General features: G+C 34.2%; 1 pseudogene; it reads right to left on the bottom strand.

Annotated features, from left to right (window-relative positions):
* Nucleotides 1-59883: 59883 nt before the first annotated feature.
* On the bottom strand, nt 59884-60474 carry LOC141519893 (DNA replication complex GINS protein PSF1 pseudogene; annotated as a pseudogene).
* Nucleotides 60475-72089: the final 11615 nt, after the last annotated feature.

The following is a 72089-nucleotide window of genomic DNA, read 5'->3' as shown; positions in this document are numbered from 1 at the left end:
ATGGTTTCCTATAGAATAATAATATTCCACAGTATACATGTACCATAACTTGTTTAGTCATTCCCCAGTTGATGGGCATTCCCTCAATTTCCAATTCTTTGCCACTACAAAAAGAAATGCTATGAATGTTTTGGAACATGTGGGACTTTTCCCTTTTTTATAATTTCTTCTGTATATAGTCCTGAAATTGGAATTGCTGAATCAAAGGGTATGAACAACTTTATTGCTCTTTGGTCATAGTTTCAGAAAGATTAGATCTGTTCACAACCCACCAGCAATGTAGCAATGTCTCAGTCCTACTACAACCTCTCTAACATTGATCATTTTCCTTTTTTCTCATCTGGGTTAATCTAATAGATGTGAGATGATATCTCTATGTTGTTTTAATGTGCATTTCTCTAATCTATAGTGAATTGGGCCATTTTTCCATATGATTATATATGTATATTTATACTATATATATATATATATATATATATATATATATACTTGTCTTTTATTTTTTCATTTGAAAACCATTCATAACCTTTGACCACTTATCAATTGGGGAATGACTTGTAACCTTATAATTTGATGCAATTCTCAATATATTTTAGAAATGAGACCTTTATCAGAACCTCTTAGTTGTGAAGATTGTTTCCCAGCTTTCTGCTTTCCTTCTAATTGTGGCAGAACTGATTTTATTTGTGCAAAATCTTTTTAACTTCATATAGTCAAAATCATTCATTTTGCAGTTTATAATGTACTGTAATTCTTGTTTGGTCATAAATTTATCCCTTTCCATAGTTCTGAAAGATAGAGTATTTTTTGGTCTATTATCTACAGTGTCATCCTTTGTGTCTAAATCCTGTATCCATTTTGACCTTATTTTGGTATAGGGTATGAGTTGTCGATTTATGGTAACTGTTTGCCATACTATTTTCCAGTTTTCCAATAATTTTTGTCAAATAGTGAGTTTTTATCCCACAAGTTGATGTCTTTGAGCTTGTCAAATAGTATATTACTATCCTAATCCACTGCTCCATTACTCTATTTCTTTTTTAAATTTATTTTTACTAAAGATATTATTTGAGTTTTACAATTTTCCCCCAATCTTGCTACCCCCCCCCCCAGAAAGCACTCTGTGAGTCTTTACTTTGTTTCCATGTTGTACCTTGATCCAAATTGGGTGTGATGAGAGAGAAATCATATCCTTAAAGAGAAGAGAAATCTAAGAGGTAACAAGATCAGACAATAAGATATCTGTTTTTTTCCCTAAATTAAAGGGAATAGTCCTTGCACTTTGTTGAAACTCCACAGCTCCTTATCTGGATACAGATGGTACTCTCCTTTGCAGACAGCCCAAAATTGTTCCCAATTGTTGCACTGATGCAATGAGCAAGTACTTCAAGGTTGAACATCACTCCCATGTTGCTGTTAGGGTGCACAGTGTTTTTCTGGTTCTGCTCATCTCACTCAGCATCAGTTCATGCAAATCCCATCCAGGTTTCCCTGAAAACCTGTCCCTCCTGGTTTCCAATAGAACAACAGTGTTCCATGACATACATATACCACAGTTTGCTAAGCCATTCCCCAACTGGACATTTACTGGATTTCCAATTCTTTGCCACCACAAACAGGGCTGCTATAAATATTTTTGTACAAGTAATGTTTTAACCGTTTTTCCTTATCTCTTCAGGGTATAGACCCAGTTGTGGAATTGCTGGGTCAAAGGGTATGCTCATTTTTGTTTCCCTTTGGTCATAGTTCCAAATAGCTCTCCAGAAGGGTTGGATGAGTTCACAGCTCCACCAACAGTGTAATAGTGTCCCAGATTCCTCACATCCCTTCCAACAATGATCATTATCCTTCCTGGTCATACTGACCAATCTGAGAGCTGTGAGACAGTATCTCAGACAAGCTTTAATTTGTATTTCTCTAATAATCAATGATTTGGAGCATTTTTTCATATGGATATGGCTTACTTTCATCTCCTCATCTGTAAATTGCCTTTGCATATTCTTTGACCATTTGTCAATTGGGGAATGGCTTTTTGTTTTAAAAATATGACTCAGTTCTCTGTATATTTTAGAAATGAGTCCTTTGTCAGAACCATTAGTTGTAAAGATTGTTTCCCAATTTACTACATTTCTTTTGATCTTGGTTACATTGGTTTTATCTGTGCAAAAGATTTTTAATTTAATGTAATCGAAGTCATCTAATTAGATTTTGGTGATGTTCTCCAACTCTTCCTTAGTCATAAACTGTTCCCCTTTCCATAGATCTGACAGGTAGACTAGTCCTTGATCTTCTAATTTGCTTATAGTATTGTTTTTTATGTCTAAGTCCTGTAACCATTTGGATCTTATCTTGGTAAAGGGTGTGAGGTGTTGGTCTAATCTAAGTTTCTTCCATATTAACTTCCAGTTATCCCAGTAATTTTTATCAAAGAGGGAGTTTTTATCCCAATGGACGGACTCTTTGGGTTTATAGACATCAGATTACTATAATCATCTCCTGCTTTTACACCTAGTCTATTCCATTGGTCCACCACTCTATTTCTTAGACAATATCAAACAGTTTTGATGACTGATGCTTTATAATATAATTTTAGATCGGGTAGGGCTAAGCCACCTTCTTTTGCACCTTTTTCATTAAGCTCCTGGCAATTCTTGACTTTTTATTTCTCCATATGAATTTACTTACATTTTTTTCTAACTTATTAAAGGAATTTTTTGGAATTTTGATTGGTAGGGCACCAGATAGTTTAGTTTTGGCAGAATTGTCATTTTTATTATATTAGCTCAATCTATCCATGAGCAGTTGATATTTGCCGAGTTATTTAAATCTAATTTAATTTGTGTGAGAAGTGTTTTATAATTGTTTTCAAAAAGATTCTGAGTCTGTCTTGGCAAATAGACTCCCAAATATTTTATATTGTCTGAGGTTACTTTGAATGGGATTTCTCTTTCTAGCTCTTCCTGCTGTTTCTTGCTAGACATATGTAGAAAAGTTGAGGATTTATGAGGGTTTATTTTATAACCTGCAACTTTGCTAAAATTGCTAATTGTTTCCAGTAGTTTTTTAGATGAGTTCTTGGGATTCTCTAGGTAGACCATCATGTCATCTGAGAATAGTGAGAGTTTTGTCTCTTCCTTCCCAATTCTAATTCCTTTAATTTCTTTTTCTTTTCTAACTGCTGAAGCCAATATTTCTAATATAATATTGAATACCCTTGTTTCACCCCTGATCTTATTGGGAATGACTCTAGCCCCTCCCAATTGAATATAATGCTTGTTGAAGGTTTCAAACAGATACTGCTAATTATTTTAAGGAACAGTCCATTTATTCCTACACTCTCTAGTGTTTTTAATAGGAATGGATGCTGTATTTAGTCAACAGCTTTTTCAGCATCTATTGATATGATCATATGGTTTCTGATAGGTTTGTTATTGATATAATTGAGTATACTAACAGTTTTCCTAATATTGAACCAGCCCTGCATTCCTGGAATAATTCCTACTTGATCATAATGTATTATCCTAGTGATGACTTGTTGTAGTCATTTTGCTAAGATTTTATTTAGGATTTTTGCATCTATATTCATCAGGGAAATAGGTCTATAATTTGCTTTCTCTGTTTTAACTCTTCCTGGTTTAGGTAACAGTACCATATTGGTTTCATAGAAAGAGTTAGGCAGAGTTCCATCTTTCCTTATTTTTCAAAAGAGTTTATATAGCATTGGAATCAATTGTTGCTTAAATGTTTGGTAGAATTCACTTGTGAATCCATCAGGCCTGCAGATTTTTTTTAGGCAGTTCAGTAATGGCTTTTTGAATTTCTTTTTTTTTGAGATAGGGTTGTTTAGGCATTTAATCTCTTCTCTATTTAACCTGGGCAACTTATATTTTTTGTAAATATTCATCCATTTCACTCAGATTATCAAATTCATTGGCATAGACTTGGGCAAAATAATTTTGAATTATTACTTTGATTTCCTCCTCATTGGTGGTGAGTTCACCTTTTTCATTTATAATACTAGCAATTTGGTTTTCTTCTTTCTTTTTTTTAATCAAATTGACCAGAGTTTTATCAATTTTATTGGTTTTTCATCATACCAACTTTTGGTTTTATTTATTAATTCAATAGGTTTTTTTTTTGCTTTCAATTTTATTAATTTCTCCTTTAATTTTTAGAATTTCTAATTTGGTATTTAATTGGGGATTTTTGATTTGTTCTTTCTCTAATTTTTTTAGTTGCATGTTTAGTTCATTGATTTCCTCTTTCTCGAATTTATTCATATAAGCATTTAGAGCTATAATATATCCCCTGAGAGTCGCTTTGAATGAATCCCATAGGTTTTTGTATGTTGTTTGAATATTATCATTATCTAGGATAAAATGGTTATTTCTTTCTATAATTTGTTTTTTTGGTTCACTCATTTTTTAAAATGATGTTATTCAGTTTCCAATTTGTTCTGGGTCTATATCTCCTTGGTCCAGTATTGCATATGACGTTTATTGCATTGTGATCTGAGAAAGATGTATTCACTATTTCTGCCTTTCTGCAGTTGATCATTAGGTTTTTATGTCCTAGTACATGGTCAATTTTTGTATAAGTTCCATGTAATACAGAGACAAAGGTATATTCCTTTCTGTCCCCATTCAGTTTGCTCAATAAATGCACCATATCTAATTTTTCTAACAATCCGTTAACCTCCCAAATTTCTTTCTTGTTTGTTTTATGTTTCGATTTATCTAGATCTGATAGTGGGAGGTTGAGGTCTCCCACTAGTAGAGTTTTGCTGTCTATGTCTTCCTGTAGTTCTTTCAGCTTCTCTAAGAATTTGTATGCTGTTCCTCTGGGTGCATATATATTCAATATTGAAATGACTTTATTGTCTGTGATACCTTTTAGGAGGATAAAGTTTCCTTCCTTATCTCTTTTAAAGCCATCTATTTTTGCTGCTGTTTTGTCTGAGATAAGGATTGCTACCCCTGCTTTTTTTTAACTTCAGCTGAAGCAAAATATGTGTATCTCTCTGCTTCAAATGAGTTTCTTGTAAGCAGCACATTGTAGGATTCTACTTTTTAATCCACTGTGCTATTCAATTGCTTTTTAAGGGAGAGTTCATCCCATGCACATTCAAATTTATGATTACTAATTTTTTATTGCCCTCCCTGCTATCTTCCCTCTGTTTGTATTTCCCCAGCTTATCCATATTCCCCAGTATTTTATTTCTGAAAAACAACCGCTTCAGTGTGTTTGCCCTCCTATATCACACCCTCTCCATTCTTTCCCCTTTCCCTTTTTCCCTTTTCCCTTCCTTTCCTTTTGTTGTTTCCCCTTATTTCCCCCACTCCCTTTCCCTTTTTTCATCCCCCCTCCCCTTTTCCCCCCCTTTTAATACTTGAAAGGTGAGATATTTTGTCAGTTAACTGACTATGTGTAGGTTGACTTTAAGCCAAGTCTGATGAGAAGAAGATTCAGGTGTTTCTCCTCTGCTCCCTTCTTCCCCACTATTACCATAGGTTTTTTGTACCTCTTAGTGTAATGAGATTTACCCCATTCAATCCCCTCCCTCCTCCTGTCTCTTTCCTGTCCCTTTTTAGGGTGGTAGTGGGTTTTTTTTAGATCATTCTATCTAAGTCATAGAAAATTCTGACTGTCTGTCCCTTCTAATTCTGTATATTCTATTGAATAGACTCAAAATTCCTGAGAGTTATTAGAGTGTTTCTCCCAAGTGGGGTTAAAGCCAGTTACATCCCATTAGATAGTAGTCTCATGGATAGGTCATGAATGTCTATCATTTCTGGCTAGGTGTATTCTCTCTGTTAGAGTTACATTGCTCAAGGTTTATGAGAATCCCCCCCCCCCCCCCCCCATGCTGGGATATAGCCAGTTTCAACTAACTGGATTGCATTGTTTTTCCTTTTACCCCCCCCCCCCCTTTTTTTACCTTTTCATGTGTCTTTGGAACCTCCTGTTTGATGTCCAAATTTTCTTTTTAGCTCTGGTCTTTTCATCAGAATATTTGGAATTCTTCCATTTCGTTAAATGTCCATCTTTTTCCCTGGAAGACAAGGCTCAGCTTTGCAGGAAAGAAGATTCTTGGCTGCATTCCAAGCTCCCATGCTCTTCCAAATATCTCATTCCAGGCCTTTCGATTCCTTAAAGTTTATGCAGCCAGGTCCTGCATGATCCATACTGTGGCTCCTTGATATTTACATTGTTTCTTTCTGGCTGCTTGCAGGATTTTCTCTTTTATCTATTAGTTCTGGAGTTTGGTGTTTTCATTTTAGGATCATTTTCTGGTGGGGATAGATGTACTCTTTCAATAACTACTTTGCCCTCCGATTCCATGATGTCAGGGCAGTTTTCCATCACTAGATCCTGTAATATTAAGTCCAGGCTTTTTTTTCCTCTTCAATCTTTTCAGGAAGTCCTATAATTTTCAGGTTGCCCCTCCACGATCTATTCTCAAGGTCAGTGGTTTTGTTGATGAGGTATTTTACATTTGCTTCTCCTTTTTTTTCTATTTTTTGATTTTGTTTAACTGACTCTTGCTGTCTCATGGAGTCATTAGTTTCTGTTGACTCCATTATTTTCTTGGGGGAGGAGTTTTCTTCATTAACCTTTTGCAATTCCTTTTCCAGTTGGTCAATTCTACTTTTGAAAGAGCTTTCCATTTGACCAATTGATGTTTTGAAAGAATTAATTTCTTTTTGCATTTGCTTATTTGAGGATCTGAGAGAATTATTCTCATTTTGTAATTGTCCAATTGATGATCTGAGAGACTTATTCTCCTTTTGTGTTTGTCCAATTGTACTTTGTAAGGTTTTGTTTTCTTGTTGCAAGTTATTAATTGTCTCTCCCAAATTTTTAAGCTCCTTCCTTATTTCTTCAAGGAAGTCCTTCTGTGCTGGAGACCAGATTGTATTCTCAAAGGTTCCAGGTTTCTCTGAGTTGGGGTCTTTCCCTTCCAGGAATTTTTCTATTTATCCACCTTTCTGCTGACCCTTCTTCATTATGCTAAGACCTTGAGTTGGGGGGGGGGCTGGTTCACCTAGGCTTGGTATCGCTAAAGGCTTTATTGAGTGCAGTTCCTCTGGCTGGCCAGTAGGAGGTGCTGGTTGCCCTCTTTGGAGTGTCTGTGACCTTGGTTGAGAGGCTTTCTCTCTTTGCCAAAGGGAGGAGTTGGAGCTACTGAATTCTTTTGCCTTCAATCAATGGTGGGCTTTACCCTGGCTTGAGGTCATTCCTCAGCTGGGCTGGTTCTTAGGCTCACACACCTGGGCCTGAGGCAGAAGTAGTTTGCAATTGTTTGTTTGGGAAGAGGCCTCAGTGCAATGGAGGCATGGACTCAGAGTTTCTCAGACCTGAGGAGCCCAGGGATGGTGTCCGCACCTCTCCTGCACCAGACCTCTCCCTGCAGCCCCTTCCCCAAGCTCCAGGGGGACAGCAACAACACCAGCACCTCTGCTTCCCCGCGGACCCAAGCCCCATTCATCCAGCCCCACTGCTGATCCAGCAGGTCCGGCTCTCCAGCCCTCAGACTCCCTCTTCCAATTCAGCTGTTAATCTGGCTGATCCACCTCTGAGCCCAGACTTACACACCCGAATTCAGCCAAAGCTGCTGCGGGAGACCAATCCTAAGGTAGATGTTCTTTCTCCTGGCTTTTCTTTCTGGGTTTTGTGGGTTGGATTTCTTTTAAGAGGTTTGTTTCATGTGATAGATGGGGAAGAGATCAGGAGACTTTAGAACGGTGCCTGTCTTCTCTCCACCATCTTGGGGGGGGAAGTCCCTATTATTCTAATTCTTAACTAGTACCAGGCAATTTTAATGACCTCCTCTTTATAGTAGAGTTTTAGATCTGGTAGGGCTAGGATACCTTCCTTTACATTTTTTTCCCATCAGTTCCCTTGCTATCCTTTACCTTTTATTGCTCCACATCAATTTTATTACCATATTTCTAACTCAGTAATGTAGTTATTTGTTTTTCATTTCTTTTTTTTTTCCATTTTTCTTCCTCTTTTCTTGACTTCTTAAAAATTTTTTAAAGATCTTCCATGAACTTTTGGATTTGAGTCCAATTTATAAACTCCTTTGAGACTTTCTATTTAGATATTCAGTCACTGCTTTCTTCTTCTGAGATGGCATATTTATAATCTCTATATAGTAACTTTCTGTGGCTATTGCTCTTTTAGGTTGTTTTTTTTCTCATTTTGATTGTTGAGCTCTGCTCCTGGGGTATAAGGAGTATAATCTGAGATTTTTGTGCTGGGGTTGTCATCTGATCTCTGGCTTATCACTGGCCCAGATGCTACCTATGCAGCCTCGGCATTGCCTATGCAGAGGTCTGTTTCCTCTTCTATGTCCTAGCTCTGCCTTTTCAATGATTTGTTCCCACCCCAGTCCTGTCTTTTGTCCCAGTGTTCTCAGGTTTCAGACTTTGTCTTGGTTTGGGACCCTCCCTGCTGGGCTGCTATTTTGCTGCTGGGCCCTGGGATGTTGTCCAGCTATCACAACCTGGGATGCACTGCCATTTGAAATCTCTTTTTGACTTCACCTACCTAATTGGGCTCTACTTCCCCCTTTTCCCCTGAAGTGACTGACCATCACTGATAATCTTCCATAATGTCTATAGTTGAAAATTTGCTTTTGATTTTCTTTTTGGTGGGATCTGTTACTTTAATGTCTGTGTAGAGGCTTCATTTAATGGTATGTGGGAAAAGCTCTAGGAGCATGGTAGTTTCATGCTACCATCTTGGCTCTAACTTAGAAGTTCCATATAGCATTTATTAAAGTGTGGTCCACACATTGTCAAGGTCAATCTATAATTCCACAAAGTCAAAATATTTTTATAATAATCCTAAGTAATTTTAACTTCTAGTAGAACAACTATGGATAAATCTATTCAAAATAAATACAAGATCATTGACTAGCAAGGTCCTCCTCAGTTTGACTCTGAGTCTAAAAAAAGTTTTAATGAGCATTGCTTTTTGGACATGGCCACGTTTATAGTTGGTTTCCTGTTTATTTCTTCATTTGATATTTTAACAGTATTGTTTAATTGAGGGGGAGTACAGAATATAATAATCCATTTTTAAAAGACAAAATAGTTGAATGTGTGAGATATTCTTTACTTAGACAATCATAATTATTTGTGAAATATTTGAAAGCAAATTATTATTTTCATTAGGGGCTATAAGCACTTGAAAATAGTACCTGTTGAGATATATGATTATAATTTTGTTTCTTTCAGTAAATGTTTAAGTATGTGATATGTCTTGTTGAAATATCTTTAAATAATAACTTTTAAGAGTCCATTATGAAGAGTTCAAGGTCTCTCATACCTCCAGGAATTTCAAGGCACCTCAATTCAAATTGTATCCTGATTCAATGAGCGAATATTGTCATACATAATATTAATATCTAAAATGATATTTGCTTGCACTAACTGAACAACCATATGCAGTACTAGGGAGGTAATTTTCCTGTATTCTCTCTAAGACAGTATCATATAATGAATAGAATAATGGACATGGTTCAGAAATAATTAAGTTCAAATATCACTTCTGTCTCTTACTAGTGTTTTCATCATGGGTCTAGGAAAATATGCTTATGACTTAACCATTAAATTATAAAATGATTGAAGGAGAATGCAGTTCCTATACTGAAAAAATCACAATTCCTTGGTAGTTACAGGGAGATAGATGGATTTTGTCACAATGTGAGGAAAATTATTACAACAATGAGACCTTTTCAAAAATAGAATGAATGAATTGCCTCTGGAGGTAGAAACTTCTTCATTACTGGGTATCATCAGGTGAAGTTAGTATGAACCTTGTCATGGATACTATTTTTCTTGCGTTTTTTTTAAATTACATGTATATTTTTTGAATTATTTAAAAATGAGTAGAAAATTATTTCTTTTTCTCCTTCCCCTCCTTCATTGAGAGAACAAGTAATTTGATATGATTATACCTGAAAAACATATGTCCATATTAATCATGTGAAAGAAAACATTAAAAACCAACAAAAATACAAGCAACTAAGAAATATTTTTTTAAGTTTTTGCAAGGAAATGGGGTTAAGAAGCTTGCCCAAGGCCACATAGCTAGGTAATTGTTAAGTGTCTGAGGCTGGATTTGAACTCAGGTACTCCTGACTCTGGGCCAGTGCTCTGTCCACTGTGCGACCCAGCCACCCCAGAAATTATTTTTAAAAGTATGTTTCAACTTGCATCCAGATTCCATTAGTTCTTTCTCTAGAAGTGGATAGCATTTTTCTTTTTTTAATTAATTAATTAATTAGTTTTTGTGGATAGAATTTTCAACATAAGTCCTTTGGAAATACTTTGGATCATTATATTCCTGAGAATAGTTAAGTAAGTCACTCTCAGTTTATTATTATGAAATATTGCTGTATATACTATTCTCCTGGTTTTACTCACTCATTTTGAATCAATTCAAGTAAATCCTTCCAGGTTTTTCTGAAAACTTTTTGTTTGCTTGCCATGGATAGAATAAACAATCCATGCTTCAAGAAACATTTAGAAGATATAACCTAAATAGATCCTTAATTTTCTGAAAAATGAAATTAGGTTAATAATGAATTAGGGTACAAACAGATGAACCTGCAAAAGTGCAGTTCACTAATTTGCTGATTTTTGATATATTCTGTTAATTACTTTATAAGTGTCTCAATGTCAAGTCAGGTCTCTTTCTTTTGGAAATTTCAATAACAGCTACTCACACCATAGGATTCAACAAGTTTCAATAAATGTTTATTGGATGAAGAATTAATTGAATATGTTTGGTGGACATTTGTTAACAATTATTAATAATAAGAAAATTTTATTCCTTTGTTTCCTTATAAGATTTTCTTGACAGAAGCTGTGTTGAATAGAATTTCTGAATGCAGAGAACAGGACAAAATATGATTTTGTTTATATTATTTATTATAATTAGTATACTTTTTTGGTTCACTTTGGGTTTATGGAACTTTTAGAATATTCCAAATGACAAATGCTTATTTTCCTTCATTCATCTTGATTGTCTTCACATTTCTTAGCATGTATTTCATCAGTCTGGACAGGATTTCTCATCTATAATCTAAAGAAAATATGAAATTATTGCAAGTGAAACAAAACTAATGTACTGTAAAGTTATTTATTTTATACAGTTATACAGTATAACTTTATGCAGTTATTTATTTTTAGCTAGTATGCTGCCGAAACAATTAAAATCATGCACGGTAGGTATTGAATTATTCAAAGAAATTTACAGATAATTCATGTTCTCCACTTGTAGTCTTTGCCCGATCTACAAATAGTCTGAAAAATGATGTGGTCTGAAGGATTTTTTTTTCTTTGACAAATTACAATGTATTAGACTTCTATAATTATCCTGAAATATTTTAGCAGTGAAATCTAAAATCATGTCAAACAAACTTGGGTAGGTTTACAATGGAATTCTAACATAGCTGTGATTTTTTGTAGAAAACTCACTGACTTGGTCTGGAAAGAAGTGAAAACTTAACCATTTCCAAATCCCTAGTTCAGTTTAAGCAGGCTTGTTGCTGAGTTTCCCTGGAAAACATAAGACTTTCTTCACATAAATGAATCTTTGACTATCTGGTCCTCTAGTAGAGGTAGGGATTATTCAGTGGTTTGAATGAGGAGTGAATATACTACAATATGAATTTTCATCTGGACTTAGAATGAAAGAAAACAAGTCTCTTTCATTCTCTATCTTATCATCCATAAAATAAGAATGTCTTACCTCAGCAGTTACTGGAAGGAAATGATTGCATTTTGTTCCTCCCACCCCAAAATGCCTTTGCAGAAGTATACTGGAATGTGCTATTTCTTTGACTAAGCTATGTAAGTTTAATGCCAAGTTTCAAAGTTAAAGAAGCTATAGGAAATTTTGAAAGGAAATGTCAAATGCGTTTTGCATTATTACAAATTCATCTTAGACCTGTCTGAGGTGATAAAAGAACAATGATCATTCTAGAGGGTGTCATACTCCTTTTAAAACAAGTCTCTATTTAGAAACCTGAGCAAGTAAATTACCTATAGCAGAACTTTTATGTACATATATATGTGGAGGCTTTAAATTGGGGGTATTAGGATTTTTAATAGTATGTCTATTAACATTTATATTCATAATCTATCTCTATACCTGTTCCTATATATATGTATATATATATATTATATATATGAAGTAAAAGAAATATTAAACAGTGAAGAGATATGAATTTGCTATCATGGGACAGACGTTGAAATTCTAAACATCACTTTATACTTTCAGCAAGTTGTTCAGATGTTTGACTTTCACTTTCCTCATTTGTAAAAATGGGTGGTCAGATTAGATGATCTCTAAAGTCTTTTTAAACTCTTGATACACAATATGTTCATATAATTCAAAATAAGATCAAAGACCAGAATCGGAAGCTCAGGAAAGTCAGGAGTCAATTTCTTAGGAATGATTATCAAAAGATGCTGAGATGGAAATGGGAATCTAAAAGACAGAGTAAGAGTTTCAATGCAAAGAGGTCAGTATAAATATCAAGTGAATTAAGTTCTATAGAAATGAGAAATTAGTTAATGAATGATCCCAATCCTTGCTTTGCTTTGATATACAGACCAATTGCAGACCAGGGTATTCTTCTTTCCCATACTGGGACCATGGAACTCTGGAAATAAACACTATCTCTGGCTTCTGGCAGTTTTTCCTCACCTAAGATCAAGGTTTGATGAAAATCATTAGCAGAAGAATACTTTTGAATCCAGGATGTATGTGCATACACGCAAAATAATATATAGTATATGCTGATACTCAGGTTCATTTCTCAGTTATATCAGTGACACAAGGAAAAGGGCTTAAACTTGTGAATTGGGGTCTGTATGAGAGAGAGAGAGAGAGAGAGAGAGAGAGAGAGAGAGAGAGAGAGAGAAAGAGAGAGAGAGAGAGAGAGAGACAGAGAGAGAGAGAGAGAGAGAGAGAGACAGAGAGAGAGAGAGAGACAGAGACAGAGAGAGACAGAGAGAGACAGAGAGAGACAGAGAGAGACAGAGAGACAGAGACAGACAGACAGAGAGACAGAGAGACAGACAGACAATGTGAGAAAGTATAACCTAAGGAGACTTTAAAATTAAATGTATATTGTATTTTTTAATTTTTTTCAAGGCAATGGGGTTAAGTGACTTGCCTGAGGTTACACAGCTTAGTAAGCATTAAGTGACTGAGGTCAGTTTTAAATTTCGGTCCTTCTGACTCCAGGTTTGGTGTATTATTCTCTGCATCACCTAGCTGGCCCAATTAAATGAATTGTTTTGAAAATAATATCTGGCATCAATACAACTATCGAAGCTTGTTTAGTTACCATTTACCATTAAATTAATTCATTAAATGAATAAAATTTATTTTCCAGTTTCTTGTTAAACATGTTATTGCCAAATAATACTTATTTATGAAGTTTATCAATACTAAATTTATAGAAATTTTCCTTTCAGATGTTCCCTGAAAGAACCCTGATCACTATGGCGACTCTCAACTTTCTCCTCTGGTTTATCTGCCCCCATTCAATTCTGAAAATAAATAAATCTGCTTTTGCCTCCCTCTCAGTTTTCTCATGTTACTAATATGCTTCATCCATACCCAGTGAGATGAAACCAGGAAACATCTGCATTTGACAGTGCCACAAATGGAGCCCTCATCCATACAAGTATTCATAAGACATCAAATAGTTGATTGATTTTACTTACATTGCAAAGGAAAGCAGAAAGTCTGTAGCCAGTTCAAAAAAATCTCTACCCTTTCTGTTGGATTTTCATTTCTAGCCTTGAAATAGGCTTCATGATTTATTAAAGTAAAAGGAAGGGAGAGAAACACCAAGTTCTTATTAAATGCCTCCTATGAATCAGGCACTAACTAAGTGCTTTTACAAATAGTATCTAATTTGATCCTGATAACAATCCTTTAAGGTAGATGCTATTATTTCCCCCATTTTACTAACTAACATTTTACTAAGGCATCTAGAAGTCTAAATGACATGTCCAGGGTCAATAATATATAAGATCAATAAATATCTAAGGTAAATTTGAACTCACATCTTTCTGATTCAATATTCAGTGCTCTATTCATGGTGCTTCCTACCTGCCTCAGCTTTGGGGACGGGCCCCAATAAAAAGAAAAAATAACAGTTTTCTAGAGAGTCAAACATCCCAGTCCTTTTCTAATGAGCTTTTTTTCACTTCTAGAGAATGTTCTTGATAGATGATACTTCTTTGAGCGATACTCAGAGAATCTGTGGTCAATAATGTCAAGAGAAATTTCTGGTGAACCAGGGACCTGCACTGTACCGGTGACTTAGAGTTCTAACTTGAATAGATCTCAAATTAGGTGATGCATGCTGCTCCTGTTCTTTTTCTGTCACTATATTATTTTCCATTAGCTGTTTTCTGCTCTAGCTTCCCAGCATGATGGCCAGCTTTCTCTCTCTTGCCACTCTCCAAAATCCATTTTCAAATCATTCATCCCTCCAGATTCAATCGTGTTGACTTGTTTCTGTTCCCTTCTAGTCATTTTCCTTCTATTCTTTTCCAGTAGTTTCAGTTCTTTCCAACAAAATGAACCACATCAAGGTAAGACTTACAGTCACAATCTTTTCTAAAGTTTTATGTCCATGTTCAAAATGAGTACTGAAGTTTCAAGAATTCTTGCTTTTTCAATTAATATATATGACAGCTCAATGGGCCATGTTGAGCAGTTAGAAATCTCCTTCTACTCATCCTTTTCTTTTGATTCTCCAGTTTTCAGTTCCCACTCTCTCTCTCTCCTACTAATCCTGCATCTTTCCCTGAATCATGAAATTTGAAGGGATGCATTTACTCCATATCACCTATTTTACTGATCTTTATGGTCTGTTTGGTTGGGCCATATAAATTAACTCATGATTGCAATCAAAATGGGAGAGAGACACCAGCTGATGGCTGCTCCAATGCAGGTACTGACCATTTTCCAGGGAAAGAAGATATGTTCAATACTGGTTAGCAGTGTAGACAAAATTGTGTGTTTAGTGCAGGAAATATTGCATTTTAAACCATATTTCCCCCTTATTTTGACTATAGCAAATAATAACTCCTAGGTATCCTTCAGTATTGCAAAGGACCATATCAGTAACCAAGTATTTGGACCAAGTATTGATAACCAATAACCAAATGTAATTGTTTTTTTTTATAGAGAGGGATATGCTGTGCAAGACATCCTTCTTCCCTTGCCTTTACCAAAACTATTTGCACCTCCTTCCCCAATGGTCTGATTAATAGAAAAAGAACTTTTTCAGATGGTCTGGCTACTGTGAGAGTTGCTTTGCATTGATCTGGCTTCACTTCTGCCCTTAGCATCAAAGCACACCACTAACAATGGGCAAACACAAGCATGTAATATCTGGTGACAGAAAGCAACAACTCAATATATCCTGTCTTGATGGACTAATTACCAGTAATCATCAGTCTAGTCTTTCCACACTGATCTTCCATCTTTAAACTTCACATCAATATGATGACAACTGGCAATAGTTTTTAACATTAGGACAATGTCCTCCTGCCATTACCAAGTCTACAATGTTCTGCCCTCCTAGTACACTTCCTAGAGTTCCATCTCACCATGAAACCTTGAAAGGTTCAAAGGTGCAGGTCCCTCTCTTGGGTCAGATCCATTTTGCGATGCCTTGTCCTTCACAAGAAAAGAGAATTCTTGCCTGGGGCTCCTGCCAGCTTCTCTGTTTCTCACTGAACCTGATTCCCTTTTGATAGGTGGAAGGCAACCGACACCACCACCAATTCCTTTATCTACCTCTCAGTACCCACTGACCCATGTTCAATTGCTGTTCACATGGATTCCTTCACTTTTACCTTCAAAGTTCCCATTTGAATATTTACTACTATCAACAAATGTCAATATTGTTATAATTGAGGAATGGAAAAGAATGCTCTATAAGAAACTGTGTATTCCTTTTACATGCAATGAATGTTAATTAAAAGTTGATATTAAATTTAGCATGGTGTTATCAATATTGCCCAGATTATCTCCACTTATGAGCTTTGTTCTTCTCTATCCTGAACAATTTTAAATGTTTCACTGTATAATAACACTAACTAGTTGCGAAACTCTTTAACAAATATATTAATTTTTTTTCATCACTACAATCCAACAAAGTAGGTGAGACAATTTATCCATTTAAAAATGAAAAAAATTAGTTGGTTCTTGTCTTTCATTATAGAAGAAGACCAAAATGACATCTATGTTTGAAACAAATTGCAGCATGTATGACTGTGGCTGATTACACTAATATGAGCTTAGAATGATCTACCACAGATTGGGCACAAATAATCCATGTAAACACCTGGGGTGCTTATCTAAACTTACCTATCTCATGTTTCGAGTTTCTTCAATTCTGTCTTGCACATAGAGTACAGCATCCTCTTTGAAGAGAATCCACTATCCTGGGTGGTTCTGTACAGTGTCTCCCACGATGTACAAATCAATTAAAAATTCCTAAGGGTGTCCCACTATTGCTTCTTCTGCCACCCAGGTCAGCACTTGTCCTGTGTTCTCCATAAAATAGTATTTTTGGCAAGTGTATGTTTGGCATTCTAATACCTAGGCCAGCTTATTGTAGTTGCATTCTTTATGGTAATGTCTGAATTCTTGGCAGTTTAGCTCAAGAAAGGATCTCATTTTCTGGTATCTTTTCCTGCAAGGTGATCCTCATTATCTTTTTTTAGGAATTTTTTGCAAGACAATGGGGTTAAGTGGCTGGCCCAAGGCCTCACAGTTAGGTAATTATTAAGTGTCTGAGACCGGATTTGAACTCAGGTACTCCTGACTCCAGGGTTGGTGCTATATCCACTGCACCACTTAGCTGCCCCTCTCATAATCTTCTAAAGACAATTTAAATAGAAGCATGGTATGGCACTGACAGACTGTCCAGGTTTCACAAGCATATAGCAATGAGGTCAATACATGACTCTGAAGACCTTTAGTTTGATAATCAGCATAATACCTCCTCTTTTTCACACTTTCTTTTGGAGCCTCCCAAATACTGACCAATCTCTGGTAATGTGTATGCCAACCTAATTGTCAATGTGCACCTCCCAGGAAAGGATATTCGCCAAGGTAAATGAATTTGTCGTCAGTATTCAGAACTTCTCCATTTGCTGTAATCGTTATTTCCACATATGAATGGTGTGATGCTGGCTGAAGGAGCACCTGTTTTCTTGATATTGTTAAACAGCAGAGAATAGATATACATTCTATTGTATCTCAGCTTCAGAAGGTTCTTTGAATGTACAATCATCTACAAACAGAAGATCATGGACCAAACATATCCTCATCTTTGGTCTTAACTTGTAGCCTTTTCAAGTTGAAGAATTTATCATCAGTGCAGTTGCTGACATTTATGCTGTGTTTATCCTCAGTGAAGGCATTTAATAGCATAGCATGATAAAATATCATCCTAAAAAGAATGGGAATGAGGTCACATCCTTGTTTCACTCCATTGGTGACTGGGAACTCTCAAAACATCATCCACTATCCAGAACCTGGACATACACACTATCATGAAACTGACATACAAATACTGATGAACTTCTCCAGGAAACCAAATTTTGATAGTTCATAAGCCCTTATGACTGATGATATCAAAGGATGTGGTCAGATCTACAGATGTTGTATACAGAACTCTGTTCTGCTCATGGAATTTTTCCTGGTGTTGTTGGGCAGTAAACACTATATCAACTATTCCTTGAACCTTTCTGAAACCATACTGGCTCTCAGGGCGTTGGTCATCTTCCAGGTGAAGGATCAACCTTTTGAGAAGGGCTCTAGCAAGAATCTTACCAGGAATGAATAAAAAAGAAAATCAATGTAAACTGAAGTTAAATGACTTGCCCAGGGTCACTCAGCTAGTAAATATCTGAGATCAGAATTGAACTCAGTATCTCATGTTTCTATGCCAAGTTCTGTGCAAACTGACTGCCTCTTTAATTTTTCTTTTTTCATCTTAGGTTTTCCTCAATATTACTACCTTATCATTCTTTCTTCCTTATTTCCTCACTAAAACAAAAAAAGAAAAGAAAATGAAACTCTTCCTTGAAAAAATCAAATATAGTCAAGGATATAATGTTGTTTAATCCTTAATACAAGGAGCTAGATTTAAACTCAGGTCCTCCTGACTCTAGAGCCAGTGCCTCCCAGGCTAAGCTTATGATTCCTTAATTTTTAAATGCATAAATTAGTATAGCTTAGATTTTAAAAGAAATCAGTGAAATATAGTCAGCAAATAATTTTAAAATAAATTTTTGGCATAGTAATATATGTGCTTCTTTAATAACATCTTAAAAAGACAATATATTTAAAATGTGAACACAATGTTAAATATCATTTTCAAAAGACAGCGAAGTGTGAAGGCTTCTGCTACCTATCTTGAACATTCAACTTTAGGATTTTCTTTGGAAGGACAATACTTTTATCACATTGAACATCCAATTAATAACAAGGTCTTATTTTGTTTTGTTTCTTTTGTAGGTGGTTGCATTAATCATTATGAAAATTTTGATTTGCAGATTTATAGTTGTAGAATGGAATTCAATAATATTATTTATGTAATGCATACTATATGCCCCAAACTTTTAAATACCTTATTTCATGCTCAGAACAACCCAGAGATGCAATTACTTTTATTATCCTCATTTTGCACTTGGGAAAACTGAGGCAAACTTGCCCAGAGTCACATAAATAGTAAGTTTCTGAGATCAGATTAGTGCTCAGATTTTCCTGACTTTGACTTCTGGCATTCTATCCATTGTATCATTCAATTGCCATAGATACTTCCAGAGTTTTAATTTCATAGGTGAGAATAGTCTTCTTTCAAGGTACACCAGATTTCTCTGAAGCTTTTTGAGTAGCATTACAGTGGTAAAAGGTTTTTTGACCTAATATCTATGAGTTCATCTTTGGGTAGGCCAACGTCTTTGATACAATTTATTTCAAAAGGAAAGGAATTGTAAATCCATAGTTCAACTTTAATGTCATCAAAAAATTTTTTTGAAAATTCTAAACTGTTGCCACATGGTCACAGATTTCTCCCTTCAAAGAAATTGATAGAGAGTTTTCTATCTCAAACTCATCTTAGTAAAGCACTTCTTACACCATATAAAAGTTTCAAGCTAACGTCTATCCTCTTCTTTGTGTACTTACAGTTTAGCCAAGAAAGATTGGAAGCTTTTTACGTAGCATCCATAATGATATCATTAAAACCTTGATTTGAAAAAATAAAATTCATGAAAAATTTATAAATCTCTGTTAGGGAAGCCAACCAATGGAAAAATTTGTTCTTTCAATAAATTCTAAGATTTTGATGTAGTGGTAGAGTTCCTTCTGGATTAAATTCAGGGTTCCATCTAACCTTATTCTACTTTTATAACATACTTATTATTTCTTCTAGTGGCTTTCTTCCTTTTTGCAGGCCTCATCTCTATTTCTCAGAATAGATGTAGGCTCAGTTCAAAGAGATCTTTGAGAAGTTTTTCTTGTTTCTTCTAATTGTTAGTGCACCCAATCCTAGTGCATGTTTGGGAGATAGCTATTTCTCTATAGCTCTTTCTATATCTGTATCTATATCTATTATCTACTTCTCTCTCTCATATATATATATATATATATATATATATATATATATATTTATCATGTCTGAATTATATATTTAAGTGTGCATATGTGGGTACACACAACAATGTGTGCATATAAACACATATGTATATATATGTATACATGGCTGCATGTTTTATTATGCATATGTATATATTGGTACGTTTGTGTGTGTGTGTGTGTGTGTGTGTGTGTGTATAATTGCTAATCAGTTTCACCATAACCAATTCTATTAACTTTCATGTCCATAGAGTGTCAATAGTGCCATAGCATTTTCTTCCTAACAATACTAGAATGATATTAGGATGATTTGTCATTACCTTTTCCATTGCATTAAGACAAACAGTTTAAGGAACTTGCCCAGGATCACACAGTTATTAAGTGTCTGAGACAGGATATGAACTCAGGTCTTTTGAATTCCAGATCCAGAGCTCTATGCACCGGGTCATCTAACTGTCTTTATGTGTTTGCTTACAAAGTCTTTTCTTGCTTACCAGCTGAATATACCAAATTTTCTTTAAGTTCCTTTAAGTTTTTTAATTCTTTTTTTTTAGTTTTTTTTGCAAGGCAAATGGGGTTAAGTGGCTTGCCCAAGGCCACACAGCTAGGTAATTATTAAGTGTCTTAGACTGGATTTGAACCCAGGTACCCCTGACTCCAAGGCCAGTGCTTTATCTACTACGCTACCTAGCTGGCCCCCCACTATTTAATTCTTTTAAAATTATGTTATCAGACTAGGTAGACTCTAAATTCCTTGAGAAAAGGAAATTTTTTTTGTCTTTCTATATTAAACAATGTTTATCAAATCTAACTTCAATGTCTTTTTAGCTTATAATTATTCTTCACACAAATATATATAGCCTAAAGTGTTCCCTCTTTTATGGCATTGTAGATAATAAGTGATGGAGATGACAAGAAAGATTTGATTTTGGAGTTCAGGAAAATTTTGGAAGATATAAAAATGGTAAAGTTGTAAACCATTCAGATCCATCATGTCCCACAGGGAGTTGAAGTTCATTAAGTTCCAAGGTCAGGGATCTAGTAAATTTTATATTGGCATGCACTGAGTTGATCCGCTACTCTCACTTTCTCTTCTGTTTAACGGACCTGGAATTTATGTTTTGTTTTTACTTTTCTTAGTGATTCTTGAAAAGTATGAAGCTCATGAATGAGATCTTGTAGTTTATATCTGTTCATGGACCCCAGAAAATAGAGACATCCTTGATATAACACTGGTTCAGTAAACAGCTGCATAGAGCAATTATGCCTTGACCATAGGTGGCACTATAGGGTGCCAGACATCTCTTAATAAAGTATAGCTTTAGGGGGCAGCTAGGTTGCTCAGTGGATAGAGCACCAACCCTGGCGTCAGGAGTACCTGAGTTCAAATCTGGCCTCAGACACTTAATAATTACCTAGCTGTGTGGCCTTGGCCAAGCCACTTAACACCATTTGCTTTGCAAAATCCTAAAAAAAATACAGTATAGCTTTTGGATTCCTTGAGTAATAACAAATTAAAACTATAAATTAACTCTAATGGGCTGTAGTGAATAGAGTGTTAGATTTTGATTCAAAAGGACCTCTAGCTATATAGCACTGGCAAATCTCAGAACCTCACTCAACCTTGATTTCATCATCCATAAAGTAGAGATATTAAAAGCATCTACTTTATGTGGCTACTACATGTATTGAAAATATTTATGTAAAATATTTTGAAAACCTTAAAACATTATATAAAAGTTAACTTCTGCTACTTTATGATATATTCAACAAATCAAATTATGATTTGTAACAGTATACTAAGAAGTTGAGAGTTGGGTATTAGCTGAATTCTTTTGTTTTCTCATATTTTCTATTATTTAATTTATTTATCATAGACTTTTTATATTATGTTCATTTTATAGATGAAGAAGCTGGAAGCTGTAGTTCAGAAACATAGTGACTTACCTATTATTACACAACTAGAAATTAATGAGAACAGGATTAGAATCCAGGGCTCTGCTGCCTCAAATTCCATTTCTTTTTCCATTATAACATGTTGCCTCTTTCGCTTGCAATTCAAAATTTGCATTTATATCAATCTATAATTATACCAAACTCAATATATCTATAAGTAAATCCATTTCTATTTTAATGTATCCCCTTTCCCAGGACATCATTTCTTTTGACACTTCATCATTTTCTTTGCATTTTTTGAAATCATTTATAATTTTTTTTTAAATCTGTACTATCATCTAAAAGAAGAAACCAGGAAGAAGAATATATTGAAAATCTCCACATTAAGTCCTTTTTAATATTTCTTCTTAAAAACTTCAAAATAGGACCTCTAGTCAAGGTGGCAGAGAGAAGCCAGGCACTGTTTTGAGATTTCCCTTAGAACTAACAAGAACCAAGCCTCTTAACAGATTTTGGATCCACAGAACTCAGAGAAGAATTAAGAACATCCCATGGCATGGTCTGTCACTGGGGAGTATGAACAAGCCAGAGACAGAGGACAGAGAGCCAAAATAGGGGTGATAGAGTGAGACTGGAGGACTGATCTGAGAACAGCAGCAGATGCATTTGCTGTGTTTGTGTCTGTTTTTGTGCGTGTGTGTGTGTGTGTGTGTGTGTGTGTGTGTGTGTGTGGTGGGTGGGAGAGCTCCAGTGATTTGGCCAGACTCATATTGCTCAGTTGGGCTGGTCTGGAAGACCTGGGCATTGAAACCCCTATGATTGCAACTGTGTTCCTGTTTCCACCTAAGCCCCACTGGTGTCTCATGAAGTCATTAGTTTCCACACATTCCAGTCTTTTTAAGAGAAGAGTTTTCTTTGTTTATCTTTTGCTTCTCCTTTTCCATTTGGTCAATTCTTTTGGACTTTCTCCAGAACAAACACAGTAACAGCCCCAGGTGTTTGCACCCTGTCCCAAGGCTCAGGCATGGGTGGACAATTTCCCTCAGTGCTAATTGCATATTGAATTGATTAAGTGTCTAGTCCAAGAGCCCAGTCCACATTATGCCAGTATAGCCCAGATCCTGCAATCCCCCCCACCCGCCCCTGCCCCCAGACCTAGGGAGTAGGCAACTAATCAACACCATAGACAATTCAGAGGAAGCTTCTGCATCCCTTACAGGCTGACCTACTGAGGAACAAACTGGAGTGGGTAAGGCTTCTAAGTATCTCAACACTGGAAGTCTGCAAACCAGTCCCTCTTCCAACATAAGACCCTAGGGAAAAGTACCAAAATGAAGAAAAGACAGCATTAATTAAATGTTACATTTAAGATAATTATCTTAACTCAGGAGAGTTAAGAGGAGCTTAAGAGGAGAATATAAATTTGTCTCTAGACCAGAAAGTGTCCTTAGAAGATATCAGAAAGAGTTTAAAAATCAAATGGAAAAATTAGGAAAATAAAAGCAAGAATAAAAATATCATCTTACAATAAGAAAACAAATCCTTTGAAAATACAATTGGACAAGTGCAAAAGTACAATTGGGTAAGTGGAAAAAGACAACTCCTTCAAAAATAGAATTGACCAATTGGAAAAGGAAATGTAAAAGGGAAATTAGAAATGTGGAAACTAATGACTTCATGAGACATCAAGAATCTGTTAAACAAATAAATAGAAGAATATGTAAAACCCCTCACTGACAAAACAAGTGAACTGGAAAATCAATTCAAGAGAGACAGTTTAAGAATCATAGGATTTCCTGAAAATCTTGAAGAAAAAAAAGCCTAATCTCCATACTTCAGGATATAGTGAAGGAGAACTGAACTGATATCCTGGAACCAGAGGGCAAAAATGATCATTGAAAGACTATATCAATCTACTAGTTAAAGGGATCCCTAAGTGAAAACATCAAGGAATATTGATTCTAAATTCCAAATTCCAAAGTCCAGAACTATCAGATCAAGGAGAAATTCCTGCAAATAACCAGAAAGAAAGAATTCATGTACCAAGGAGCCATAGTCAGGATTACACAGGACCTGGCTCCATCAACATTAAAGGGCTTTGATCACAAACAAAAACTCACTTTTTGGAAAACCTGAGCCTTCTCCTCCAGGAGAAAAGCTGGACATTTAATGAAATATGAGACTTTCAACTTTTGCTTATGAAAAGACCAGAGCTAACAGAAAATCTGGTCTACAAACATGAAATTGAAGATTTGAAAAAGGTAAAAAGGGAGAAAGGAAAAAAAAAAATGTTATCCTATAAGATTAAACTGCTTATAACCCCACTTGGGAGGAAGATTCTCATAACTTGAGAATTGCTACCCTATTAGAGAAGATAACTTATTCAGATATAATAGACACTCATGACTTGACAACAACTTTGATGGAATGATTTAAAAATAATATTATATTAAAAAGCAGGGACAGTAAAGAGATGGGAGGAAAGGGGTGATTGAATGGGGGAAAATTACAATACATGAAGATCTGTAAATGACCTATTGCAATAGAGGGGAAGAAGGTGGGAGATGAGAACTGCATAAATCTTACTCTCAACAGATTCAGCTCAAAGAGGGATTATCATGCACTCAGTTGTGTTTGCAAACATCTTACCTTTCAAGTATATTAGTTTCCACACATTCCAGTCTTTTTAAGAGAAGAGTTTTCTTTGTTTATCTTTTGCTTTCAAGTATTAAGAGAGGAAAGGGGGAGGGGAAAGAGGAACTGACAGAATGAAGGGAAGGAAGAAGGGGCAAAGGAATAGGTAAAGCAAAGGGAGGGATTGGATTGAAGGGGATAGACACACTGAAGGAGGTAGGATAAGGGATAAGGTAAAAAAAATGAAAACTACAGAGGGAAGATAGTATGGAAGGCAATAATGAATTAGTAATCATAACCTTGAATGAATTCTCCCACAGAATGGAAGTGGATAGCAGAGTGGATTCTAAACTAGAAGCTTCCAATATGCTCCTTGCACAGAACACATTAGAAGCAGAGAGATACATACAGAATTATTTTAAAAGGCTGGAGCAGAATATATTGTACTTCAACTGAAGTGAAAAAAAGCAGGGGTAAAAATTCTTATCATCTTAGACAAAGCAGTTGCAAAAATAAATTGCATTAAAAGAGATAAGAAAGGAAGATATATTCTCCTAAAAGCTATCAAGGATTATGAAGTAATTTCAATACGAAATATGTATGCACAAAGCTGTATAGCATCTAAATTCATAGAGGAAAAGCTAAAAGAGTTATAGGAAGATAGAGTCAGCAAAACTCTACTGGTCGGAGATCTCATCCTCCCCCTTGCAAAATTAGATAAATCTAACCATAAAACAAACACAAAGGAAGATAAAGAGGTAAATAGAATGTTAGAAAACTTAGAAAATAGAAAACTTAGACATGATAGACCTTTGGAGAAAATTGAAGGGGGGGATAGAAAGGAATATGCTTTTTTTTTTCTGCAATACATGACACACAAAAATTGATCATGTATTTGAGTATAAAAACCTCATAATGAAATACAGAAAGGCAGAAATATAGAATGCATCCTTTTCAGACTATGATGCAAAAAATATATCATATGCAATAAAGGGCCATGGTGAGATTCACCTAAAGCTAATTGGAAACTAAGTAACCTAATTGAGATTCAACTAAAGCTAATTGGAAACTAAGTAACCTAATTTAAAAGAAAGAGTAGATCAAATAGCAAATCATAGAGAAAATTAATGATTTAGTCCAAGATAATGACAATAATAAAATATTATATCAAAATTTGTGGGATACAGACAAAGCAGTTATTGGGGGATATAGTATATATCTCTAAAGGTTTACAAATAGAGGAGGAATTCAATGAACTGAGCATGCAACTAAACAGTTAGAGAAAGAACAAATTACAAATCTCCAATTAAATACCAAATCAGAAATTCTGAAAATTAAAGGGGAAAATACTATAATCAAAAGCAAGAATACTATTGAACTAATAAATAAAACCAAGAATTGGTTTTATAAAAAAAAGCAAAATAGATAAAACTTTGCTTAATCTGATTTAAAAAAGAAAGAATAAAACTAAATTATTAATATCAAAAATGAAAAAGATAAAGTCACCACCAATGAGGAAATTAAAATGATGATTCAGCATCATTTTATTCAATTATACACAAATAAATTTGATAATCTAAGTGTGATTAATGAATATTTACAAACACGTAAATTGCTCAAGTTAGAAGAAGAGGAAATTAAATACCTAGATAATCCTATCTCAGATAAAGTAATTCAACAAGCCATCAATGAACTCCCTATGAAAAAATTTCCAGAGCCAGAAGAGATAGATTCACAAGTGAATTCTATTAAGCATTCAAGGAACAATTGACTCTAATTCTATATAAACTATTTGAAAATAATAGGTAAATACAGAACTGTCTAATTCTTTCTATGACACAAATATGCTGCTAATACATAAACTAGAAAGAATCAAAATGGAGAAAGAAAATTATAGACCAATTTCCATAATGAATATGAATACAAAAATGTAAATAAAATATTAGTAAGAGATTACAGCATATTATCATTAGGATAACACATTATGGCCAAGCAGAATTTATTCCAGGAATGCAGGGTTAGTTAAATATTAGGAAAAATATCAATGTAATTAACTATATCAATAGCAAATCTAACAGAAATGATGCTGGATAGCCTTTTGACAAAATACAACCCCCATTCCTACTAAAAAGACTAGAGAGTAGGAATAAATAGAACTTTAATTAAAATGATAAACAGTGTCTATCTGAAACCATCAACAAGCTTTATATTCAATGGGGATAATCAAGAAGCATTCTCAATAATATCAGGGATGAAAGAAGTATGTCCATTTTCATCAATATTATTCAATATTGTATTAGAAAGTTAGATTCAACAATAAGAGAAGAAAAAGAAATTGAAAGAATTAAAATTGTTAATGAAGAAACAAAACTCTCTCTTTGTAGATGACAAGATGGAATACCTAGAAAATAATCTTAAAATACTAGAAACAATTAGCAACTTTAAGAAATTCACAGGTTATAAAATAAACTCACATAAATCCGCAGTATTTTCATATAATACTAACAAGGTACAGCAGCAAGAGGTAGAAAGAGAAATCCCATTTAACATAACTTCAGACAATATAAAATACTTGGGAGTCTCCTTCCAAGGCAGAGTTGGAAACTCTATGAAAACAACTCTAAAATAGTTTTCACACAAAATCAGATTTAAATAACTGGGTAAATATCTCATTAATAATAATAATAATAATAATAATAATAATAATAATAATGACAATTCTACCTAAATTAAGCTACTTATTTAGTGTAATATCAATCAAACATCCAAAAAATTACTTTAGAGAGCCAGAAAAATTAGTAACTAAATTTATATGGAGGTAAAAAAGTCAAGAATATCAAGAAATTTAGTGCAAAAAAAGCACAAAATTAGGTGGTTTACTCATACAAGATTTAAAATTATATTTTAAAGCATCAGCTATCAAAACTGTATGGTACTGACTAAGAAATAGAATGGTGGATCAGTGGAATAGATTATGTGCAAGAGACAGCAGGAGATGATTATAGTAATTTACTGTTTGATAAATGCAGAAATTCTGGCCTCTGGGATAAGAACTCACTCTTCAATAAAAACTGCTGAGAAAAATGGACGATGGTATGGCAGAAAATAGGATTAGAACAATATCTCATAACCTATAGCAAGATAAGGTCAAAATGGTTGCAGGATTTAGATGTAAAAGACAACATTATAAGCAAATTAGGAGAACATAGAATAATTTTCCTATCAGATCTATGGAAAGGGAAGCAGTTTATGACTGAAGAAGAGAGAGAGAACATTATTTAAAAAAACTGCAGGGATGGCTAGGTGGCACAGTGCATAGAGCACTGGTCCTGGAGTCAGCAGTATCTGAGTTCAAATGTGACCTCAGACAATTAATAATTACCTATCTTTTTGGCCTTGAGCAAGCCACTTAACCCTGTTGCCTTGCAAAAACAAACCTAAAAAAAATCCAAACTGCATAATTTTGTTTACATTAAGTTAAAAATATTTTTCACAAACAAAACCACTGTAACTAAAATAAAAGGAAAGTAGTAAATTGGAAAACAGTTTTTACAACTAACATTTCTGACACAGGATTCATTTCTAAAATATATAGAGAACTGAGTTAAATTCACAAAAAAAAACAAACTGTTCCTTCCCCAATTCACAAGCAGTCAAAGGATATGCAAAGGCAATTCTTATACAAGGAAATCAGAGCTATCTATTGTCATGTGAAAAATGTCTTAAATTATTATTTATTAGAGAAACCCAAAATAAAGCATTTCTGAGGTACCACCTTACACCTCTCATATTGGCCAATATGGATAATGATAAATGTTGGAGGTGGTGTAGGAAATCTGGGTCACTAATGCATTGTTGGTGGAGTTGTGAACTGATCTAACCTTACTGGAGAGCAATTTGGAATGATGCTCAAAGGGCAATAAAATGTGCATGCCTTTATTCCAGCAGTTTCAATACTGGATCTCTATCCTGTAGAGATCATGAAAAGGAGTACAAATCTAATATGTAAAAAATATTCCTAATTCTGTTTGTAGTGGCAAAGAACAAGAAACTGAGCAAATGTCCATCAATTGGGGAATGGTGGAATATGTATGTCTTGGAACAATACTGTTCTATAAGGAATCATGAGATTTCAGAAAAACCTGGAAAGATTTACATGAATTGATACTCAGTGACATGGGCAGAACCAGAAGAACATTATATGCCTTAACAACAATATGGGACAATGATCAACCCTGATGGATTGTTCACTCCATTAGTGTAATGATCAGAGACAATTTTCGGGGATTTGTGATGATGGAGAATGCCATCTGTATCCAGAGAAGAAACTATGGAGTTTGAACAAAGATCGAAGATTATTATTTTCAATTTTTAAATGTTTTCATATGAATTACATCATTTTGATATCTCTAAAGTTTTCTTTCTTCCGTTTGGATCTGTTTTTTTCCCCCAACACATATCAACTATATGTATCAGACTACATAAGAGTGCCTACTGTTGCGGGGAGAGGGGAGGAAGGGAAAATAGAGAGGGAGCAAAAAAATTGTAACATTCAAAATCTTACAAGAATGATTGTAAGAAGGTACCATTTTATATAATTAGAAAAACAAATAAAATATCTATATAATTAAAAAAGAAGAAAATTCACAATTACTAATGCTCATGAATAAAATTTGATGTATTTGACTTTGCATAGGGTTTTTATATAATTACAGTAGTGAATTATGTTAAGACAATATATTAAGAGACTTGTGGTCATGATAAAGAGCTGTCTGTGTAAGGTAGTAAATCAGTATCTTTTATGATAGAAGTACCAAGAGAATACAGATTCCTGAATCTTCTAATTGTGTTTCTCTCCTGATGTATTATCCAGTATTCTGTCATTAGACCATACATGCAAAAGAGATGATATAATTCAATTGAAAGAAAATTTAAAATTATTCAGTAATTTCTTATAGAAATATAAAGCTCTAAGTTTCCATTGTTGACCAATCTCCAAATTTTATGTGGGAAAAAAATTGAGCCCCAGGGAGCTTAAAAGACTTTTTGCCTAGAAAATGCCTAGTCAAAAAAAAAAGATTGTGACTTAAAATCAGATCTTCTTATTTCCCATTCTGTGAGCTTCCTAATATTCAAATGCTGCCATTCCTCTATTTTTCTTCCATGATCAACAATTGACACATACTGTGAGACTTGTGAATTCTGTACTAGAAAGTTTAGGTAATAGTTAAGCTGGATGATCTTCAGCAAATAACTGCATCTCTGGCCTTCAATTCACTTATTACTAGCATAAGTAGTTTAAATAATACTATGGATTAAATGACTTCTAAGGTCTCTTCAATATCTTTGCTCCTGTGTTTGAAAAAAGTGACTTCTACAATGTGTAGTTGGTGTCACTCAATATAGAAGATTTATAATTTGATGTGATTTAAAAATATCATCAACATTTTGTCAAAGCTGAAGAACAAAAGTCCAGTGAGCTTAATGAAACTGAGTTAAATTGCCAGTGAGATATAACAAGGAGACATTGTCTGATTCTTTAGGGTCCTGAACATGATGGTTGTCATCAGATCTATAATTTCTCAGGATACTTCTTTGCTTTTCTCTGTTTATTTGATAAACTAAAAGAAAATATTTTTAGAAAATTAGATTTTAAGTTTAATTTTCAGCAGTTTTTTCTGTTGAATTTTTTTCTCATAAAAGGCAAAATAATATTTTAAAAATAGGATTATGATACCTACAATGTTTCCTTTGGCAATCTTATCCATGAACAAGAACACATTACTTGGGGTTGACAATGATCAAGGAGATTATGAATTGAAAATCTTTCATATAAGGAAATGAAAGTGCACAGTGTGAAAAGAAGCCTCAACAAAACACTCTAAAGAAAAGTATGTCCTCAGTATCTTTTCATACTAGACAGACTGCCATTTAATCTCTTCCTATTCTGTGGGGAAACCTCTACCCATATTTCTTCTTTTTTTATCTTGTATCTTGCATATTTTGGAACAACACTTAAACATGTCTGTGAATAAGTACCTTAACAGAAAGATAACAATAAAAATAACAGTAACAACTGAAAAGAATTTAATAATTGAAAGGACTCATCGAGGCCACCTCCTCTAAGCCATACTTGAAAATAATCATTTCTAAAGATGCCAAGAGATCATTCCAACTTTGCCTGGATGCCTCTAATGAGAAGAAATTCACTGGACCATTTTCTACTTTTAGATAGATCAGATAAGATCCTCATGAAATGTTGATCTCACAAATCAAGTCTAAATCTACCTCTTCCTATTTTTTATCCATTGCCTCAATTTTTCTTTTCCTGCTAATCCTTCTTTCATATGACATCACTTAAAATTCTTGAAAATAATTGTGATATCCAACAAAATCTTCTTTATGTTTGATACTACCAGTACCTTCCTGCAATCATTACATGACAATAATTTCAGACCCTTCACTATTCATATCATTCTTCTTTAAACATTCTATGTTATCAATGTCCTATTTAAAAATCGGTGCTAAGAATGAAACACAATTTTCTTGATGTTGTGTGGTGCTGCCAAATTATAATATAGACTATCATTTCCCTGGTCTGACACTATGTCTTTCATATTATAGCCTAAGAAAACATCATTTTTACCTCTCAACCTATTCTGACTCATGTTAAATTTAAACATTAGTAAAACTCCCAGATCTTTTTGTTGCTGTTCACATGAACTACTGTTTGACCGAATTTTTCAACAAACTTCTAGACATTTCTGCAAAGCTAATCTCCTCTTATTGATTTTCCTCTTATCCTTGATACTGTCTTTTCTTTAGATTTTTGTGACACTTCCCTCTTTGGGTTCTCTGCCTACCTATTTTATTCCTTTTTCTCAGAACCTTTGCAGGTTCTTCATTGTCACACAAGCTTCTATCAGTGGGTGTTCCACAGAATTCTGTCTTGTGGCCTTTTTTTCTCCCTCTTAAGTAATATTTCGTTTGGTGGTTTCATCAGCTCCTGTGGATTAAATTATCATCTCAATGATGACAACTTGCAAATCTACTTATTCAATCCTAAATTCTGCTCACATTTAGTTTTGAATCTCAATATTGTTTTGAACATCCTGAACTGGATATCCTGCAGACATTTTAAACTCAACGTGTAACAAACACTTGTTACCACTCAAACTCATCATTTCTAACCTCTCCTAATATTGTTGAGGACACCACCATTCTCTCAGACAGCCAGATTCACAACATAGGAATAATTCTTGATCCCACAATTTCTTTTGTCCCCTTCTTATATCCAATCTGTTGTTAAATTCTATTGATCTCATCTTCAAAACAGTTTTTGCATGTATCCTTTCTCTCCAATGGCATTGCACCATTTTGATGCAAGAGCACATTACTTCAGTCTTCAGCTTCTACAGGAGACTAGTGATCTGTCAAACTGACACAAGTCTTTCCCCACTGCAGTAATCCTTCACATTCAGTTGTCAAATTGAATTTTCTGAAATGCAAGTCTGACCATGTCACCTCTACTCAATAAAATTCAGTACCTCTCAAATTCTCCAAAGATCAAGTATTCAATCATGTTTAGTGTGCAACAATAAAGTCTATGTAGATATATGCCCCCCCCACACATTTATCCTGATATCTAATAATATGGCCTCCTTGCTGTTTCTGGGAAAAGATAATTCATCTCTTAAATTCAGGCATCTTTACTGTCTGGCCCCCATGAATGGAATGTTTTTCCTCCTCATCTTTACCTGATGGCTTTCCTTAGTTTCTTGAGATTCCTGTTAAAAACCTTCTTCTATGCAAAGTTTTTTCCTAATAATTCTTATTCTGGTATATTGTAAGAGTTAGTCATTTCCAATTTCTCCTGTAAATATTTTGTTTGTATATGTTGTCTCTCACATTTATGTTCTTTGCAAGTAGGGACTGTTTATTTTTAAACTTTTCTTCATATTTCCAAAAGTTAGGACAGTGTCTGGTACATAAGAAGGCACTTAATAAATGTTCATTTTTTGACTTAGGAAGTTTACTTCTTTTTAACTTTAACCTAAGTATAAAACTTTATGTCTATATTTTTAATTATATCTTATTGATAAAAGTAGTCACTTTTTTGTCATGATGAGATCCCTTTTAGATCAAGACTATTATCTAACATGCTTGTGACTTCTAATTTTATCATCTCTTATAAACATGTTATCTTCATTATTATCAGTTATAGATTCAAATGTTAGAACAGGGTTGGGCAGCTAGGTGGTGCAGTAAATAGAACAGCCTGGAATCAGAAGGACCTGACTTCAAATCCAACCCTGTGTGACTTTGGACAAGTCACTTAACCCCATTATCTTGAAAAAACCTAAAAAAACCCAACAATAACACAGGTCTGTGTACAAATTCTCGTGACACTTTAGTGGCAGACCTTCTAGGATGATATTGAACTCTCACTGACTACTCAAGAGTTTGACTATTCAAGGAGCTTTGAATTACCCCAATGTTCTAGCTCCTATCTCCCACAAGAATCAAATTAAGTGAATTAGTTGTATTTTTTACTAAAATCTAGGCAAATTCTCTTTCCTATAGTCTCTTGTTCTTACAGCCCACTAACTGTTTAAAAAAAGGAAGAAATGAGAGTGGTCTTGTGCTTTTGTTTAGTTTTGTTTTTTTCTTAATGCTAGTTCTCTGTGGTCAGTGCTCACTAACCATTCTTATTCTTATTCTTTTCGGTTCTTCAAAAGAATAAAAATTACCTACATGGCCAGTAATCTTTGAATCCTTCCTTGCTCTTGCTCTTCCTTCCTTCCTTCCTTCCTTCCTTCCTTCCTTCCTTCCTTCCTTCCTTCCTTCCTTCCTTTTACTTTTCTTTCTTTCTTTCTTTCTTTCTTTCTTTCTTTCTTTCTTTCTTTCTTTCTTTCTTTCTTTCTTTCTTTCTTTCTCCCTTTCTTTCTCTTTTTCTCTCTCACATTTTATTTCTCTCTTCTTTCTCTCCTCTCTTTTTCTCTCTCCTTTCATTCTCTCTTTCTCTCTCTATCTCTCCTTTCTTCCATCCTTCCTTCCTTCCTTCCTTCCTTCCTTCCTTCCTTCCTTCCTTCCTTTCTTTCTTTCTTTCTTTCTTTCTTTCTTTCTTTCTTTCTTTCTTTCTTTCTTTCTTTCTTTCTTTCTTGTTCCCTTCTTCCTTTTCCTTCTTCTTTTCCTTCTTCAGGAACTTTCAAATATCCCCAAAAATTGCTTAGCAAGCACATCCAGTAGTTCCTTCAGTACCCTTATTTATAGTTTACTTAGACTTGGTGCCTGGATCCCAAAGCAGCCAGATGCTTCTCCCGTATGTCCACATTGTCCATCAGTTTCCTAATCACCATTTTTGTTCTGACTCCATCCAGTTCAAATATCAGACTCCTTGACAGTGAATACAGAAGCAAAATCAGTGTTGAGAATCTCTTTTTATTTTCTGTCTTTTCTTTTTAACTTCAAGTATTAATTGGCACAGTTGAAATTACTCTGGGTAGAAATCGAAAAAGCTTAAGCCTAAAATCAGTAGGAAAAGCCATTAAAACTTTAATATTCAATCATTTCTTGGTCAATGCCTTTTATTTTGTTATACTTAACTCCTTTGTCCTTATCTGTGAATCTTTAAAGATTGTAAAATGCTAAAAGGCATAGACTCTCTGTGTAATTTTTCTTTATTCAAGTCTCAGAACTGAAACAGATAGTAATAAGCACTCAGCAAAAGGGAGTTCTCAGGTTTTGAAGATAGAAGATTCATTTAATGACAACCCACCTGTGAATGCCAATTCAAATAACGAAGTTCAGTAAATATGTAAAGTGCCACTGCTATCATCAATTATTACAGCAATTTTCAGACATTACCCATTTATTGTTTTTCTTCAGCCTTATTTGTGGTTGCCTGTAGTTTTAATAGGAAAGTTATAAGAGATTTCTAGCTGAACTAGAATTTTGCCCTGCCTATTAATGTTTTCTTGGCATGTTTTTTTTTTCTTTTTGAATAGCTCCATTTAATGTTGCCAATCTCTTAGTTTTTATCTTTATCTTTTCTTTTCTTTATCTTAACCCATGAGTGACCCTATGTGAGTCAAATCAATTCTATTTTTCCAAATATAAGGCAGTCCTAATTTTGTCAGAATCATACCAATTATAAGTCCTTTATCTAATTGAGGTGAGCAGGATGTTTCACACTAATCCTATCCTTGTTTTCAATTAAAGGCCTGGAGGTTTTAGCCTCAGATCAATCCTGCCAGGTACATCAATCATAAGGCAGGGATTCTGAAGGTTTTCCTCACCGTTTCCTGGGTGCTTTGCTCATTCTTCATCCAGAGAGAGACCAAAGGAATGCTGAGGAGACTCAGAGAGATTTGTACCTTTTTATTCTACAGCCTTGGTAGCTGGAGGCTAGAGGGTCAAATCCACACATAAATCTATCTGCCTAGGCCACATTTGCTTTTCAATTCTCCAAGTTCCTAGTCTGTTTCTCACCCTTGTCCGGTCTGCTTGATGTCCTCTATTGCCCACTGTCTGCTGCACCTGTGAGAGAGCTTTCTTGCTTGTTCATGTTCTTGTTCAGTCCCTTAGGCTGACCATTTATCAGGACCTAGAACAAAGTCAGTGACATCGAATCTGAGACTTACATAAGTATCATAAACTATAAACCATGTATGTAACTGGCTATCGGAGCACCATTAAAGATGTTGGGCTTGATTATATAACCATTACCATGTGACTGTCCAAATATTGATCTTACATCCAGTAGAACTGGATCACTATGTTTAAGGAAAATTCATATCCATACCTGGGTCAAATGTATTACCTTACATTCTGGTTTCTTATCAATCTATTTTTATTCTATTATTTTGTCCTAATTTATAAATGTTCAACTAGTCAAATTCCATTTTTCTCCAGTTTACCTTAACTACTACCTTCCAGATGCTTTACCCCAGATCTGACCTCTTCTAATAGAGAATCATTGCCCTGTCTCAGATCTCTCTGGTTTATTCACTTATCAATAACCTTAAACTCCTGTTACCTCATGATCTCACAATGACATACTTTTACCTATGTTTTGGAATTCCCTCCCTTCCCCCCTTTACATGAGGAAATTTATGGTAGAGATAACTTGTGTATGATGGAAGACCTTCAGGAAGAAGGGGCAATAATAGCACAATTGATAGTGGAGAGAAATTTCAGAATATAAAGATGTAAGAATAACATTTTGAAAAATAGCAAGATGAAAAAACTTGAACACTAGGTTTAGAATTTAGAATGCTGACTTTGTACTAAGAACCTTTGTGCCTTTGTTCTAGCTACTTAACATCTCTTGAATTCAGCTTCCTCATCTGTAAAATGAAGTATTTTTGGATCAAACAAGAATAATTTTAGGTGTAAGCTTATCATCTAAATCATATTCTTCCTTCAGAGTTCAACTCAAGATTCCCTTCTATTAAGTCTTCTTGGCATATTTCAGTCTTCATGTATGTGGCTCATCCTTGAATTATTTTACTTAAAAATAAACATTAAGTTTTAACAATTACTTGGATTTATACATTTTGTCATGTCTGTGTAAACAAAATAAGGGAGAAAGTGACATCCAAGTGATTTGGGTGACAAAAAGACCCCAATAAACTGTTGGTGGAAGTTTAGATTCCACTTTCATGGATATAAATTTAAAAGAAAGAAAGAAAGAAAAATTGTGTATACATGTCTCATACTATTTGATCTAGGAAGAAGGCTACTGGGTATATAACCCAAAGAGGTTAAAGAGAGAAAATGAGAAAAGTTTTTTCATCTTTCTGTTTTCTAAATGACATTTTTACATATTTATATTTGGATATTTTCTTTCCACTATTAATTCTGCTAGTACTACCCCTTCTGACTGAAGGTCTCCCATCATCTGCAAGTTATAGCTCTACCATAAACTTCCTCGTGCAAAGGGGGAAGGGAAGGAATTCTTGGCAATAGTTAAAAGTATGTCACTGTGAAGTTATGAGGTAACAGGAGTTTATGAAGGTTGATGAGTGAGTAAACCAGTAAACAAGTAAAAATTCAAAGCACCACTTCATTTTGCAACAAAGGAAGGTAAAAAGAAAAAAAAGAGGATTTTCAAAAATGAGAAATAGGTAAATAAATGTAATAGAATATTGCAATATGAATGCAATAGAATATTCTACAATAAGGAATGAGGACAGGGAGGAAATTCAATAAACCAAAGAAGATTTATATGAACAGGTGAAAAGTGAAGTAAGTAGAAACCAAAAAAGTCTATATAAAATAAGTACATTAATATCAATTTAAAATATCACTAAAGGAAAACTTGACTAAGTAAAAAATGGGTAATCCACCTAGAGAACAGAGACAAAATCAGCATTTCAGCAAGGAACTGGGGATTAATATTATAGAATATGGAATATATTGAGAAGTAAGTATCACTTATTTTTGCTTCATCTTTTTTCTTTCTTTCTTGGGAAGATACAATTTCAGAGGGTGAATGTTGAGTAAGAGTGTGATATTTCCAGAACTGACTGTGGTGAAAAACAAGTAGCGTTAGGAAAATATACTTCAATGCATTATATTATAAAAGATACCGAAAATAGATCCATTGAATGAAACTACAGTTTTCTGTCTTTTTAAAAAAGAAATGTAGTCCTAGAATAACTTGTAGAAAGACCATCTTTGCATTTCCCTCAGTTTTATCATCACAAATCTAGATCTAGAATGTAAATTAGAATGCATTTAAGCCAACTCCCTCATCATACACATGAGGAAACTGAGGTTCAAGTGAATTAAATTTTTTGTCCAACATATACTTTATGTGCATGATTGGAACAAGAATATATACTATGCAAATATGTCAATTGTTTAAAAAATAATATTAGTTTCCAAATATTCCTCATTTGTGTCATTAGTATTTCCAAACCTCTTTATTCTGATATTCACTAAACCCTCTGTTGAATAGGGTGCAGAATAATGAAGTTTTTTGTTTATTGAAAGAATGTAAGAGGGGAGGAAGACTAAGTGTAGTCCAATCTGTGATACAAAAGATAGTTCAAAGGTGCCATCTTAGATAAAGTGGTTGTGCTATAGATTCAGATACTGGTTCAAAGCACTGGTGAAACAGTTCAGAGAAAGCAATAGAGAGATGCAAGAAGTGTATGGAAGTAGGGTGGAGTGTTACCACACAGCAAGTCAAGGCATATGACTAGGGGAGAAGCATGAACACAGCCAATATAATCTGAAAATATCATGGACAAGTTTGCTTCCAGTTACTATAAATAAGTTATAACTACAATTAGAACAAGTGTGACTTTTAAATGAAAGTTTATCTGCTACAATGATGCCTCATCTAAAGGCACTGTCAATCTAGACCATCATTTAGCTGGGACTATACCAATGTGATTCTATACACCTATCATAAGACCACATTATGAACCTCAGACATTAATTCTGGCATCATCTTACTGACATTTTTATAAATGATCTGGAAAAAGAAACACATGGGGAAATCATCAGACTTACCCATGGCTCAAAGCTTGTACAGATATTGAAATGTCAGCCAAAGGGGGTTTAAATGCAGGAAGGTCTCAAAAAGCTGAGTGACTGGACAAATATGAGATGAACTTCAGTGCAAGGTAAGAAAAATAATGCAAATCAAATTCATAATATAATTAATTCTGAACTTTCATTTCTGACCTAGGTAATGTACTTTGGATTTACTTAAAAGTATTTCTTGAAGATACTAGGTAAGGTAGAATTTTGTAACCAAAATTCTCAGTCTCCCGGGAAAGGGGGAAGAATGAAAACAAAAACATTATCCTTTTCTTTAATGTAACTTGGATGTGATCCTGCCTGGAATTGTATTGCACCATTGGTTATTATATTTCCAACAATGAACAAAGAAATCTAGAGAACTGCAATTAAATTAAATAAGATGGCTCCTGGTTGACATTCTAGGCTACTGCTACTGGGAATAGAGGACTGATTTATAATTTCAGACTTCAAAAAATAATAGGACTTCAATATGAAAAAAAATCTGAGAGGGAATTCATATTATTATGAAGAGTTTTATCTTCATGGTGTTTTATACTTCTAGTATCAGTTGGATGAAAGGACTTCTAGCAAAAGTTTAAAATATGCAAATATATTTGATATTTATATTCAATTCTGAGATGCTGAAGTCAATGAGTAACCTTTATAACTTTCAAGAGTAAATAATTCTTTGGCAGTTAGGTGGCACAGTGACTAGAACACCAACCCTGAAGTAATGAGGATCTGAATTCAAATGTGACCTCAAGTCACTTAACACCATTGCCAAAACCAAACAAAAAGAGTAAATGATACCTCCAATCAAGGTCTGGCTTATTCTCTATAAAGAAGCAGTATATGAAAAGGGGAGAAACATTCTGGGGTGAGGCAGATGTCTACAGAACTTTGCTTTATACATTTCTTCATATTTGTACATTCACTTTAACTGAAAATTAATCCAGAGGATATGACCTTGTGAGTTTTGAAAAGGGAGAACCACTTGAGGTCTGGAATTTGAGGAGCATAAATTTAGACCAAGTTTTATAGTCAGTTCATCACTAATGCCTGGAAAGGAAAGAAGTAACCAGTGAGACCTCAGGCACCATGCTAAGTGTTGAGGATAAAAAAGAAAAGCCAAATAATAGTCCTTGCTCTCAAGAAATTCAAAGAAATTGGAGAGACAAGAATGCAACCATGCACAAAACATCACGTCCAAGATGAATTTGTGATAGTCTTTAATAGATGGAATTAAGGAGAAGAAACTACAGAAAAGATGTGTTAAAGAAGACTACACTTTAACTCAGGCTTGAAATAATTAAATTCAATTTAAAAAAAAAAACATGGAAACTAGAAGATGGAATGAGGGAGGAAAGCGTTCAAGGCATGAGAAGCATCCATTGAAAAAAATTCAGTCTTACAATATTAGATGTCCAGTGTGTGGGCTACCACAAGGGTCAATGGACAATAGACTACTTGACAGGGAGTAAAGTGTAAAAAACTGAAAAGGTAGGAAGAGGTCAAAATAAGAGGGACTTTAAAAGCCAAATAAAGGATTTTACATCTGATCCTAGAGATATTTGGAAGGCACTGGAATTATTTCAATAGGGTAATGGAATGGGAAGATCTGCTTTTTTTTTTTTGGAAGATCTATTTCTGAAGCCTATCAATTTTGCAGCTGAATGAAGTGATTAATATTAGAGGATAAACAGGGAAACAATTAGAAAGAACAATTGGATAGTAATATAACAGAAACATCAATAATAATAATAATAATGATAAAAAATAATTATATATTTATATAACTGAGGGGCATAAAGTTTTCTTTGGAGAGGAAGCAAGATTATCTTTGGTTGTTGATGAATTGTACTATCAATAGTTGCCATTCAGAGGAGTCAAGTAAGAGATAAAATAGAAAAATCTTGCATATATATATATATATATATATATATATATATGTCAAGGTGTTGTTGGCTTGTGAATATTTCAGTTCATGTTCTCTCTTGTCATTTCTGTCTCCAGATGCTAAATATTCATTGATATCTAGCAGAGGTAAAAGACAATGTCACCTGTTGAAAGAGAAAGGTAAAAAAGAAGGTCATCATTTTCTTAAAATTCTCCTGTTTTTGTCTACAATAAATCAAGCATGTCAGTTGCCTTATTGCACTTCATGTAGTCCTCCACCAAATGTTATCTGCCTTACCTTTGGTTTTCATGGTTTCTATCTTCATTTATTTAAGTAATAAGTTTCAATAATGGGACTAAAAACAGTTTTGTACAGGCATTTTATTTCTTAACACATTTTGCTCCTCTGTTCTGCCACAAGGTAGAGATAATGATACACAACACTGATACATCTCATTACTTGTTATTACATGGTGCAGACAGCATTCCTAAAGACTGAGAGAAGCACATGAGCAGAATAGACTAATTTTAAATTAAACTGGGGGAAAAGTCAGCCATTAAACCTGTATTTTTAGGAAGAAAGTGAATTTTTGAGAACTTTTTCAGCTGAGATGCCAAGAAGAGATGGAATATGTAGTTAGTCATCACTTAGTCACTGATAAAGTCAATGATCATCTTATGATACATACTAATACTAGTAATGATAATAACAAACATTTATGAAGCACTTACTTTGAGTTCGACACACAATATTTTTTTATGTAACCCTATCACAATCTTGAGAGGTAGGTGTCACTTTTACCTCCATTTTACAATCGAGGAAGCTGAGTCAAAAATAAATTAAATGACTTGACCAAAGTCATACAACCATTAAGTGTATAATGCCAAATTAAATCTTATGTTTTACAGGGCGACTAGGTGGCACAGTGAATAGAGCACCAGGCCTGGAGTCAGGAGTACCTGAGTTCAAATCCAGCCTCAGACACTTAATAATTACCTAGTTGTCTGGCCTTGGGAAAGCCACTTAACCCCAATTGCCTTGCAAAAACCTAAAAAAAATAAACTTATGTTTTCCTGACTTCAAGTCCAACATACTATTCACTTTACTACCTAGTTACCTCTGCAAAGTTTAGAGGGGAGAATAGAATCCTCAAAAGTTCTGAAACGATGGGACAGCTAGGTGGTGTAATGGATAAAACACCAGCCTTGGAGTCAGGCGTACCTGGGTTCAAATCTGGTCTCAGACACTTAATAATTACCTAGTTGTGAGGCCTTGGGCAAGCCACTTAACCCCATTTGTCTTGCAACAACCTAAAAATCAAAACAAAAAAAAAAGTTCTGAAATGGTTTAAAACTTAGAAAATATTAGTCATCTGACCAAACCAAGGGATGTATAAATAAATGCTTTATGTACACGTATACACATATATATAGCACATTATACATAACATACAGAGCCTATACATGCAAATATGCAATATATATATGTATATATATATATATATGTATATACAAATACATTGTAGAGGTAGATCAAAAAGACTAGGTAAAACTGATAAAAATTTACTAGTTCAGAAGCCTCTCTGTGAGTGAAATTCTATTAATGAGGATGCATTTCTACCTTTTTTTTAAGTGCAGAGCACTCTGATTACAGCCTAGGAAGACAGCACTGAGCATATTTCAAAGTCTCTTGCCCCTAAGAAGTTTACAATATGGAAGAAATAATAGATAGTAATGAATATGCGTTTGATATCAGTGTTATATAGCTTACAGTAATGATGATATGGTCTCTAAATAATAAAAATAATAACAGTTGACATATTTATAGCACTTTAACTTTTACAAAACACTTTCTATGCAATATCTTACTTGATTTTCAAAACAACCTTTTAAATTAGATGCTATTGTTTTGGGTGTTTTTTTTATTCTCATTTTAATGGTAACTAACTCTTAGGTTAAATTACTTCAACAGTAGCACTATTATCTTTATAATTAATTTAGAGTTATAATGTTCCAACTATGATGGATGCAGTTACTCTCAGCAGTTTAGAGATCTAGGACAACCCTGGAAGCCCAGTTATGGACAATACCATCCTCAACCAGAGAAAAACAAAAAAACAAACAAGCAAACAACAAAAAACCCAGAATATGAATGGATTCTTTGTTCACTTTAAAAAGAAACAAAAAAAGAAAAAAACAAGCTTCTCATGTTTTTCCATCCTATCTCATGAAATTCTTTTTTCCCTTTTAGTCTTAATTTATCATACATGACTAATATGTAAAGATGCTCAGCACAAGTGTATATGTATAACATTTACTAGACTGTTCACTTCTGAGGGGAGGGGAATGGCAAGAGAGAGTGGTAGAAAAATGGGTAACTTAAAAAGATGCAAGTGGATAAATGTTGAAAAACTTTCATAGCCTATAATTGGAAAAATAAAAATAAAATAAAAATTGGTATAGGAAAGAAACAAACAAAAAATGAATTAGAATGGTCCTCTCAAGTAATTTAATCCAATCCTTCCATTTTATAGAAAAGGAAAATGAGGTCAAGAAGATTTAAATGACTTGTCCATCAAAGATCTAAGTAGTTGAAGCATGATTTTATTCCATTCTTGGTTATATGATATAGTCCTCTTTGACTCTACTGTATTGTACAAGGTTACCCAAATAGTGAGTATCAAAAATGATTGAAATTCACAATTTTGTCCAATATTTTATTGACTTTTTTCTAGCTTCCTATTAAATGAGTATTCATGGGTACAAATAGTGGAATTCACCTGAGGTTGTGTAGAGTCAAGCCAGGAAAGAGAGGCTGTCCCCAAATTAATGCAACAGAACTGACAGCAGAGATTAAACAAACCTTGGCTTACTGAATCTGAGAGAGATGTTTCCTCATTTCTGGTTACCCCTTTTTACCTCTTCAATATACTTTAAAGAAATCTGTAGCATTTCCTTCTGGAGGGTCTATGGCACACACAGATGTTTTCTCTCTATAGTGTCAGAATCATTTATAAAGCCTAACTATGCGTGTTCATGGATAGCTAGCATTTCTCCTCTAATTGCATTCCTTCTGAGTGCTTTGTTTTTCAGAGAATGAAAGCTTATGCCCATATTTCTCGGGCAGTAAACAGCTGTATCAATAGATGTATGCTCTGCCATGCTTCCCTAAGATGCGGCATGTCCCCAAATTCAACTTCACAATCCCAGATAAGAAAATACTAGAGAACAGGCAAATGGCATTCAGCAATGGGAGCTCCTCATGCCCACCTGTAACACAGCGGGCAAACACTTTCCCTGAACCAAAGAGGATATTTTCTCCCTAGTAGCAAAAGCAGTGCAAAATGGTCAATTGACTCTGCCAGCTTTTCAGAAGGTGCAATATTTCTCAGACATCCTTTGAAAATGCCAAACTGGGAAATTTAAAAGGAAATGATTCCGTTTTGCAACCCAGCTATTTAGGCAGTCTGCTGAAAATCACTGAGTAGCTTCAGGATTCTGGTGCAGCTTTCAAATTCACCAGAAATGAAGAGAAGATGGGCATCAGAAAGCCACTTGCAAAATGTTTTATATGATGTGGGGAAGAAAAATTCATTTTGTTCCGGAGGAATGGCAAACCTCCTAATCAGCTGGAAAAACAGTGAGGGAATCTGGGGATCAGAGGTGGGACATTCTTTGGATTTCATCTATAAGATTAGAATATTCGCTTTAAAAGAAATCTAAGCTCTAGACATTTAGTAGACATTTAGTAGGTATTAGTTGAAACTGTGAATAGGGCATTGGGATAGGTACTATGGGAATTACAGGTTAAGATATCATCTCTGCTCTTGCATAGAATAGTGGATCAAAGAGGGATTATGGGGGACCCTTAAGTGTTACTGTGCATAGAACTCTGTCACATTGCCCATTTGGGGATTTGATTCACAATTACAGAGCAAGAAGGAGCACAAAATACTAGAGTTGTCAGGCATAGGACATCAGGGATCCTAATAACAGTTATAGGTCAGAAAAAAGTGTTTGTGGTAGCTCACAGATTAGAATATAGGTGAGGAGAACAATGACCTCATTTGTCCTTAAACTAGCTATGATAATTTACAAACAAAAACAAAAAATCCTTGAAATTTTGGAGAGTGCATCTTCCACTTTGGGAGCAGAATTCAGCTTTAACATAAAGTTGGTTATAAAGAAATGAGTTGAAAAAAAATGACCATGCACCAAAAAGAATTTAATCATAGAAAGTTTCTGTGGTAACAGGTAAGATCAAAACACAAATTCAAAAAAAGACAGTGATGTCAAAATAACCACACACAAAGACTCAAGAAATGGAAATGGTATATCCACCAAAAATTGCTGTAAAATGTTGGAAAGAAACATGGGTGATAGAAGATAATCACAAAAAAAGAGTTAAGTTGGTAAGAAGAAAACATGCAAGTAACACAAATGGAAATAAAAGTAAAGGGCACCTAGGTGGCACAGTGGATAAAGCACCAGCCCTGAAGTCAGGAGTACCTTGGTTCAAATCCGGTCTCAGACACTTAATAATTATCTAGCTGTGTGGCCTTGGGCAAGCCACTTAACCCCATTTGCCTTGGAAAAACCTAAAAAAAGTAAAATACATTCACTAAGGGAAAAAAAAGAACTCCTTAAAAATTAGAATTGGACAAATGTTAAAAGAGATACAAAAGTTCACTGACGAAATAATACCACAACAAGTAGATTCAGTTGAAACGTAAAAAAAAAAGATATACAAAAGATTATGAAAGGAGATATTCATTAAAAATATTAACTGGGTGGGTGAAAGCTAAGCACACCATGATACAACTAGAAAAAACAAAAAACAGAGCAAAATGAAAATAATTTTAAAATAGAAGAAAATATGAACTAAATCATAGGAATAAACAGCTGAAATGGAAAACAGATTGAAGAGAGATAATTTAATAATTATTTTGTATCTTAAAACCATGATAAAAAGGGCTAGAAATCATATAACATGAATTTATTAAGGCAAACTGTCCTGGTATAAATATAATGGGAAATAAAAAATTGAAGAAATTCACTGATCACTTCTCTGTTCGTTGGTTTATTTTAAGTTTTATTGACATTTTGCTTTTATATTACAAATATTATATATCACTTCTACACTATGATAAACTTCTAATAGCTAAGTAAAGCAATTAAAGAGTAAATTAATAGTACATTATCCTCATATATTAGTGCATGAAATAGTCTACATCTGTTGTACATAAGTATTTCTTTATTATTTTTAATTAATAGAACTCTATTTTTATTGGCTACCACTTCCCCACTCCAATGAGTATAGACGAGCAAAACAAGGAAAACCAAATTTCGAGTTAAAAATACATATAGTTAAGTAAAACAAATTCTCTCAATGGGTATATAAGGAGTTATATGTCTTATTCTGTAACCTATATCCATCTGAAAGGGCTAGCAAGTTTCATCTTTGGTTCTATGAAATCATATTTGATCTTGTATTCATCTTAGTTTTTATAGGTTTGAGTTCTTTGAGTTTTAGGTATTATTATATAAATTGTTTCTCTGTTTCTACCCAGTTCTCTCTGCATCAGTAAATATAATTCATTCCATGTGTTTTAGAAGTGATTTCTTTACTTGTTTCTTAAAGTATATTATTATTATTATTATTTTCACATTTCTTATGCCACAGTTTAATTAATCATTCTTCAATTGATGGACATCCCATTAGAATCAAAGTTCATTTTGTTTTTGCCACCATAATTTAGAAGGACTTCAGGAAAGGTCTGTATCACTTGGGGAAAAGGGGAATGCAACCCAATGAAGATTGTCTAGGCAAGTCAGCTGGAGACTTTTAGTCACAGCACAGATTAGCAACTGAAACCCCTGGTACTGGCTCAGCAGGCTAGTGGCATAACAGACTAGTGGCACAGCAGACAAGGTACCTGGAACCTTTATAGAGATAGACAATGGAGTCATTCTTGAATTATTGGAGGATAACCTCTTCATGGCATATAAATTGGAAAAATTCAGTCAGTTTTTGGATGAGCAATGGGCAGTGATCACCTCTTGAAATAAATTCCAAAATATAATTTCCCAAGAAAATTAAAGTCAATTTCAAAAGTTCTCAGATCAAAGAAAAAAGCAGCTAGAAGACACAATTTAAATATTGTGAAACCACAATCTTGATGGCACAAGGTTTTGAAACATCTGCAGTAAAGTACCAAAGGGCTTTGAATACAACATTGTGAAAGGTAAAGGAATTAGGATAAATCAAGAATCAATCTTCAGGGGGAAAAGTGGATATTTAGTGAAATAGAATGCTTTCAAATATTCCTGATAAAAAAGTCAAGAGTTGAAAAAAAATTGATTTTCCAATATAAGACTTAAAAGATGCATAAAAAGGAGAAAAAATAATCATAAAGTACTTGATAGAGTTATATTCCTAATATGCATAGCTCTAAAGAACTTTATTATAATTAATAAAATTAGGAGTCTACATAGACAGAGAGCAGGGAATAAATTGATGATCATTGGATGGCTTATAATAAGCATTCAAAGAGTAAGAAAGAGGGATACACTGGGAGACGAGAAAAAGGAAAGGGATATTGGATTAAGTATCTCATATAAAAGAAGGAGAAAGGGGGGCGGCTAGGTGGCATAGTGGATAAACACCGGCCCTGGGGTAAGGAGTACCTGGGTTCAAATCCGGTCTCAGACACTTAATAATTACCTAGCTGTGTGGCCTTGGGCAAGCCACTTAACCCCATTGCCTTGAAAAATCTAACAAATCTAAAAAAATCTAAAAAAAAAGGAGAAAGGTGCTTTTAATAGAAAGACAAAAATAGGGAAATGACAGATAATTCTTGAACCTTATTCTTAACAGAACTGTCTGAAAGAGCAAATAACTTCCACATTTAGTTGAATATAAAAAAAAAATCTCACCCAAAGAGAAAGGGAGAACCAATAAGAGAAAGGATGGATTGAGGAGATAATGATCAGAAACAAAACACATTTGAGGAAAAAACAGGGTGAAAGGAGAGAGAAAAAGGACAGTGAAAAATAGTTCAAGGGCAACATATAGTTAATAATCATAACCTTGAATGTAAACAGAATGAACTCACCCATTAAACAGGTGAATTAAAACAAAACAGAATCTTGGAATCTATTGTTTGTAAGAAACACACTTAAAGTAGAGAAACATAGAAAAAAAGGGTAAGGAACTAGAACAGAATATTTTATGTTTTAGCTGGAAGGGGAAAAGAGTAGGAGTAGGGATCACAACAAAGTAAAAGCAAAAATAGATCTAATTACGAGATAAGATAGTAAATTAGATCATTCTAAATGGTACCAGTCAATAGAATAATATCAGTACTAACTATATATGCATCAAATGGTATAATATCAGAAATCTTAAAGGAAAATGTTAAATGAGTTACAGGAGGAAATAGACAATAAAACTTTATGAATGGGGGGGGTGGCTAGGTGGCACAGTGGATAAAGCACCGACCCTAGAGTCAGGAGTACCTGGGTTCAAATCCGGTCTCAGACACTTAATAACTACCTAGCCATGTGGCCTTGGGCAAGCCACTTAACCCCATTACCTTGCAAAAATCTAAAAATAAAAAACAAAACAAAACTATATGAATGGGGACTTCAAATTTCTTACCTCAGAAATAAATAAATAAAGAAAATTGAAACAGGATGATTAGTGAAAATTCAGAAAAGTTAGATATGATAAACAGGAGAGAATTACATGGGAATATAATGGAATGTAGTTTTTTTTTCTCCCAGCAGGACCTGACACATAAAAATGAACTCTAATTAGAACCTAAAAACCTCACAATCAAATGCAAAAACAAAAAAGCAGAAATATTAAGTGTATACTTTTTGAGATCATAAATCAATAGAAAGTCCATTCATTAAAGGACTATGGAAAGATATATCAAAATTATTAAGAGTAATCAAATTCTAAAGAAAAAGTTGGCCAAAATACAATTTATGGAAACAAGAAAGTGAATGAAAATAATGGGACAACTTATCAAAATTTATAAGATTATACACAGCAACATTTAAAGAAATATGTATACCTTTAAATTCTTACATCAATAAAATGTAGAAAGACCAAATCAATGAGTTGGGCAGTCAACTCAGGGGGGAAACACCAGTAAAAGAACAAACTAAAAATTCCCAGTTATTTACCAAATTGGAAATCCTAAAATATTGAGAGAGATTAATAAAATTATAAGAAAATTAATGAACTAAAAATAAAACTAAAAGCTGATTTTATTAAAAATACTCTAACAAAATTGACAAATTATTAGTTAATTTGATTTATAAAAGAAAGAAAACAAAATTAGCTTTATCAAAAATGAAAAGAATGAATCCACTTTTAATGCAGAAGAAATTAAAGAAATAATTAGTATCTATTTTGCTCAATTATATGCCAACAAACTGACAATCTAAGTGAAATGGATAAATATTAGCAAAAATATAAGATGCCTAGGTAAACAGAAGAGAAAATATTTTAGAGAAAATAAAATTTAATAATCCATCAATGAATTGTCTTAGAAAAACTCCCTAAGATGAAATAGATGCCCAAGTGAATTCTGCAAAGATATTTAAAGAATAATTAATTCCAATATAATTTAAACTCTTTGGAAAAATAGGCTGAGGGAGTCTTAATAAATCCATTTAAATGACAAAAAATGGTGCTGACCCATATTAAGAGTCAAAGTAGAAATATTCTGAATGAATATTGATGCAAGCAATTTAAATAGAATACTATAAAAGAAATCATATCAATTTATCACAAGAATTAGACACTATGAACAGGCAGGGGTTATACCAGAAATGCAAATCTACTTCAAAAATATGAAATATTTTAGCATATTTAAGCATATCAACTACAAATCCAAAAAAAAAATCATGATTTCCTCAATTATCTCAAACAAAATTTGACAAAATTCAACCATTCTGCTAAAACTCTGAAAACATAACAATAAATCTAACTTTCTTTAAAATGATAGGCAATGTTTATCTAAAATCAATAGCAAGTGTCATCTGAAATATGAATAATACAGAAGCCACCCCAATAACAGCAGAAACAAAACAATGATACCCACTCTCACCATTATTATTAAATAATATATTAGAAATTCTAAGCTATAATAATGTGAAAATATAAATTGAAGGAATCAGGATATGTAATGAGGAAACAAAACTACCAATCTTTGCAGAAGATATGATGGGACAGTTGGAGAATCCTGAAAAATCAATTAAAAATTATTGAAATTATTAACATTTACTTCAGCAATGTCATAGGATATAAAACAATACCATATAAATCATCAGCATATTTACACATAATGCAAAGTCCACAAGAAAGAGACAGAAAAAGAAATTTCATTTAAAATAAGTACAGACAATATAAAATATTTGGGTGTCTGCCTGCCATAAAAATACCTAGGGAATATAAACACAATTGAAACATATTTTTCACTCAAAAAAAGTTATATATAAACAATTGGAAATTGCTCATGGGTAGACCATTCCAGTATAACAAAATGACAATTCTACTTAAATGATTATATGTATTTTGTGTCATACCAATGAAGTTACTAAAAATTATATTTAAAGCTGAAAAAAATAGCAAAATTTATCTGAAAGATAAAAGATCAGGAATATCAAGGAAACTATATCAGATCTCAAACTGTAATACCAAGCAGATAATTTGGAATGGAGTAATCAATGAGTGGAATTAGGTATGTAACACATTGGAGAAAACAACTATCATAATCCTTTATTTGATAAACCCAAAGATCCAAATTATTAGTTAAGAATTCAATATTTGACAACTATTGGAAAAATTGGAAAGAAGATAAGTAGAAATTAGATAAAGACTAATACCTCATCCTAGAAAGATAAGGTCATTCTTTATCCATGAAGCATGATACCAGAAGCAAACTACAGGAGTATGGAATAATTTGCTTGTCAAAGTTATAGATAAGGGAACAAGAGATAGAAAATATTATGGGATGCAAAATGGAAAACTTGATTACATTAAATTAAAAAAGGTTTTGCACAAACAATGCTAATGACACCATGATTATTAAAACAGTAGAAACCTGGGGGGAGATTACAGCAAGTTTCTTTGATTACGAACTCATTTCTAAAATAAATAGCGAGTTGAATCAAATTTATAATAATATGATTCATTCTTTTTTTTAATGGTCAAAAGATATGAACATTTTTCTGATGATGAAATCAAAGCTATCTATATTCTGATGAAAAATGTTCTAGAGCACTATTGATTAGAGAGATACAAATTGCAACATCTTTTAAGGTCCCACCTCATACCAATTAGATTAGTTGATGTGACAGAAAAGCAGTATGACAAATATAGAGGGGATGAGGGAAAATTAGGACACTGAGGAATTGTTGGTGTATTTGTGACATGATCTAAGCATTATGGAGAAAAATTTCAAACTATGTCCAAAGGCTAATAAAAATTACCATACCCTTCTCATAATACCATTACTATGTCTATATCCCAAAGAGAATTTTTAAAAAAGAGGAAAAAAAAAGACCTGTATTAACAAAAGTATTTATAACAGCTCTCTTTGTGGTGATGAAAAATTAACAATTAAAGGTATACTCATAAATTGTGATCAGTTGTGACCTGTGATTATGATGGACTCTTACTGTTCTTTCAGATAAAGGATGCTTTCAGAAAAGTCTTAGATCAACTGAAGCACTGAAGTGATCAGAACCAGGAAAACATTCTACATAGTCACAGCAATATTTTCTAGGGGTCAACTGCAGATGATCCAGTTATTCTCACAATACAAAGATGTAAACAATTCTGAAAAATCTTTGTTGAAAATGCCCTACACCTCCAGAGAAAGAACTGATGGAATCAAAAATCATATTTATTATTTGTTTTGGTTTGTTTTTTACAATATGACTAATATTAAAATATTTTTCATGATTACGCATAAATAACCTTTAACAAATTGACTTCTCAATGAGGGGGGTAAGAGGGAATAAAAATGAATTTGATACTCAAATCATTATAAAATAAATGAAGGATAAAATTACTTAAATATAGTTGGAAAAGCAATTAAAAAGAATAGGTGAATAATGAATGTGCTAAAGACGTAAGTCATGGGGGTAAATCTTAAGTGACATATATCTGAATGATCAGTTAACACCATCTATATAGATTGTGATTCATCTATAGTTAGAATCCTAGTGTTGCCTGAGGTTCAAGCAGAATAATTGTCTTGCCCAAGATAAAAACAATAAAAAAAGAATTTGACCTCAGGTCTTTGACTCCCAGTATGTGGTCTCTTATGGCAGTTACACTACTTTTATTACTCTGGACTGATTCACTTCCAAGATTTCCTCAGGTTGGACATGGATGTTGTTCAATGGGTTATAAGTATAGAAGAAAATATGACTATAGCAACGGACTCCCATTGGTATTGTTTCTATTTATATAAAATCAATCGCAATTATTTTACCAACTACTAAATGCAAAACATTTTCTAGATGACAAATTTTTAATGTTTACTCAATAAAAAGAAAAAAATCAAAGTATAGCAATTCATCCATATATTTGTGTGACACACTCCTACCAATGTACAAAATTCTAAGGGATAGAGTGAGCAATATGAAAACCTAAAAAGGAGGGATATGAGTAGGGATGTCTAAGTATCTAAGATAACTCATCAATACTCTGGATTACCTTGAGAGTATAGACTTTAGCACATATCCCTTGATAAGTTAAACTATTTGGTTATCTGTTCCTCATCTGGTCTTCATATTATTCTTTTTTGTTAGTTTCTAACAGTTCTTTTTTCAATTACATGTAATAATAATTTTTAAAATTCATTTTTATGATTTTGAACTCCAATTTTTCTCCTTCTCTCCTTTCCCTCTCACTTTCCTAAGACAGCAAGTAATCTGATATAGGTTATGCATGTATGGTCATGTTAAACATATTTCCATATTAATTATATTGTATATTGTCTTCACAATATTCTTCTTGAGTACATCTACTTCTAACTTTCTTTGGGTTATTAAATCATTTAAAACAACAACAAAAACTCTTTCAACACACAGATCCTTTTATAAGTTTTGAATAAATGTTGTACCCTTTAAGTAACAAGTGGTTTCCTTAAACCAGTGACCTGTCAAATGACTCAGATATTTGACCCAAGCTCTCTGTCTCTCAAGCAATAGGATCTTCTAGCCTTTTATCGGCTAACTTTTCAAAAATTAGCTTTTAAGGAGGCTAATAATCTTTTTACTGCTCTGTAGTCTTTCCCCCATAGGAATGTAGAATGTGTTAAAGGAAGATCAGTATCAATTCACCTATGCTGAGGAGCCCATTTCTCTTGAGTCCATTTCATGGCTGTTTTCTACCCTTGATGAACACCTGAGCTGCTTAAGTCTTAGCTGTGGCTCCAAGAAGCTTGTAGCATGCCACACCCTGGAAAACCATTTTGGCAAAGGGGCTAAACCAATTTTAAGGTAACTGAAGGATCTCAAATTCATTAGTGAGTTGCAAGGGTTGCCTACCCCAAACATGTGAAGTCTTCTTCCACTACTAATGAGAACAGTTCATTCCAACAGCCATGAAGGCAACTGAAACAGCTCTTGTGGAGTACTTAGACCTTGGTTAGCAGACATTAAAGATGCAAAGATCAGCCACTGCATCTAGAGCCATCATCAATTGTCTTGACTCTGTGTTGCCATTCTACAAGGATGACTTTGAGAGAGTGAAATCAACAACTTCACGCACTCTGTCTAACTTAAATCCAATTTATCAAAAGAAATCACCCATACCACTTTACTATTCCTATCTCAGAGTCTTGCGGTGACATGCAAATGATGAAACAGCAGATATGGATACATTGGGAGCTATAGTCCCAATTCCCTACTTGGAAGATTCAGGCCACAGTATCATTTCCTCAGTGGAAACAGCAGTGAGATTTGACTGTTCCCTGGATGTTTGAGACACTATTTAAAGACCCTCACTGCTTACCTACTGGTGTGAGGAAGCTTCTAGAAAAGGTGTTCTAAAAATTATCTGCCTAACTAAATCTGACGTGATTACTGTTACAATTGAGGATTCCAACCATTAAAACACAAAACAGTGTACAAAAACTTCTTCAAGGAAGATTCCACTCATCATCAATACATGGAGTATTTGCACGCTCATAACTACACAGGATTCAATAGACCTGAAAGGTCAACAGCTCTTGCTGCTAGAGAAGTCAATGGGTATTGCATCCAAATAGCATCCCTAAGTGAAACCAGACTGACAAATGAAGGTCATATTAATGAAGTTGGTACTGGATAGATTGTTTTCTGGTGTGGCCACAATGAAAGAGGGAGCTGTGAAGCTGGAGCAGGTTTTGCAATCAAAACTAATCTAGTCAACAAGCTTGTATGCCTAAAAAAGGGAATGAACAACATGTTCTTGACAATGAGATTGCCACTTGAAGTACAACACCATGCCAACATCATCAGTGCCTATGCTCACACCATGACAAACCCTGACGAAATCAAAGAAAAATTTTATGAAGACATGGAGACCCTTATCATCAGTGTACCGAAATAGGGCATGCTTCTAAGTCTGGGTGACTTTAATGCTAGAGTAAGCTCGGACTACCAGGCATAGCAGGCAGTCCTTGGGAGGGATGGAGTTGGAAATAGCAACTACAATGGTCACCTAATACTGAAGACATGTGCATCTCATGACCTCATTACAAAAACTGAATTTCATTTACCTAAATACAATAAAACTTCCTGGATGCACCCTCATAGCAAACATTGGAATCCATTAGACTATGTGATTGTAAGGAGAAGAGATAGGATGTGAGAGTGACAAAAGCAATGTGAGATGCAATGTGCTGGAATGATCACAGACTCATCATTTCCAAGCTAAATATTCACATTCAAATAAAGCATTGATTCTAAGGCAAAATGACTACTAGAAGAATTAATGTCAAGAGATTAAGGTGCTTCTTTGAACAGAACATTTTGTTGCTGATGAAGGAAAAGTTGAGTCAGCACATAGTTGACAACAGTGGAGAAGAAAAAGAATGGGCAGCTTTCAGAAATCTGGTATATAATACTATATTTGGTCATCTGGATCAGAACACTTGTAAATATCAAGCCTGGTATGATGAAAATGGTGGGGAAAAACAGAAGCTGCTAAAGCAAAACAATAATTCCAAAAGGCTTACCAGCAGGATAGCTCATGATTTTCTAAGAAGACAGAATTTAATTCAATCAAAGGTAAAGAGAGATTCAATATTCTTGACTCAGTTACCAGGGAGATGAATCCAATTTTAAAAGTAACAAACCAAAGTCCTCTTATTATACTCTGAAGATTATTTATGAGCCAATTATATAAGATGTTACTCAGTGCTTATAGAGTCGTATTGATTAGTGAAAGGGAAAAGATCCTAGAGAGATTGGATGACCACTTCCATTGCATTCTAGTGGACCATCAACAATCAATGCAGAAGTCATTGGCCATTTACCTCAAGTTTAAGTCAATCAGTTCCTAGCTGATTCCTACTAAAGAAGAAGCTTTGAATGCCAAGAGGCTCCTGTCGTGTCACCAAGCACCTGGTGTTGATTTTATTCCATTTGAGATTCACAAGGAGTGTGATCCAATGCTCATACAAAATCTTACTGAAAATTTCCAGGTTATATGGCATGAAAAGATTATTCTCTAGTTGGCATCAACAGAGTAGAAAAGCAGTCTGAGCTCTCAGATATTTGGTGTACAGCACTGAATTTGCTCATCTGGATCAGAACACTTGCAAATATGACTGGTTTGATGAAAATGATGAGGAAATACAGAAGCAAATACAAAGAAATACAAAGGCAAACAAGGATGCCATTTGTCTATCTCTATAAAGGTAAAAAGTATAGGTTGTTCTACAACAATCACACAGATCTTTTTCTTTTAGTTATTGTTGGTAATATTCTTGCCAGAATTCTCCTCAAATGGCTTCCTTCACTTGGAAGATGGTCACCTACCTGAGACCCGGTGTGATTTCAGAAAGGGTCGAGGAGCAGTCCATATGGTATTTGTTGCCTGATAACTCTAGGAAAAATGTCATGAGCAGAACAGAGATCTGTATATAACAATTATAGATCTGATCAAGTCACTTGATATCATCAGTAATGAGGATTTATGGAAAATCATGTCAAAAATTTATTGGTCAGGAGAAGTTCGTCAGCATCATACTTCAATGTGATGATGGCTTGGTTGACCAGGTTCTGGATGGTTGATGATGCTTTCACAATTTCCCAGGGAACCAATCGAGTGAAACAAGGATGTGTCCTTGCGTGCATGCTTTTTTTGCATGGTTTTCAGCCATGTTATCAAAGGCCTTCACTGAGGATGAATACATCATCATGATCAGTTACTGTACTGAGGGTAAACTCTTCAACCTGAAGAGGTTACAAGCTAAGACAAAGTGAATAGAGCTTTGGGGTGTGTGTGTGATTTTTCTGTTTGCAGAAGATTGTGCACACAATTCAGCCTCTGAAGCTGAGATTCAACAAAGTATAGATCACTTTTTGCTGCTTGTGATAATAATGAACACCAAGAAAACATAGGGGCTCCATCAGCTAGCAACATACCATGCATATGTGGAACCATAGGTTTCAGTGAATGGAGAAGTTTTGAATAATGTGGATAAGTATACTTATCTTGGCAGTATACTTTCCAGGGTGCTACATATCAATAATGCCATTGACACATGTATTGCCATAGCTAGCTCAGCATTTGGGAAGCTCTGAAAGAAATTATGGGAGAGAAGAAGTTTTAGACTGGCTATCAAACTGAAGGTCTATAGACCTGTTGAGCTGACTTCATTGATATATGTCTGTGAAACCTGGACAGTCTACCAGCACTATGCCAGTAAATTGAATTGCTTTCATTTAAATTGTCTTGGGAAAATTCTGAAGATCACATGGCAGGAGAAGATTCCAGACACTGAGGTCCTTTCTCAAGTTAAACTGCCAAGCATTCAAACATTATTACAGAGAATGTAATTCAATGGATTGGCCATGCTGTTCCAATGCCAAATGTATGTTTACCAAAACAACTATTTTATGTAGAACTGACACAGGGTAAGTAAGCACTCATGGGGGCCCAGAAGAAGCCTTGAAGGTCTCTCTTAATAACTATGGAATTGCTTGTGCAACAAGGCAGGCACTGGCATGGCATGCCCTCATCAATGAGGGTGCTACATTCTATGAGCAAGGTAGAATTGGAGCAGTTCAAAGAAACTTTGACATATACAAGTTTAGAGAAAACACCCAGGGTTTCACATGGACTATTTGTGCCCAACCTGTGGTAGAGCATTCCGAGCTCATATTGCTCTGATCTGTCACAGTGGGCACTATATCTCATCTCTAACATAGTGGTGTCACTTTGGTATTCTTTGATAATAAAGGACGAGTCAATTTTCCCCCTTATTATTCTTTCTCATACTAAAAGTCAGCAAAGAGCAGTCCAGGAAAACTCTTAGGAGATTTCCCTTTACCCTAGCCTTTAGATGCCACTAGAGGGAAAATCTGAATTTTTCTGGGCCACCAGAAATCTGACAATCAATGGTTCTCTTTCAATTAGTATCATTCTCTGTAAAATGTCAGTTTTGATCAGATTCTATGAATTCCTTCTATTACATCTTCTGTCACCAGCTCATTTTATGGCCTCCTATAATTTATCTCATGATTCCTGTGTTCACCTTCCTCTCCTGATACTTTCTTCATCTGATCATCTTACACCACCTCTTTCTGATTTCTAATGCTTTAAATGAGAACCTTCTTCTAAGGAGGGAATCAGTTCTAACTTATGATAATTAGTCATTCTATGGATAAAGTAGATTCAGATTCAGAGAAGGTCTAACTTCAAGTTGTGCTTCAGATTCTTACTGGTAGTGTGATGCTGGGCAAGAAAGATAACCTCTTCTAGTGTCAGTTTCTTTATCTATAAAATTAGGAAGATGATGAGATGATATGATAAACTCCCAGGATTGTTGTGAGGATCACATGAGATTACATAAAGAAAGTATGTTTCAAACCTTAATGTACAAATAAATGCTACTTATGAATGATAGTTTGTGCTATGATAAACTAAAAAAATATAGCTTTAAGCAAATGTTATATAAAATTTCACTGAAAACAATAATAATAGGTAATATTTATATAGCATTTATGTGCCAATCACATAAGTACTCTACAATTATTATTTCATTTGATTTTCATGACAATACTGTGAAATTGGAACTATTATTAAGTGACTTGCTCATAGTCACACAGTTAATAACTGTACGGGTCACATTTAAATACAATTCTTCCTGATTCTAAGAAAAACATTAATTTTACTATGCATCACACAGCTGTCTCATAGCACCCCAAATATCAATTTAATTTCAATATTCTCAAGTATATACTTACCACACCTACAAACTGCCCTATGCAATGACCTAAGCCACAAAACACTGTAGTTCTTTCTTTTCTACTTTACTTGTATGTTTTGTCTTCAAAAAGGTCTTCTAATTTCCTTTATGTACCAGATTGTTCTCTCAGATCTTCACAGCAGATGGGGTTATTCTCTCTCTTTTTTATTATATAAATATTTCATTTGGCTTTCAACTACATTCACTGGTTGTTTCTACCAATCTTTTTTTTTGTGAGGTTTTGAATTTTACATTTTTTCCTCCCTCCCTCCCTCCCTCCCTCCCTCCCTCTCTTCCCTCCTCCTACCCCCCCATAGAATGCAATCTAGATATAGACTTTATATTTGCATCCATGATAAGCAGAGATTGAAATTAAATGTGTTGTGACACAAGAATTGGATTCAAAAGAAAGGAAGAAAATAATTAGCTGTGATAGTAAAATTATATATTACATAAGACAACTTTTAAAAATTGCAGATAATAAGCTTTGGTCTTCATCTAAACTCCACAATTCCTTCTCAGGATACAGATGGTATGATCCATCACAAATCCCCTAAAATTTTCCTTGATTACTGCATTGATAGAATAAGCAAATCCATCAGTGTTGATCATTGCCCCATCTTGTTGTTAGCATGTATAATGTTATTCTGGTTTTGCTCATGTCTCTCTTCATTAATTCATACAAGTCTTTCCAGGCTTTTCTGAAGTCCTATCCCTCATGATTTTTTTATAGAACAATAGTGTTCCATCACATACATAAACAACTATTTGTTCAGTCATTCCTCAATTGATGGGCAACCCTCAATTTCAGTTCTTTGCCACAACAGACAGAGCTGCTCTGAATATTATTGTATATGTGGGATTTTCACTCTTTTTGATGATCTCTTCAGCATATAGAACCAGTAGAATTGCTGGATCGAAGAGTACGCACATTTTTATTGCCCTTTGGGTATAATTCCAAATTGCTTTCTAGAATGGCTAGATCCACCAACAATGATCATTATCCTTTCTGGTCACATTGACCAATCTGACAGGATTGAGATGATACCTCACAGATGCTTTTAAATTGCATTTCTCTAGTCAAAATGATGTAGAGCAATTTTTCAAATGAAAATTTTCATCAAAGATAACTTTTATTTCTTCGTCCGAGAATTGCCTTTGCATATTTTTGACCAGATGTTAATTGTAAAATGATTTGATTTTATAAATTTGATTAAGTTCTTTCTGTATATATTTTGAAATGAGTCCTTTGTCAAAATCACTGGTGGTAAATTTTTTTCCTCAATTTACTGCATTCATTTCAATCTTGGTTACAGTGGTTTTGCTTGTATAAATAGTTTAATTAAATATAATCAAAATTATCCAGTTTATTTTTTATAATCATCTCTATCTCTTCTGTCATCATAAACTCATCCCCATTCCAGAGATCTGACAGGTAAACTAAACTATTGCTTTTTCTTTTTTCTTTAGGTTTTTTATTTTGCAAGGCAAATGGGATTAAGTGGTTTGCCCAAGACCACTTAGCTAGGCAATTATTAAGTGTCTGAGACTGGATTTGAACCCAGTTACTCCTGACTCTAGGGCCAGTGCTTTATCCACTGGGCCACCTAGCCACCCTTAACTATTGCTTTTACTCCAAATTTTCTTATAAAATTGTCTTTTATGTCTAAATCCTTCACCCATTTTGACCTTATCTTGGATCTGCTCTAATCTTAGTTTCTGCCATACTATCTTCCTATTTTCCCAGAAGTTTTAAATGAATATGAATTTCTTAACCCAGAAACTGTTCTCTTTGGTTTTTATCAAACAATAGATTACTATAGTTATTTCCTGCTGTCTCTTTTGCATTTAATGTATTCCACTGATCCACCACTCTATTTCTTAGGTAGTATCAGAGAGTTTTTTTGACTGATAATTCATAGCATAATTTTAGATTGGTAAGTCTAAGTTGCCTGCTTTTGCATTATTTCCATTAAATCAATTGATATTTTTGACATTTTGTTTCTCCAAATAAATTTAGTGACATTTTTTTCTAACTCACTAAAGTAATATTTTGGAAGTTTGGTATGACACTAAAGGAGTAGTTTAATTTAGGTAGAATTGTCATTTTTATTATTTTAGCTCAGCCTACTCATGAGCAGTTGATATTTGATCAGTTATTTAAATCTGATTTAATTTTATTTGTGTAAAAATATTTTAGAGGTGCTTTCATAAATATTCTTAGTCTTCCTTGGCAGATACACTTTCAAGTGTTTTATACCATCTGAGGTTATTTTCAGTGGGATTTCTCTTTCTATTTCTGCTGTATCTTGTTAGTAATATAAAAAAATGCTGAGGATTTATGTGGTTTTATTTTATATCTTGCGACTTTGCTAAACTTGCTAATTGTTTCCAGTAGTTTTCTAGATGATTTTCTAGGGTTCTCTAGGTATACCATCATATCATCTGCAAAGAGTGAGAATTTTGTTTCTTCATTACCTATTCTAATTTCTTCAATTTCATTTTTTTCTTTTATTACTAAAGTTAACATTTCTTTTTTTTCCCCAAAGGTTATTTATTCTTTAGAAAAACAAACTCCAACATTTTTCTTAGCATCAGGAATCAAAAATACATGAATAAATTACATAAAAAATATCCAACTATAGTTTTTAGGAACACGGAATGGGAGAAGGGCAGAGAGATATTTTAGTGGTTTCAACACTACACTAAAAGCAAAGTTTTCAGGATGCTGTTAAGATAGAACATGTTCTAGGACTCCTCCTCTGATTAATTGTTCACATTTCCATCTAGGCAAGAAATGCTGGCTGTTTTTTCCCAATAAAACTGAAGTCCCATCATCAACTTCAAATTCTCCATAGTCTTTTAGACACTGTACCTCAATGTACAGGCTTTTAGGGGGTTTCATATCTTGTGTAATATCTAATCCTTCATCTCCACCCAAACATCTCACGTATGTAGCAAGAGACTTTTTATAGGGATTGAACCATTCTATTTCTTCAGATGACATGTGAAATCTCAGTGCATTTGGCAAAACATTGCCATATTCCCACCTGAGAGCACTAATCCGAAGCAATAGATCATACAAATGTGCAACTATGCAACATCGATTTCTCAGCAAAGAACTATGTCGAAATTTGATTGTCGGAATTAAGTCACTTCTTCCATCTGACTTAGTTTCATTTACATCGGACTGGTTCTGTTCATACAAAGGTTTCATTTCTTCCAGAACTTGCCTGATTCTATCATCGTTGAAGGCTGGAAGCTGCCCGTCGGGGGCGCAGTGAAGCTCGCGAATGAGCTATATGGCTTTCTCGCAGAACATCACTACGCCCGCCGAGGCCGGGTTGGGTGGCGGGCCCCTGATGCACCGCCGCGGGGGAACGGAGCGCTCCTCCCTCCCTCCGGTCCCCAGCAGGAGGCTTTGGTGCCAAACTCCTGTTTGAAGTTAGCATTTCTAACCCAATATTGAATAATAGTTATTATAATGGGCATTCTCGTTTCACCTCTTATCTTCTTGGGAATGCTTCTAGCTTATCCCCACCACTTATATTGATTGTTGATGGTTTCAGATTGATACTGCTTCTCATTTTAAGGAACAATACATTTTTCCTAACCTCTCTAGTGTTTTTTTTTAGGAGGAATGGGCACTGTATTTTGTCAAAAACACTTTCAACATTTATTGAGATTATCCTTTAATTTCTGTGAGGTTTGTTATTGATATAGTCATTTATGCTGAAAGTTTTCCTAATATTGAAACAACTATCCATTCCTGGAATAAATCTTGCTTTGCCTTGGCATGTTATCCTATTGGTAACTTTCTGTAACTGCTCTGCTAATATTTCCTTTAAAATTTTTTCATCCACATACATTAGGAAAATTAGTCTATGATTTTCTTTTCCTGTTTTGCCTCTATGGTTTAGGCATCAGCAATACATTGGTGTTACAGAAGGAATTCAGCAATGTTCTGTCTTCACCTAATTTTTCAAATACATTAAACAGAATTGGAATGAATTGTTCCTTGGATGTTTGATAGAATTCAATTGTCAATTCATCTGGCCCTGGAGATTTTTTCTTAGGGAGTTCATTGATTTCTTTTTTTCTGAGATGGGGCTGTTCAAGTATTAAATTTTCTTTTTTTAATCTGGGTAATTTTTAGTTTTGTAAATATTCATTCATTTCACTTAATTTATCAAATTATTCACATGCAGTAGGGCAAAATAGTTCTGAATCATTACTTTATTTTTCTCTTTATTGGTGTAATTTGGTTTTCTTTCCTTTTTAAATCAAATTAAACAAAGGATTATCTAATTTATTGTTTTTTTCATAAAAATCAACCCTTCATTTTATTTATAAGTTCAATAGCTTTCTTGCTTTTTATTTTATTAATTTCACCTTTAATTTTTGGAACTTCTATTTTGGCATTTGGGGTTTTTTAGTTTGTTCTTCCTCTAATTTTTATTTGCATGCATGCTCAGTTCATTGATAGCCTCTTTTCTCTATTTTATTGATGTAAGCATTTAGAGATATAATATAACCTCTAATAGCTTCTTCAGCTGTGTGCCATAATTGTCATTATACTGGATGGAATCATTAATTCTTTGTATGATTTGTTGTTTTATCCACTCATTTTTTTTTTTAGGTTTTGCAAAGCAATGGGTTTAAGTGGCATGCCCAAGGCCACACAGCTAGGAAAGGGTTGTTATTATTATTGTTGTTATTATTATTATTATTATTATTATTATTATTATTATTATTATTAAGTGTCTAAGGCTGTATTTGAACTCAGGTACTCCTGACTCCAGGGCTGGTGCTCTATACACTGTGCTAGGTTGCCGCCTCTCCACTCATTCTTGAAAATTAGTTTATTTAACTTCCAATTAATTTTAGGTCGATCTCTCCATGGCCCTTTATTGCACATGATTTTTATTTCACATGGTCATAAAAGGATGCATTCAATAATTTTGCCTTTTGGCATTTGATTATGAGGGTTTTTATGCCCTAATACATGGTCAATTTTTGGGTATATGCCTCACACTGCAAAAAAAAAAAAGGTATATTCCTTTCTATTGTATTTCAAATTTATGCAGAGGTCTATCATATTTAAGCTTTGTAACATTCTATTCACCTCCTTAACTTCTTTCATGTTTATTTTATGGTACGATTTATCTATTTCTGAGAGAAGGAAGCAGAATTGGCCAGATGGAAAAGGTGATAAGAGGGCTCTCTGAGGAAAACAAATCCTTCAGATGTGGAATGGAGCTAAAGGAAGCTGATGATTTTATGAGAAATCAAGATGCAATACTTCAACACAAAAAGAATGAAAAATTAGAGGAAAATGTCAAATATCACATTGAAAATACAATTGATCTTGAAAACAGATTCAGGCAATATAAAAATTATTGGGATACCTGAAAGTCAAGCTCTGGAAAAGAACCTTGACCTCATTTTTAAATACTTCTTACAGGAAAATGTCCCTGATATCCTAGAAGCAGAGGGCAAAAGAGAAATTGAGAAAACCCACTGATCTCTCCCAGAAAGAGATCCAAAAAAACCAACCAACTCCCATGTATAAGACAGAACTTCCAAGGCAAAGAGAAAATATTGCAAGCAGCCAGAAGGACACAATTCAGTCATTGTGGAGATGCAGTCGGGATCACACAGGATTCAGCAGCAGCTACATTAAGGGCTTGTAGGGCTTGGAATATAATATTCTGAAAGGCAAAAGAGTTTGGAATGCAATGGAAAATCAACTACAAAGAAAAACTCAACATCCTCTTCCAGGTGAAAAGATGAACTTTCAGTGAAACAGGGAAATTTCAAATGTTCCTGTTGAAATGACCAGAGCTGAACACAAAATTTGACCTTTAAATACAAGACTCAGATGGAGCATAGAGAGCAGAGAAGGGAAAATTATGAGGGACTTAATGATGATGAACTGTATGTATTCCTGCATAGAGAAATGATGCTGATAGTGCTCATTTGTGCTTCCTCATTTGGTAGAGCATGTAGAAGGAGCTTTTATAGATGAAGCACAAGAGAGAGCTGAATTTGAAGATATAATATATTGTAAAAATGGAGTCAATGGCTAAAAGATACTTCAATGAGCTTTTCAATGAGCTTTTTCAATGATATGGAAGGGGGGAAGGAGAGAGGGAATGAGGGAACCTTCATGTTTATCAGAAATGGCTTAGAGAGGAAACAACAAACACAGTTAATAAGTTATAAACTTTTGGAGTAAAGAGGAGAGAAGGGGGAAGGGGGAAGAGGCAGGATATAGGTGATAGAGTAGAGGGTATATCATGGGAGAGAATAGTCAGATATAACACATTATCTTTTTTAGTTTTTGAAAGGTGCTGGGATTGTGTGGCCTGCTAGGACCATGGGGCTGGGTGCTTGCTGGGTCTTCAGGATGGTATGTTGGCTTGAGGGCCTCTTGGCCCCAGGGCCAGTGCTTTATCCACTGTGTCACTTGGCTACCCTACAGCACATTCTGGAAGAGGGATGGGGTGAAGGGAGAGAGAGACAATATAGTACATTTTAGTGGGGGGACATGGATGGAGGGAGTTACAGTCAGTTGCAGCAACTGTGGAAAAGTACAAAGGTAGCTTCTGTGATGGACTTGTTATGAAGCAATCCACCTGAGATAAACATGATGGTACCGAATACAGACTGAAACACATTCTTTTCTCTTTCTTTTACTTTGTTTCTCATAAGTTTCTATATTTTTGTGGGGGAGGGGGTATTATGTTTGCTCTTAAACAAGAATGTTTTAGCATTGTATAAAGAACTGTGGCGTTTGAACAGAGATCAATGACTATTAGCTTTAGGATATGATTTCTCTCTCATCACATTCAATTTGGACCAATGAATACCATGGAAACAATGTAAAGACTAGGACTGCCTTCTGTGGGGGGTGAGTGGAGGAAGCAAGATTGGAGAAAGGTTGTGGAATTCAAAATAAATTTTTAAAAAAGGGCGAAAAAGCAGTAACATTGTATGATGATCAACTATGACAGACATTTCAGCAGTTCAGTGATCAAGAACAATTTTGGGAGAACTCTTGGGAAAATGTCATCCACATCCAGGGGAGGGGGAACTATGGAGTCAGATTGCTGAGCAAAGTGTACTATTTTCTCTTTTGAAAAATTGCTTTATGTTTTATTTTCCTTTTTCTTATATTTTCCCTTTAGTTCTAATTCTTCTTTCATAATATGACTAATATGAAATTATGTTAAAAATATTGTACATCTATTAACTATATCAGATTACTTGCTATAATGGGACAGGGAAAGGAGGGGAAGGTGTTAGGAAAATGTGGAACTCAAGAGCCTACCAAAATATTAATGTTGAAATTTATCTTTCAAGGTAATTGAAAAAAATAACATTCAAATATTTCTTTCCTCTTTTTAAAATCTTTTCCAGCAACCAGATAAAGGTATAGTCCCTTATACTTGTATAGTAATCTAAATTAATATTAGTGGACATTAACTGTAATACTGTTAATTGCCTGCCACAATTCCTCTGAGTGTATAATATGCACATTATTGACTGGTCAAAATGCATAGGGGAGAGGAGAGTAATCTTTGCCTGGGAATGAGGAAGTGAGACTGAGATGGTAGAAGAAGCAAATTTGTGAAGTCAAGAAAAATTGAAAAGGAATTTATGACTAAGATGAATTGGAAGATTGACTGTTGACAGAAATTGGAAAATCGCAATGTGAGGCATGCCAAGTAGATGACTTTATGACTTAATCTAACTTTATGAATGTTTTCACCTCCTTATTAGAAAAAGGTTTATCTCTTACAACCAGCTGCTAGTGATGTCTAGGAATGCTTTTTGACAAAGGTCAGCCTGCTTCCTCATTTAGTCACCCCTCTAGGGTCAGGGGCAAATCCATTCTGGGTATGGACACATAGACTATTGGAGAATTTATATGTCCAGAAATTTCATTACTGCTATGATGTGTTTGTAAGTGTATGTTCTGCTTTTCAGTTCTACAGTCCTTCATTCTTAATGTGTTTATTGATGGGAGGAGAAGGGAGAGACAGAATAATTTATATTACCTTTATTTTCCTTTCTTAGTGAACTAAAGGCACAATACCAATACTAACTATCAAAGGACAAAGAATATTTACATTTTTGACCATTTTTGGCTTACAATGTATTTGGTTTTAGAGAAAAAGAATCAACAAATATGGTATAGTATTTTTGTTTTTATTACACATCATTTTTATGATTCCACATTAAGAATGTGAGAATCTATAACTATCTTTTTATTTGCATTAAAAGAATTTGTATTATACTTTAAAAACTACTGAGTACAATGGCATCACTGTCTTAAAAGTATTTCAGGATATGTATACTTGTGTTTGTTTTCATATACATGTGTTATATGGAAATATAAATGCAGTATGTATAAAACGTAAAAGCTACAATCCTAGGATCATAGTTTTTATGATATAAATATCCTCTTGTTCTTTATCTTTATCATTGACAAGTACAATATTAAAGGACTTAGATCTTGAATGCATATTAATATTATGTAACTGTTATTTTGCATTTTGTAGAAAATGAAATTGAGGTTTACAATACTTAATGACTATTTAAAGTTGTATTGTAGATCTTCATTTCTATCATCTATCTATTTCTCTATAATGTATTATCTGTCATCTATTTATCTGTAAATTTGTCATCTCCCTATTTCTCTATTATCTCTCTCATATATTTAATTTATATAGCCAACATGAATTATCTACCTATCTATAGTAGAACTTGCATTTGCACTTTGGGCCTTATTTTGGAGCTATATGGAAAAGATTGAAAGAAAAGAAACTCATCTATCAGGGTAATGAGGAAAGGAAGGAAAAAGTCAAAAAATTTAAATAAAACTAGGAGCAAGGGAAATAGTTTGTAGGCTGAAAAATTGGTTAGCTTGGACTTAAGTTAAATGTTAGAACTGATTTGATAGAATCACTAGTCCAAATCACTAGGTCATCTAGTTTAGTCTCCACTTAATGAGAATCTTTCTCTACAAAATGTGTAATATAAAAGTAACAAGATTATTACTTTCCCAGTATGAATTAGGCACTACAGTGGATACTGATGATAGAAATGAAATGAACAGAAATCAAATGGGAATTTACATTCTCATCAGCTGGCATTACCTTGAATTCCTTTGCCATCTTTATAAGGTGTTGATTTAACAGTCCTTCCTAAATCATGGTACACAGAGCAGCACACTCTAAAGAAAATCTGAAAAGAATACAATAGACACATCTGGTTTTGTATTGGCTGACTGCTTTCATACAGCTACAATAACTTTAGCTTTCAGGGCCCTCACATCAAATATATATAATTGAACTTTAAATCAACTAAAATATTCACTTGGCTTCCTCATATTGTAGTTATGAAAAGGATTCTTGGAATTACAGTTTAAGTTGTTAGTTTACAGGCTTTATTTTTATTTATTTTATTTTAATTACTTTTAATATCTATTTTTGCCAATCTGTTATTACACTAATTTTATTATAAGAGTAATCATAAAACCCGCTCCCCCCCAAGAAGATGAGAAACCTCAAGAACAGTGAGAGAAAAAAAATGTACTTCAGACTGTGTTCAGATTCCAATGGTTCTATCTCTGGGGTGAGTTGCTTTCTTTATCATATGTCCACCTGAGAAGTTGCTTCAATATTTTTCCCACAGTTGTTATTACTAGTTGTATTTCCCTCCACTCTATTCCTCCCCACTCTCATTTATTCTCTCTCCTTTTATCCTGGCCCTGTCCAAAAGTGTGTTGTATCTGAGTACCCTCTCCCACAATCTTCCCTTTCTTTAATCTCTTATTTCCCCCTTTCCTCCCCTCATTCCCTCTTATCCCATCCCTATCTTCTCATTTTTTCCTAGAGTAAGATAGTATTCTATACCCTATTAAGTGTGTATGTTATTTCTTCTCTGAGCCATTTCTGATGAGAATGAAGGCTCAGTCATTCTCCTTTGTCTTCCCCTGAAACACTCTACTGACAAATCTTTTCCTTGATGCTTATGTGAAATTTCTTATCTTTTTCTTCATCTCCTTTCCCTTCCTCCCAGTACTTTCATTTATCATTCATGGACTCCATCTTTGTACTATATTATACCATTATATTCTGCTTCTTCCTTTGCCATGTCTATATATGCTCCTAACAGCTCTTATAAATGAGAAAGTTGATATGAGTTATCAATATCTTCTTCCCATGTAGGAATGCAAACAGGTCAATATCATTAAGTTCCTCATAGTAAGTCCTTCTCATCTACCTCATCTATGGTTCACCAGAGTCCTGTACTTGGAAATTAAACTTTCTGTTCAGTTCTGGTTGTTTCAAGAGGAAAGTTTGAAATTCCCCTGTTTCATTGAAAGTCCATCTTTTACCCTGAAAAAGGATGTTCACTTTTTCTGGGTAGTTGATTCTTGGTTTAAACCATGATCTTTTGACTTCTGTAATATCATATTCCAATCCTTATGAGCCCTTAATGTAGATGCTGCCAGATCCTGTGTAATCCTGACTATGGAGTTTCTGTAGCTGAATTGTTTGTTTCTGGCATCTTTTAGAATTTTCTGTTTGATTTGGGAGTTTTTGAATTTGTCTACAATATTCCTGGAATATTGGGATCTCTTTCAGGAGGTGCCTGGTGAATTCCCTAAATTTCTATTTTACCCTTTGTTTCTAGGATCTCAGGGCAATTTTGCTGTATTATTTCTTGAAAAATGAAATCTAAGCTCTTTTCCTGGTCATGAATTTCATGTAGCCCAATAATTTTCAAATTATTTCCTCTGCATCTGTTTTGTGGTTGGTTGTTTTTCCAATGAACTATTTCATATTTTCATCTAATTTTTGACATTTTTGGAACTTATATTTCTTCCTTATTTCTAGCATAGTCATCAGCTTCCTTAAGTTCCATTTTGCATTTGAAGGAGTTATTTTATTGAGAGAGCTTTTTTAATTTCCTTTTCTAACTGGTCAATTCTGCTTTTTAAAGCATTCTCATTTGACTTTTGCTTTGCCTTTTTCCCTTTTGACCTAAAATGGTTTTTAATGTATTATTTTCTTCAGTATTTTTATGTTTCTTTCATCAAGCTTTTGATTCGGTTTTTATGATTTTTCTCCATCACTCTCATTTCTCCTACCAATTTTACTTCCACCTCCCTTAATTACTTTTCAAAGCCTTTTTTGAGCTCATCCATAATCTGAACCCATTTTCTATTTCTCTTGGAAGTTTTGGATATGGAAGCTTCGATTTTGTCATCCTCTGAGAATGTGGTTTGATCTTCCAGGGGACTAAGTAATTCTCTATGGATAAATTCTTATTTTTCTGCTGTTTGTTCATTTCCTCTGCCCAAGACTAATTTATAGCATTTCCAAGGCTTTGGCGGGGTTTTTGGCAGGGACATCCCACTGGGACCTTTATTCCTCCAAGGTCTTATGCTCTCTTACCTGTGCTTTGATATGTAGATGATCACAGCACTACCCTCTGCCCTAGAGCTGTAAGTGAGGATCCTGCTTGACTATCTATAAAAGCCAAAATTGCAACATGTATCTGAGTGTGGTTAAACAGCAGAGTCCTGCCCCCCTCAGGGAGAGCAGAGATATTTCTGCCTTCTCCCTTGGTCCCCTTACCCTCTGTGGGCTATGCTCTAGAGGTGCAGACTGGTTTCTCCTGGTTCTCTCTGCAGGTTCTGCAGCTGGTGCTCCTCATTCCACACTCATTCTGGCCTAGCTGAATTCTCTTCCCATCCCTTCAAGTTGTTCCCGGACTGTGCTGCAACTAAGGCTTTTTTCCAACTTTTGTTCCTGGTGAAACACTTTTCCCATGGAGCTTCTAAATTATCTTTGACTTGGAAACTGTATCACTCTGTCTTTCTGTGCATTCTGCTCCTCTAAATTTTGGTTAGAATTATCATTTGATGACTTTTGGAGCTACCTGGGGAAGGGAGCTGGAAATGCCGCCTTCACACCACCATCTTAGCTGTGCCCCTCCTCCAGTTTATATGATTTAAATTAAATTTGATTTGATTTTGTTAATTCTAACTTTTTTAGAACTACTATTATATGATCTATTTGAGGAAGAAATTATTTCATATCTTTTGTATTTTTATACCCAATCATTTGCTTAATGACTAAATTAGGGTTCTTAATAATCATGTTCAACTGAATGCTGACTTTGTGATACAGTATGTTAATAATCTTCACTTTGTTATGATCTGTAAATTTAATAAGCGAACTGTACATATATCCAAGTCATTGAAAAAAATAGTCTAGAAAAGTATTGTAGAACTTTTTCTGAAGGAGACATTGATTATAAACCCTTATTTTCTGGATTTAGTTAGTTCATCAGTTCTGAACTCAACTAACTCTATGATTGTTTAATCAAATATTCTCCACTTTGTCTCCAAGAAGGGAATTATATCTAATACATAAAAGGATAATATAGCTAGTGAATGTTTAAAATAGGATTTAAATATAACTTTTTGCATCTCAGAGTTCAGTCTTACTCCATGCTGCCTTTCCTCACTGAATGTGTTTTCTTTCTCATCTGTCAAGTGGTTTTCTTATGGAGCTGTCTTTTGGAAACAATTTTACACAAAAAATACACACACACACACACACACACACACACACACACAAACACACTAAAGTCCCCCAAATATGTAACATTTTAACCATAGGTATATATGTGACATATCTCTATATATTTATGTCTCTACATTTCTAATTCTAAACCTTAATGTATACAGAGATAGATGGATATATATGTATGTATATATATATATATATATATTATATATTTATATGTGTCAATGATATAAAGTTATAGGTATGTTACTTTGTAACTTTGTAATAATTATTGAATCATAGAATATTAGAACAGGAAAGGTACGAGGCAGTCATTTTGTCCAAATCTGATATTTAAAGAATGAGGAAGCAGAGGTCAAGATCTGTCAACTAGCTGTCAGTTGAGCTTGAGGTCAGATGTTGGGTTATTTGGAGATTCAGAAATCAGATTCAGAACTTTAGAGTAAAAGTCCAGTTTTTTTTTCTATTATTCCAAAATAACTTTCTGAAATTTAACTTATCTCTTGCTTTCAAGTAAGTTATTGACAGAAAGAGAGCAAGAGTGAAACAGAGAGAGAGAGAGAGAGAGAGAGAGAGAGAGAGAGAGAGAGAGAGAGAGAGAGAAGGAAAGAAACAAGAGAGGAAGAAGAGGAGGAGGAAGAGGAAGAAGAGAGAAAGTAATTTTCCTTATTTTATGTCTGAACTTTATAAAATTTACGTGATCATCCTTACCTTTATAATTTTATTCAGTGAGAATTCCCATCCTGGTAGTTATCTGCCAAATCCTATCCTATCCATGTTTTAGGGTTCAGTTTAAATCCATTTCTGAAGATATCTCCATTATTTAGTTAAAGTATTCTCTCCTTTCTTTGAATTCCTTTACCACAATTTGACTTTCTATACATTTCAGGAGTTGGTTTTTATCTTTTCCAATTGCTTTTTTTGTTTTATTCACTTCTTCCTAAGCAGACTGTATACTCCTTGATGATAGAAATTGTTACAAATAGTGCTTCTCTCTCTCCACATTAGATTGTAAATTTCTTGGGGGCAGAAAATGTCTTTTGATTTGTTTTTGTTGGTTAATACCAGTGCTTGCATGGTGGCTGGAACATAGTAAGCAGTTAATAAATGTTTATTGAGTAAGTGGCATGAACTAAATATGGGCAATGCCACACATTTTATAATAATATGGGGCTAAGTTTTGCTTGACTATATGTATTTGTTAAAAAATTTTATAGGATTTTCCCTTCCCAATGGATATGAAATAGGGAAGGTAAGAATGAAAAGAAATAAATTCTTGCTATTTGAAAAAATTTAAAAGAAAACATAAACTTTTATTTTTAAGGAAAGCTTAGCATGAGTAAAAAAATCTTTATTTCGTATAATACAAACTACATTTTACAGAAAAATGGAATAGCAACAACAACAACAAAATAAAGCATTTTCTCGAATCCTTGCTATCATGATTCATCTTGTATTTGACATATAGACACAATTGGACTTGGGCTTAGAGATCTGGATTTGAATATTGCTCTTGATGCTGATTGCTGTGTGACCCTCAGCAAATCATATAACCTTTATGAGCTCATTTCCTCATTTTAAAAATGGGGCTGTACATATCAAATTCAAACTTTAAAGTACCATAGAAATATATTAACGTTTTATCCATTTTATGACTTATGGAATTGACTTTGCCTAAATACATTGGCAATGATTCTTAATTCAGATTTCAGCAAACACTAATTAAATTGTATGGTAATGACATCCTGATAAAGTAGTAAAGTAGCATAAGTCTTCCACTTGGAATCAAGAGCTTAATTCAAATTGTTAATCTAGAACATTGTTTTCCTCTTGTCTTTGTAAACCTATTGCCTATAACAGTTCCTGGCAAATAGGAATATAGGTTTATTTATTAATTACCACTCAAGTGATTATAGAAAATTCACAGAAGGCCTTGGACTTAATTTTTAGCCATAAGAGATTGGAGCTGTATTACTAAAGGTTATTCTCTTCTCTGAGAAAAATCACAGATTCATCACATGATGTTGTTGCCATGATGAATGATGATGTTGTTGCCTTTAGTTCTGGAAGAAGATCATGACATCAGGGAGGTGATGCTATAACAAGCTCATGAATTGAATTTGAGTGAAGTGGTGCTATGCTAAGTCATCAACCACACTTTCTCCTCCAGAGTCATCTGGATACAGTGGCCAGATTTAAAAGAGGATGAGTGGAGATGGCCCTGATTATCTCCGGGATATTGATTTGCTCAAGGTTATATAGTAAGTGGCTAGTGTCTGGGACTGGATTCAAACACCCATCCTCCTGACTCCAAGTTCAGTACTCT

Source organism: Macrotis lagotis, chromosome 4, assembly GCF_037893015.1.
Source record: "Macrotis lagotis isolate mMagLag1 chromosome 4, bilby.v1.9.chrom.fasta, whole genome shotgun sequence".
Taxonomy (NCBI): domain Eukaryota; kingdom Metazoa; phylum Chordata; class Mammalia; order Peramelemorphia; family Peramelidae; genus Macrotis; species Macrotis lagotis.
Note: the sequence above shows the minus strand (reverse complement) of the source record. Positions and strands in the feature narration are given on the sequence as shown.